The 72,089-nt window shown below is 38.0% G+C and overlaps 2 long non-coding RNA genes and 1 pseudogene across 2 annotated transcripts in view; 1 reads left to right on the top strand and 2 right to left on the bottom strand.

Moving 5' to 3' along the window:
• Positions 1-6,409, top strand: part of LOC125243848 — a 10,415-nt gene extending 4,006 nt beyond the window's left edge. Inside the window, exon 3 of the long non-coding RNA XR_007179145.1 lies at positions 4,375-6,409. This is a non-coding gene — a long non-coding RNA (uncharacterized LOC125243848). The remainder of the gene's footprint in view (positions 1-4,374) is intronic.
• A 9,390-nt stretch (positions 6,410-15,799) lies between these two features.
• Positions 15,800-36,056, bottom strand: LOC125243883. The gene is made up of 4 exons (XR_007179171.1): positions 35,231-36,056; positions 35,015-35,084; positions 34,136-34,193; positions 15,800-15,930 (listed from the first exon to the last, which is right to left on the bottom strand). It is a non-coding gene; the product is annotated as an uncharacterized LOC125243883 (long non-coding RNA).
• Positions 19,603-22,703, bottom strand: LOC125243349 (annotated as a pseudogene).
• Positions 36,057-72,089: the final 36,033 nt, after the last annotated feature.

Here is a 72,089-nt window from a genome sequence, read left to right as displayed (position 1 = left end):
ATACAGTAAGAAACGATGGTAACTTTAACCACATTTAACAGTACATTAGCAACATGCTAACGGAACATTTAGAAAGACAATTTACAAATATCACTAAAAATATCATGATATCATGAATCATGTAAGTTATTATTGCTCCATCTGCCATTTTTCACTGTTGTTCTTGCTTGCTTACCTAGTCTGTTGATTCTGCTGTGCACAGATCCAGACTTTAATACTAGCTTGTCTAATGCCTTGAACATGAGCTGGCATATTCAAATATTGGGGGCGTACATTTTAATGATCCCAACTGTTGCGTAACAGTCGGTGGTATGTTCAGATTCGCCTGTTCTTCAGAGGTCTTTTACACAGATGAAATTTACATAAGAAGGAGGAAACAATGGAGTTTGAGACTCACTGTATGTCATTTCCATGTACTTAACTCATAATTATTTAACTATGCCGAGGTAAATTCAATTGGCACCTTTAAGGGAACTCATCAGCATGAAATAATCCATAGGGTAAAATGAGAAATGAATTAGTAGACACATAGGTATTGTTAAATGTGCAAAACAAAAGAAAAAACAAACATTTCTAATACAGAGATGAGTTGGCATAATTCTAACCTAATAAACTCACTTCTAGAATCCCTGCGAAAGTCAAAACACCCCATTTAAAGTTGTATGCAAAAGTCTATGAACCCTTGACAATTTCCATGATTTTCATTTATAAATATTTGGGTGTTTGGATCAGCAATTTCAGACACAGTAATATTTCAGTAGTGAAATGAGGTTTATTGGATTAACAGAAAATATGCATAAAAACGAAATTAGACGGATGCATAAATTTGGGCACCCTTGTCATTTTGTTGATTTGAATACCTGTAACTACTTAGATCACTGATTAATTGGAACACACAATTGGTTTGGTGATCTCATTAAGCCTTGAACTTCATAGACAGGTGCATCCAATCATGAGAAAAGGTATTTAAGGTGGTCAATTGCAAGTTGTTGTTCTCTTTGACTCTCCTCTGAAGAGTGGCAACATGGGGGCCTTCAAAACAACTCTCAAATGACCTTAAAACAAAGATTGTTCTACATTATGGTTTAGGGGAAGGCTACAAAAAGTTATTGCAGAGATATAAGCTGTCAGTGTCCACTGTGAGGAACATAGTGAGGAAATGAAAGACCACAGGCACAGTTCTTGTTAAGGCCAGAAGTGGCAGGCCACATAAAATATTGGAAAGGCGAAGGATGGTGAGAACGGTCAAAAACAGTCCACAGACCACCTCCAAAAACCTACAACATCAGCTTGCTGCAGATGGTGTCACTGTGCGTCGGTCAACAATTCAGCGCACTTTGCACAAGGAGAAGCAGTATGGGAGTGATGGGAGTGATGCGAAAGAAGACTTTTCTGCACACACGCCACAAACGGAGTCGCTTGAGGTATGCAGACGCACATTTGGAAGCCAGCTTCATTTTGGAATAAGGTGCTGTGGACTTATGAAACAAAGATTGAGTTATTTGGTCATAACAAGGGGCGTTATGCATGGTGGCAAAAGAACACAGCATTCCAAGAAAAACACTTGCTACCCACAGTAAAATTTGGTGGAGTTTCCATCATGCTGTGGGGCTGTGTGGCCAGTGCTGGTACTGGCAATCTGGTTAAAGTTGAGGGTTTGGGTTGGATTCACTCAATATCAGCAGATTCTTGAGAATAATGTTGAGGACTCGGTCACAAAGTTGAAGTTAAGCCGGGGCTGGATATTTCAACAAGACAATGACCCAAAACACTTCTCAAAATGTACTCGGGCCTTTATGCAGAGGAACAAGTACAATGTTCTGTGATGGCCATCCCAGTCCCCAGACCTGAATATCATTGAACATCTGTGGGGTGATTTGAAGCGGGCTGTCCATGCTCAGCAACCATCAAACCTAACTGAACTGGAGATGTTTTGTAAGGAGGAATGGTCCAAAATACATTCATCCAGAATCCAGACACTCATTACAGGCTATAGGAAGCGTCTAGAGGCTGTTACTCCTGCTAAAGGAGGCTCTACTAAATATTGATGTGATTTTTCTGTTGGGGTGCCCAAATTTATAAAACTACAAGTGGGCTACCATCCTCTGGGAATGAGGACAGCAGCATGTCCAGTTCCTCTACAAAGGTACCCAGTTGGCCTGGGGGGCGATAAATTACTACGATATGAATTTGAGATTGTAATTGCATGAAACTCAAATGAATTGTAGCTGCAAAGAGAGGAATGAGTCGAGTATTTCCAATTGTCAGAAATGAGAAGACCTGTGCCCCCACCCCTCCAGACTGGCGAGGGGTATGAGAGAAAGTGAAGTTGTTAGAGAGAGCAGCAGGGGTTGCTGAGACTTCTGGACGAATCCAGGTCTCAGTCAAGCCCAAGATATTGAGAGAAGAATTAGTAGCAAAGGCTGGAATGACCCACAGAGACAGAGAGAGGAGTATTAGTGTTAGAAGAGGAGTAAATAGGGCGCAGGTTAGAAACATTGCACTGCCTTTTACGTGGGTTAGTGGAGCGTTGTCGAGAGACAGCAGGAATGTGTTGAAAGCACACGCTGAGGATAAGGAAAAGTGTGAGGGAAGGAAGAAACTTAAGTGTCTACCAGTGTTGCTGTTCGGTGGAGTCGCGCAGGTCTTTACCCGAGTCAGTCAGAAACACAAGATCAAGTGAAGTTTGCAGTAAAGTGGAGTAGACTGTATATTTTCAAATTTTGTAGTGATTATTATTTGTTATTTATGTTTTTAAAAATATATCACATCATATCTTGACGGTTACTGTGTCTAGAAAGTTCACATGCTCAAAGTCTAGACTGACTGCATCTTTAAATGTGTTATTATCAGTGTCCTACATGATTCACTCAACCCTGTTACTTCTGACATGATTTTCCTCCTTTCAAAACCAGAGGATTTCTTAAAACTGTGACACCCAGGAAGTGACATCATCTGGGCTCTTTCTACAGCATGATGGGAGGACAAGAAAATAATCTCAATCCATTGTCTCAGTTTTTACACAAATTAATGACTGCATTCATCAACCCTGTTACCAAAGTTACTGTAAGAAGAGATTTTGCTCAAGTTACACTCACAACCCTGTCAGCCATTCTGGAAAGTTCATTTATTTCATACATTTTGGTTTTACTATTTATTCCTAAAAATAACAGTGTTGAAAACTGTATTGAAAATGCCTAAATTCTGGTAACATTCCTGGAAACAGTGAAGCAGATATGAAACAAATGTAAAATACGTAAATATTTAGTTTGATCTGATTTTGACAATCAGTATGAAACTTTCTCAAACTTCCCTTTACTGAGCTAGAAAAGAACATTATGTATCATTTCATAGTTTCTAAATATGCAGAAGTGTTTGAATCTTTCTAACATGAATGTTGTCATTAAAGGTGGTAAAGAGGATGTTTTAGTCGACTGAGTTTTTGAAATGAGCGCATGCGGAAGAACAATCCCCCTCCTCACAGCTCATTTTAAGTGAACGCCTCCCAAAACAAGTGCACGAGTGTTTGTTTACCACAGGCATTCGCTGTGTTATTAAGCCGGGCACACATTTAACAACTAGCTAAAACATTCTGACTATGCTCAACATACAGCGATAGTTTCCTGCTCCTGAAGCAGATTTATATACTATGGAATTTGAACACCGACTGTAATCGCAGACTGAACGCATCTGGCTCTGACTGGACGCGTTTGAGCGCGATCAGTCATAAGTATCAATTTACATTCATAATCGGCCTTACAATCGTTAAGCCGCGCACACACTTAGTGGATTCATTATGTCGGACTCACCGCAGGTAACTCATAATCTGCAGTTTTTACTCCTGTCTCCTGACAAAAACATTGCATGCGGAGCGTGGAAAGTTACTAGAGCGCGCAGCTGCGCGTCTCTCACAAGGAACGTCACGGCAGTGATTGACAAGCCAGAGGGCCAATCCGCGCACGCCTCTCACAATGGCAGTGATTGACAAGCCAGAGGGCCAATCGTTTACGCGATGATCGCGTAAACGATTGGCTGATGTTTTTAAGGCCCTACCTCATGCACAGATGATGTATATTAATATTATTACTTTCAGTGCACCTAATAAATAGTCTTTTATCAGTTAGTAAAGACTGTTTCAAGTAATATTGCAAAAATGTATAAAACAAAACATCCTCTGTACCACCTTTAAAAGTTCAGTATGTATTTGATAGTTTATCTAAATGTGCAAGAACATGAATGTTGTTCAGCATCATGAATGAATGAAGAATAAACACCAACCTCTTTGTTCTTCAGTATCTTCAGTGTGTTTCATTCTGCAGGGTTCTGGATCACTCATGTTCTCACTGTCCTCCTTAATAAACTCAGTCTTTGCAGTTTTCAGCTCTTCCTGATGCTCTTCTGATGGGAATATTCCAGCATTTATTGATGAACTGCTGTGGGAGGAGCTTCATTGATGATGTGCCTACTGTGGGAGGAGCTTCACTGATGACGTAACTGCTGTGGGAGGAGCTTCATTGATAGTGCTCTGTAGTGGGCAGAGCTTCACTGACTGAACTGCAGATTGGTTGGAGGAGATGATCTGCCCAAATCAAAAATATCAGTTATTGTGTTTGTTTTTATAGGGTTAAAGACCAGAAATCAAATTTTAGTATCTGCATCAAATTAAATGTACAAAAGCGAATTTAAATAGAAAATCCATTAAATGCAAGTGTCTATTTTAGTTTCAAATTACTTTTGTGAAAACCAAATGTATTAATGTCCAATCATCATTTAGTGTAACAGATATATTTATGTAAAAATGAAACAACATTCATTTTGACCAGTACTTAATAAAGTATATAAAAGAGTAAGAGATCATACTAAATTTCATTATATTTTAAATTATTAAAAAACTTATTGTTGACAAATGAGTGAAAGCTAGTGGTTTGAATGATAGTGATAACGTATAAAGATTTAAAATGACAATTAAAGAGTATTTTGGGCTTCACTGTGATCCTTCAATACAGTGTTTGAATGTCAGAAAATGATTCTCTTTCTAAATATGCCTGACGCTAATGGCACTCATCTTCAACAACCACTGCTGCTAAACATTTTACCAAATAAAAACTAAACATTTAGTTTTAGATAAATTAATTTATTTAATTAATTGCACAATGTAGTGATTAAATCACAATTTAATCGCATGTCAAATTTGGCTGAGAAATTACCCCCAAAAGATCATCTAAGAGACATTACTAAAAGTAGCTTTAAATATTTTATTTGATTCAACATGAGGGTGAGTAAATGATATTTATTAATATGGAAATACGATTTATTTATTGAAGTTATACTCTAAAAAAGAACCTAAAACTACCAGTAGGTGGCAGTAAATGTCTTAATGAGTGATTCATTGAGTCCTTCATTCATTTGATTCGTTCAAACTGATGATTCATTCAGGAATTAAGTAAAGGGCTCTCTTTATGAGTGCACCACTAAATCATTGATTCACCCGATTTCATTCAGAAACAAAACGAAACACAACATCATTTAACAATAACATCATATAATAACAACATCATACTAAATTAAAAACAAAACATTTATAATAGTTTTAGATAAATGGCTATATTAATAAAAACATGCTCCAGAAAGTGATAATGATGTCCATTCAGTGAATGAAAGCTTTACAAAAATTGCAAATAGTTTAAGTAGAAATCTAAGATCTCAGAGTTTTTCTCTAAGTGAGATCTTTCCAGCAGGATTTGTGAGTCTGAGACGGGGATAGTTTTCAGTTTCTGCACATAAAACTGTTACATGTTAAATCTCTAATTACTGTATTACAATGAATCTTATCATAAAATCAAACCATGTTTCATAGTTATAGTTAATTCATACTTATTTAGCAGCAGTGGTTGCTGAAGATGAGTGTCATTAGGGTTTGTTTTTGTATTATTGGTGTTTTATCCGTGTCATGTTGTGAGAAATAACAGTATTGTCTTTCAATAGAGCAGTTTATAAGATTTTCTCATATATCCTGACTCCAATAATCAGTTTCTAACAGCAAACACTCAGAATAAAGTGAGATTGATGTGAATGTCTTGTTGAATGAGTGTTGATAGTCTGAGGATCATCAATATTAACAGAGAAACTGCTGAAAACACTCTTTATTTCATGTCAATAGTTCCTGTTTTCACCTCATTTATTATGCTGATGTCTTCAGATCTGCTGTAAATTGACACTTAAAGCTCATTTCATTGCTGTCAGCAGACTGAGGTGATTTAATGACTACAGATATGTACAATTATTTTTGTCTTTGTGTAGAACTGTTTTCCTTACCATTATCCATATTTGGAATAATTTTGTTACATTATATTCTGTTATCACTTATATATATAAAAAATAAACCCCGTAACTGATATATTTTTTTATTTTGGCAGATCAGCTCCTCCCACACTGGGATTCATCATCAGTGAAGCTCCTCCCACAGCAGTCACATCATCAGTGAAGCTCCTCCCACTGGAATGCGTCAATAAATGCTGGGATATTCCCATTAAAGGAGCATCAGGAAGAGCTGAAACAAGTCTGAGTTTATTAAAGAGGACAGTGAGAACATGAGTGATCCAGAACCCTGCAGTTTGCATGTAAACTGAGACAAACAGGTGTTTAGGCAGCCAACGTCACAGTATGCTCCAGAGCTCGCACCTATGTCAAAAGTGCGACCTAAGTTTACATGTGATCATGGAAGCGTTTAGAGTAGCAGTCGCATTTATGTTGGTGCAAACTCTTCTCGTGTGTTTGCATTTGCAAATACAGCTGCTCCATTATGTCGAGGAGCAGAGACGAATGAGTGCTCAGAGATCAGCAATTTTGCAACAACTTCGAATCATTCACTTCAAGAGGAATTCGGGATTCTTTTTTGGGATTCTGATTGGCTTACGTGGGCTTGAGGTGCTCGTTACACTCTTGACGTCATATATACACGGGTACGTGTAAATGAACACTTTTCTGAAAACTGACATGTGTGCACGATGTTATTTTTGAAACTGGAGAGGTTGAAATGTCTGTTTATGAAAATAGCCGCCCATTCTTCATTTGTTCATGATGCTGAAAAACATTCATGTTGTAAAGATTCATCAACACATTTAGATATGCAGTTCTTCTAATATTCAACAAATGGTCAGTAAAGTGAGATTTGAAAAATTTTCATATTGATTGTCAACATCAGGTCAAAATACAGATTATTTTACATTTATTTTATATCTGGTTCAAAATTTGCAACAATGTTACCAAAATTTTGTTTCAAAAAAAAAAAAAAAAAAAAAAAAAGTAATATCATTAAACACCATAGACTGTAAAAAAAAGATGGACGACGCGACGCCGCTTCCTTCCATTGTATTGAACTGAAGCCAAAATGGGCTGATGAATGGGCGCTGACACGTTACGCAATACGTCAAAAAAAAAAAGTTTGGAGCCTGGGCATGCGCAGAAGGAATCGTCAGTGGAGCCGGAGGCGGAGTCGCGATATCAAACTTCCGCCCAGACGACTGCGTCATCATTCATGTATTTTAAATAGACTATAAAAATTATACACAATTTCTACCTATAAAATAATAGGCTATTCTGTTTCTAGAGCAATATTTTTGAAACAGCAAATTCAGTAGATAAAATCAATATAATATGCCACTAGAAACAACTCTAAATCATCAGAAACGGTCCTGCCATTTTAAATCAAGTTCAACTAACGTTACAGGAGATCGATTGCTGTAATTAGAGTAAGCTATCATTAGTTTTGTCCTGCTAATTATTATTTTATACCCAAAAAAATAATAAGTAACTGCCAGATAACGATCACCTGCTTTTTCCCGACATGGTTAACATTAGGTGCGTTATCTTAACTAATAACATTTATTAATTAGCTTATAACGCCCACATTTGATGTTACAGAAAAAAAGTTCAGTGATCCGTCAGATCCTGTAGGTCGGTTAGGGGTTAGTACAGTTTACTGCTGAACAACTCATTTTGTTGGTGTTAAATAACAAAGAAATCGAAAATTAACAGTTAGTTAATGCTGAACAACTCATTTTGTTAGTGTTAAATAACAAAGAAATCGAAAATTAACAGTTAGTTAATACATCTTCAATCTCCCCTCGAAGCTCCGACAGTCCTCAGACAAGCTGTCAATCAACTTCGAATCATGACGACACGCCCCGTTTTTATAGCATCAAATTGCTAGCTAAAATCTAAATCATCACAAAAACGAACAATTGAATATATATCAGTGTGATAACAACTACCTTAAATGACCAAAACCATCTTTCAGAAAGTTTTATTTGAAGCAGAATTTATTTTTAAGTTTTCACTGAAGTCTCATTCGACTGCATTGAGAGGGCGGGGTTTATGACCTGTACTGCATCCAGCCTCCAGGGGGCGATCAAAGAGCCCATGGCTTCACTTTTCAGAACGTATGAGACACACCCGGTAAACACCAAACTATATCAAGTAAATTCACTTTCCAGAATGGCTGACAGGGTTGTAAGCTTGACTTAAGCAAAAACTGATTTATAGTTATTGATAAAGTTGTATTTTTCATAAAATCGTCTCGGTTATGTATCTAACCTTAGTTCTCTGAATAGGGAACGAGACGCTGCGTAAATCGCTATGGGAACGCCTCTGCGTGATGTCGTCGTGAAGCACGAATGCAATCTGTCTAATCAGGAGACGGAACGTCATAGGCGGGTGACGTCACTGAGCAGGAACCATAAAGCCAGCCCGAAAACACTTCTCAAAGTCTGAAGCAAGTCGCTCTCGGGCATGCAGGGAGTATGGCAAGGATACGCAGCATCTCGTTCCCTATTCAGGGAACTAAGGTTATATACATAACCGAGACGTTCCCTTTCAAGGGAACTCGCGCTGCGTAAATCGCTATGGGAACGCCATACCAACGTCGCCATAGTAACAAGTGACCGATCGTGTGAAGCCTAGGCGCACAGTTCACAGTAACACTTGTGCCCCTTGAGTGGAGCCGAGGTCTAGTTCGTAGAACTTAACAAACATGTGAGGTGAGGACCAGCCTACCGCATCACAGATGTCAGGGAAACTCCCGAAATAATAGCCTTGGAGGCAGCCATACTCCTCATAGAGTGAGCCCGGACAGCCAATGGTGAAGGCTGTCCAACCGACTCATAAGCAAGTGAGATAGCCTCGACCACCCACTTGCTCATTCTCTGCTTAGATGCCAGTAGACCTTTTCTCGATGCACCAAAACAAACAAACAGTTGTTCAGCTTTTCTCCACATGGCAACTCTGTGGACATACGCATCTAACGCCCGTACTGGACATAGCAGATTAAGCTTTTCCTGGTCCGATGACGTGAATGGAGGAGGACAGAAGGCCTTCAGCACTATAGGTCTCGCCGTATTAGTGAGGTATATATCCCAGTCTAGGATGTAGAAATGCCTTAACATTGCCAGGCGCAAATTCCAAGCACGACGGAGCAACCGACAGTGCTTGAATGTCCCCAATTCTCTTGAGAGACGAGATGATGAGTAGAAACACTGTCTTTAGTGTTAGAAACGTTTCTGCCACCTCTTCGATGGGCTAGAAGGGGGCCATAGACAGGCCCTGTAACACAATGGCCAGATCCCATGTCGGAACTCTCGTGCGTACTGCAGGTCTCAGCCTCAAAGTGCCACGAAGGAAACAAGTTACATGAGGGTGTCTCCCCAAAGAGACTCCACTGAAAGGAGCGTGGTAAGCAGCTAAGGCCGCCACGTACACCTTTAGTGTGGAGGGGGATAACCCTGCAGAAAATCTCTCCTGTAGGAAGTCCAGCACCGCGCTAACCGGGCAGTTAACTGGATCCCACTGATGATTTTCACACCAAGAAGTGAATAATCTCCATTTTAAGGCGTAGAGTTTCCTCGTGGATGGAGCTCTGGAATGGAGTATGGTCTCAACAACCTCAGTTGAGAGACCGGAATCTATGAGACGTGCCCCCTCAGAGGCCACGCCCACAGCTTCCATAACTCCGGGCGGGGATGCAGTATTAGACCGCCCGCCTGAGAGAGAAGGTCTTTCCTGATCGGAATCTCCATCGGAGACCCGTCGAGGAGAGAGACCAGGTCCGAGAGCCATACTCGGGTCGGCCAGTACGGGGCGAACTCTCTCCAGAACTCCTGGGAGCAGAACAATCGGGGGAAATGCGTACAGCGGTAGCCTCGGCCATGGCTGTACCATAGCATCCAGCCCAAGAGGTGCTGGGTTCGCCATGGAGAACCACAGTGGACAGTGAGTCGTCTCTCGAGACGCGAACAGATCCACTTGGGCTTCGCCGTAGTTCTCCCATAGGAGCTTCACCACATCTGGATGAAGTCTCCACTCCCCGGGCCTCGGCCCCTGCCTCGACAGGATGTCTGCCCCCACATTCAGGTACCCTGGGATGTAAACTGCTCTGAGGGACAGCAGTTTCCCTTGGGACCACAGGAGAATCTGATTCGCCAGCTTGTAGAGCGGGCGTGATCTCAGACCCCCCTGGTGATTTATGTATGAGACTACTGATGTGTTGTCTGATCGAACTAACACATGTTGGTCTCTGAGATCTGGAAGGAAGTATCTCAGTGCTAGAAATACCGCCATCATTTCCAGACAATTTATGTGCCATGTGAGATGATGGTCCTGCCACAGACCCCATGTTGAGCGACCACTAATGATCGCCCCCCAGCCCGTGAGGGATGCATCTGTTGTTAGCGTGACGTGACGACTGAGAGCCCCCAGCACAGGTCCCTGGGATAGAAACCAAGGTTGCTTCCATATGCCCAGAGCACGTATGCATCGCCGCGTGACTCTGATCATACGAAACGGATTCCCCCTCAGTGGTCTCATGTTCAGCAGGCCAAAAGGTATCACGTTGGAAGCTGCTGCCTTCAGACCTAACAGTCTTTGAAACTGTTTTACAGTGAGTGACTGGCCTAGCTTTATGTCCAAGACGGTATTGAGGATTGATGTTATTCGAGCCGGAGATAAACGGGCCCTCATAATCACTGAATCCCATACCACGCCTAGATAAGTGGTTATCTGAGCTGGAGAAAGCACACTTTTCTTCGCGTTCAGTCTCAACCCCAACTTTTCCATGTGCGCGAGAACAACACCTCGATGTTGAACCGCCATCTGCTCTGATTGAGCGAAATCAACTAATCATCTATGTAGTTGAGAATGCGGATGCCCTGCATACACAAGGGCGTCAGCGCCGCATCTACACACTTGGTAAAAGTTCGGCATGACAATGCCAGGCCGAAGGGGAGAACCCGATATAGGTATGCTTCGCCCCCGAAAGCAAACCTCAGGAATTCTCTGTGATGCAGGAGGATTGATATATGGAAGTAAGCGTCTTTCAGATCTATCGTTACAAACCAGTCCTCGGATCTGATTTGTGTCACGACATGCTTTACTGTCAGCATCTTGAACTTGAGCCTTGCTACTGTTCGATTAAATTGCCGTAGATCTAGAATTGGACGCAATCCCCCGTCTTTCTTTGGCACAATGAAGTAACGGCTGTAAAAGCCTGACTCCCTGCTGGGAGGAGGGACCCTTTCTATAGCCTCCTTTCACAAGAGTGTCTGCACTTCTTGTGCCAGCACCAGAGCCTGCTCGGGGTCTACCACTGTGGTTAGAACCCCGTTGAATCGGGGTGGGCGTGTTCTGAACTGAATCGCATACCCCTCTTCTATAGTTCGCAGGACCCACTGAGATACTTTTGACAAATTTTTCCACTCTGACAAAAAATCTACTAAGGGAACCAGCCTCTCAAGGCTGGCCTCTGGTGGAGCATGAGCAGCCAGCACAGTGCCCTGAAACAACTGGCGTGACTGCAGAGGAAGCGCGCCACCCTCGGGTGACACGCAGGGAACTACTGCGCCCCGGCATTGCGGCGGGGTTGGCAGAGCGCCCTCCTGAGGGCACCGAAGACACACAGGCACCGTATAATGAGGTGAACACTGTCTGTCTCCGGAGGGGACCACCCTCAGGATCCTGACCGATTTCCTGGCGTCAGGATCTCTTAGACGATGCCCTCTTAGCAGCAATGACGGCCCTCAGATCCGTCTTGCCCTTCGAGGACTTTTCCTGTAATGCTGTTCGCTCGCCATAGTACTAGTGTAGTAACGTGACAGACAACAATAAATAAGACAGACAGATCACACGTAGCGCTTGCTGAAGACACAGAAGCTGAATGACAGTGTTTTCGGGCTGGCTTTATGGTTCCTGGTCAGTGACGTCACCCACCTATGACGTTCCATCTCCTGATTGGACAGATTGCATACGTGCTTCACGACGACATCACGCAGAGGCGTTCCCATAGCGATTTATGCAGCGCGAGTTCCCTTAAAAGGGAACTAGAAGTTATTCATAGTTATATAGATTATTCTTCTTACAGTAACTTTGGTAACAGGGTTGATGAATGTGATCAACACTGTACAGTTTGTGTAAAAACTGAGACGATGGATTGAGATTATTTTCTTGTCCTCCCATCATTCTGTAGAAAGAGCCCAGATGATGTCACTTCCTGGACGTCACATTTTTAAGATGAGGAAAATTCATAACAGGGCTGAGGGTCAAAATTCACTTGAGTTTGTTTTCAGTGTCCCATATTCACATGTGTGGAAGTCTGTGAAAAAAAGTGACTAACTCTTCATAATTAAACAGTTTTAGTTCAATAAATATCTTAAATAAATATCTCAAAACTTATAAATAAATAAATACATATCTTAATTAAATATCTTAAATAAATCTAAAAGTTGGTGTTAAAATATGGCAATAATTGTGTCATTCATCAAAATATTTAATAGTTCTCACTACAGAAACAAGGTAATTTGTCTATAATGTTTTAAATATAATAACTGTTTCAGGAACATATAATAAATATATAAAAAGGCATCAAAGTGATCAGAATATTTTATAGCAGTTGTCTACTTCAATACATTCAATTCAATTCACATTTATTTGTATAGCGCTTTTCACAATACGTATCGTTTCAAAGCAGCTTTACAGAGAATGCATGTCAACATTACAATTTAAAGGAGAATGCTGTTAGCAAATAATGTAATAATTTAGGCAATTCATTTACAAACACTGTAAGCAATTTACTTGAATGTAGAAGCAATGACCTCCTGGAAAAATGAATTACATATTAACAATTGTTAGGTTATATAGAAATTTAGTAATGTGTATGGTGATCCAGATGTTGCATCATCTGAAGTCCTCGCAGGAGTTGGTGCTGTCTCTTCACAGGTGGTGGTAATCTGAGGTCTTCTTAAGAGGCTGGATCCAAACTGAAGCTGATGTCCTCTCTAGTCACCTCGGGACGCCCCGAGAAACAGAAAAGCAAAACGGAGAAAAATTAGCGTAGCTGCTGTTCATAACATTAAAGCAAAGATAGGCATGTGCAATTGATCTGATATGAGATGCATTATGTGAATGCTTGGCTAAAGAGATGCATCTTTAATCTAGATTTAAACTGGGTGAGCGAGTCTGAGCCCCGAACATCAGGAAGGCTATTCCAGAGTTTCGGAGCCAAATGTGAAAATGCTCTCCCTCCTTTAGTGGACTTAGCTATCCTAGGTACAACCAGAAGTCCAGAGTTTTGTGATGTTAAAGAGCGTGAAGGATTGTAGGGTGATAGAAGATCGGTTAAGTACACAGGAGCTAAACCATTTAGAGCCTTATAGGTCATTAGCAATACTTTATAATCGATACGGAACTTAATAGGTAACCAGTGTAGAGATGATAAAATTGGTGTTATATGATCATATTTTCTTGACCTGGTAAGAACTCTTAGCAGCTGCATTTTGTACTAATTGTAGCTTGTTTATTGAAGAAGCAGGACAACCAGCTAGTAATGCAATATAGTAATCTAGTCGAGACATCATGAAAGCATGAACTAACTTTTCTGCATCAGAAATAGATAACATATTCCGTATCTTAGCAATGTTTCTGAGGTGGAAGAAGGCTGTTTTTGTAACATATGAAATTTGATTTTCAAAGGACAAGTTGCTGTCTAATATAACACCCAGGTCTGTTGAGGATGGAGTAACAGTACATCCTTCTAAATGCAGATTGGAGTCTGAGAGATCCTGTGTACAGGTTTTTGGCCCAATAAGTAATACTTCAGTCTTATCTGAATTTACATGAAGGTTCACTTTTATGTTCTTTCACTTCATAATCCTCATTTTGAGTTACTTTAATATACTGAAAATTAAATTTTTTTGTAATTTCAGAGCTGGTGGAAGAGAGCGAGGAGAGTAAAGAACTGACTGAAGTGGAGGAGGAACATCATGTCAAACCTGAAGAAAAACCTTTGAGTCGCTCAAAGACTAAAAAGACATTTTTAAAGAAAAGAGCAAAGAAATCTACAACCTGCACTCAGTGTGGAAAGAGTTTCACATACAAACATTATCTTCAGCGTCACATGAGAGTTCATACCGGAGAGAAGCCATTCACATGTAATCAGTGTGGGAAGAGCTACACACGATCATCAAGCCTTAAAGAACACATGAGCTTTCACACTGGAGAGAAACCGTACACATGTGACCAGTGTGGGAAGAGCTTCACAAAAAAAGGACATCTTAAAGAACACATGAAAGTTCATACAGGAGAGAAGCCACACACATGTGATCAGTGTGGGAAGAATTTTACAACAAAACGAAATCTTGAGATTCACAGTGGAGTTCATACCGGAGAGAATCCGTTTGTATGTAATGAATGTGGCAAAACGTTTCTCTGGGCAACAAACCTGAAGAGACACCTGAGAGTTCATACAAAGGAGAAGCCACATTCATGTTCTGTGTGTGGAAAGAGTTTTTCACAGCTGTGTAGTTTACAAGAACATGAGAAAATACACACTGGTGTGAGAGAGTACATGTGCTTTGAGTGTGAGAAAACTTTTACTACAGCAAAACATTTAAAACGTCATGAGAGAATTCACACTGGAGAAAAACCTTACAAGTGTTCATACTGTGACAAGAGATTCAGTCGGTCATCATCTCTGAAAACACATGAAAGGATCCACACTGGAGAAAAACCTTACAAGTGTTCACACTGTGACAAGAGATTCACTCACCTATCATCTCTGAAAACGCACGAGAGGATCCACACTGGAGAGAAACCTTACAAGTGTGATCAGTGTGACAAGAGATTTAGTCGGTCATCATCTCTGAAAACACATGAGAGGATCCACAGCAGAGAGAAGCCGCACACGTGTGATCAGTGTGGAAAGAGTTTCACTATTAAAAGTCACCTGAAGATACACATGAAGATCCATGCAGTGGAGAAACCACATCACCACAGTCTGAAACCACAATAAGTAGTTCATCTTTATGTGCTGAGAAACAAAGTAGTTTCCTTACAGCCACAATAAGCAGCAGGACAGTTTGGTGGTTGCTTAGTGTCTGCTTGAAAAATCTGAATCTTCTCCTGAAACTACAACAGAACAATCAAATCACTGTTAAAACAGACTGTATTGATTCTTCCCTTAAGATCAATGTGACAAACTAGTGACTTACACTTAGTGAACAAACTGCCATGTTTCTTTCTATTATTGTTATTTACAACATAACCTGTAATTGACAATATTAACTCCCTGTTGTCCTCTTCATTCGTTCCATGATAAATCTCCCACCAAATCCCATCATCATTCCTTCAATCATCTGTAGTAGTTCTTGTACCTGATCATCTGATTTACTCCTGATATTGAAACAGTAAAATCGTTCTCTACAGTCAGTCAACAGTTGTGAGAGATCAGCATGATTTTTCAGTTTTAGATGTTCATCAATGATCTGTTCCATATCCTCCATTTCATCTCCATGTGTGAACAGAATCATGATGTACTTCTGAACTTCAGGACCAGCTGCTCTTTCATCATCTCCAGCTGCTCTTCATTCAGATCTGGATCCAGTAGATCTGGAGAAATAAAACACATGCAAAATAAACACATGCTTTTCTCCCATCTGTGTTTTACCATCACACACTTCTCTTTAAACCTGGTATCTCCCAGTATAGTGTTTCCAGATGAGCTTTTCCCAGAAACATTTCTGTCCATTAGAAGATTACAGATCACTGGATTATCTGGACAGGAGTTGGTATCTGAAAAGTCTGAAATAAAAACATGGAATATGTGATTTAAGCTAATGTCATTCTTTCCACTGGAGGTCAAGAGTAAGAAAAGAAAATGTCTATGTTTCACAATCAAATATAAAATATTGTTTTACGTGTGTAAATGAGTCTTAACACTCTGAGGTCTGAAAACGCGCCGGCGCGTTTTGCAGGTTTTTTTTTCACATTGCAGCAAAACAGACTTAAAATACTCCATCATTTTTTGTCATAGAGACATAAGTAATATATCAATTGAAACTATAGAATATCTTCTTTTATTTGTATACACTCAGAGTAAAAACACAATGTTGTGATTTTTGTAAAATAAAGAAAACTAACATGATGCGTGATTTCTCCTCTCCCTCTGAACGAAGTCCAATATGATAGTTCTCAGAAAATGAACTGTAACTTAGTGAATACTAATCACAGAAAAATTAAACTTATGTCTAAAAAAACGTTAAGATGTCAGGTTTTAAATCATGTAAGTCAAATCGAAAACAAACCTTCTGTGTTTATGTAATCTGTATGAAAAGAGAGCCATGTCAGAAGTCCGTGATTCAGCTCATTATCCGCTAATGCGGCCACGCCCACGGAGGGAGCGCTATTCAGACGCAAATTCAGAGGCAATACATGCATTCATCGTCTCAATCGTGTATTTATTGTCTTGAAAAGTGTTTATCTGGATGTAAAAGTCATGGTTAGGGAGCTCTAGAAGACATGCAGTTAGTTCCTGTTTTCTTTTCTTCTATTGATGAATTTTAGATGAGTTTTTGTTTCTTTAGCGCCCTCCGGCTGCAGTATGAATTGGAAACTCCATTCATGGAATAGCCTCTTCTTCTTTTAGATGAATTTGTGGACTAAAAATGCACAGAGAGCGCCCTCCGACTTCAAGGATGAATTGAAAACACCAGCGCTCATAGTAATGACAATGAATATTAAATAAATATAACTCCTCTGTATAGAAAATTGACATAAGCATATGAGAATCCAATATTTCTCCAAATGTGCATGCTTTTAAACTAAAAGCCTATATTCAGACTCTTTGCATCACAGAAATACATTATATTTTAAAGTATAATATAAAACCATTACTTTATATTGTAATAATATTTTTCTGTATGTTTCATATATCATGATGAGCTTGAGACATCACAGAAGGTTTTTTTCACAGCCTACCTGACTGAAATGCCTCATTAATATGCAAGTCATTTCAGCTCATTACTATGCAATTCTTTTGTCTTCTCAGGTGAGAATGGCCCATTATTCAGTGGTGATTCATGCCTCCACGCATACTGTGTTTCTTGGCAAAAAGTGTCTTACAAAAACTAACTCAATATATTGTTTTATATGAAGGAGTAGGCAGCATAATTTTTACATAATTTTGAAGCAAAAACTCTAGTTTACAACCTCCAATACCCTAAAGTATTGTAAACACAGATTTACTATACTTTTTTTGGCCTTATTTCAGTGACTTAAGTTTTTTGTTTTTTCAATAACCACGCATAAATGTTATTCCTTCAAAAACACAAACATGTACATACATGTTCCTCACATATTATTGTAACCTAGTTTGTGCTGAATACAGTGTAATGACACTTTTTCCATTAATATGTTTATGAACAACTGAAAAAAGCACAAATGTCAGAGCATGTCAAAACTTCTCCAGGCCCCAAATCAGCCTCAGACTCCAGAGGGTTAAAGCAGAAGCATGTGAACCTTATATCCACTGGAATAAACAACTGCAATCGTTAAAAAAAACTATATTAATTTACAAGTGATCAATCTGATCAGCTAATCTAAACAATGATCAATCAATATTGGAATGAAATGTTTTGATGTTTGACCTGAGAGCCTGTTCACATTCAAACTGGATTGAGTCTGAATCAGTGTTTTATTAGTTGATTAGTGTAACACCACGCCAGCAGAGGGAGGCCTCGCCTGAGTACTGACTGTGTCTCACTCCCTCTGCTTCTACACTTACTTCCTGTTTGTTCAGTATTTCAGGGTGTGGCTGTGCACTTGCCCTTTGCGAAGTATTGCCAGTTTATCTGCCTTTCCGAGCATTTTTTTCTACTCCTGCCTGTTTGCTTAGTGTATGATTCTGCCTGTTTACCCTGATTACGTCTGTTGGATTTTCCCCTTGCTTTGGTTGCCTGATTTGGACTGATTATTGTGTTTGGACCTTTTGCCTGTTTACCCATCTCTGCCTTTTGGATTCCCCTGATGTTTTGTTCATTGCCACCCAACCATGCAACCCTCCCATCAAGATCAAGGCCATAGATGATAACACCATTGGGGAAGAAATCACCCACCAGACCAAGCCATTAACTCTTCAAGTGGGTTTATTCAATCAAGAATTAATCTCCCTATACGTCACTGACTCACCTAAGCATGAAGTAATTCTCAAATTTCCATGGCTATACATTCATGACCCTATTATTTCCTGGCATCAGGATGAGTTGATTAATTGGTCCAACTTCTGCAGAAGTCATTGTTTTTCCCAAGTCCCCCAACCATGTTTAACCACAAGTATTGAAAGCCCAGAAATGAACAAGACTGTTAACATCCCCAACTGTTATAATGATCTGGCAGAAGTCTTTAGCAAAACCAAAGCCACACAATTACCACCTCATCGCCCTTGGGACTGTGCTATAGAGTTACTGCCCAACGTCATGCTCCCGGAAAGTCTACCCACTGTCTGTAAAGCCATGGAAGATTATATCGAAGAAGCACTAAGCTCAGGGTTCATCCGACCCTCAACTTCTCCAGCTGCCGCAGGGTTTTTCTTTGTCGAAAAGAAAAAGTCAACTTTTTGATGATATTCTAATTATATGACCAGCACCTGTATACATTAAGGCAGAGAAGTGTGAATTTCATGTCCAACAGACTTCATTCCTGGGCTACCACATCAGCCACCTGGGCCCGGTTTTTCAAAAGTAATCCACTAGGATTTTGGATAACGGATTGGATCAAATCTTGAAAATGTGTTTTTCAAAAGAAAAAACAGATTACATAATCGGATTAGATCACGTAATCCAATCTTGGTTTTGATTCGGATCAAACCTTTAGTTTGGGTTTTTCAGAACTTTTTTGTAGGATTTGGATCACTTTGATCCAAAAAATCTGGATTAAACTGATCCCATCAGAAGGGTGGATTCAGCGTGGATTTCATGGCCAAAATGTAATGAAAACTTTAAAAATGTATCAAATAATACTATATTTGGATCATGCAGTATCTTACAAGATATCCTATTTATTCATAAGGTTTTAATTTTATTTGTTCATCCATCAGGCTACAGTGATTAGGTAGGCTTTAACGTATTCAGCCTTTCAGTATAGGCCTACAGCAAAGTAGAAAGAGTTTGGCCTCATAAAATAATCCCCCAAACAGCTGTCAAAATTGAGCAAAAACAATAAAAATTTTTCTGTCACTAATTGATATATATATATTCATCACAATCGAAAATATTTTTGTTTTTAGAATATTTATTAGTGATGCATGCAATGATTACAGAATAACCAAAAAAATGCAAAGAATGGCAATCACTGATTTTTGAAATCCAAAACAAATCCAAATCAGAAATAGTGTCTAACTATTGCGTCCCTTGTTGCACGTCCTGTTTGCTCGTTCTGGCAGAATGCAGAAGGTTGGTTAGGGTCTCCAAGGGGCTCAGGTGCATCATTGTCAGCACAGAGAGGGACATTGCGCTTAGTAGCGATGTTGTGCAAGACAATACAGGCAAGGGTTATGTTGCATGCTTTCTGTGGCTCCGCTCTCAGGTAGTTAAGGCATGCAAAGCGCCTCTTAAGAACTCCATTTAAATGCTTAATTGCACATCTTGCTCTGCAATGAGCAGTGTTGAAGCGTGCCTGCACCGGTGTATTTGCTGTTAGAAAAGGAGTCATCAGCCATGGTAGGAGTGGGTAGGCACTGTCTCCTAATATTATGCCATCCGGTTGGTTGGTTTGGAGGTCTCTATATAGAGCGCTCTCCCTCAGGATGCGTGCATCATGGACAGACCCAGGCCACTTGACAACGCAGTTGGTGATGAGGTCAGCATCACACACAAGTTGGACATTGATGCTGTGCCTCCCCTTTCTGTTTATAAACTCCCATTCATTCTCACGAGGTGCTTGTATATGCACGTGTGCAGTCGATTGCTCCAATAGTATTGGGCATATTCCCCAAAAGAAAAAAGCTGCGCTTGGCCTGGGCAATCTGGTTGTCCTTTGGAAAAGAAACAAATTCATTGACCAGGCTGGCCAGTGCGATTGACACATCTCTCACCACATCACACACTGATTTCACCACTCCCATATAGTCACCAACAACTTGATAGAAAGTCCCACATGCATAAAATCGGAGAGCAATGAGGATCTGGTCTTCCACAGACAGACCGTGACTCCTTTGGGTTCTGTGTTGAAGTTTTGGCCTGAGAAGGTTCACAAGGTACTCTATATCAGCCTTCCCAAAGCGAAACCGGACATACAGCTCCTCAGTGGTGTATTGCTCCAGTGGCTTGGTACGTTCAACATACACCCTTTGACGGTATCCTCTCCTGGCAAAGTGGTGGTGGCGGTGGACAACACCTGCCATTTCACTGTCTCTCTGTGAATCCTCTGAGAAAGGCTGATTTATATGGCTGTGTAGTTGGTCTTTTCAAACACACCTATTACAACTGATTAGTTTTGGCTTGTGTTCAATTTAGGCAATTGGACCCAAGGCCTATAATTGATGAACAATGTTCACTATAGTAAAGCAACGGAACCATGGACTCAAGAAGCTGTAACTTCACTGCTGCTGAAACCAATGCACTACTAGAGGGTGTTCGGTGCCATTATGGAACAATAGTGGGAAGTTTTAATTCTGCTAAGGATACCAACAAAAAGAAAAATGATGTTTGGATTTTAATCACAGAAAATGTGAATGCCATAGGGTCTGGCCAGAGGAGGACCACAGGCCAAATCAAATTGCGGTGGAAGAATCTTAAGGCCAGGGCAACAAAGGACCATGCTGAAGCCAAAAACCCACAAACAGGCAACAAGCCATTTAAGAGGGGAGATTACACAGATGTGGTCCTCGACATCATTGGAGGTGAGAAGTCGCAAGCTCTCCATGGTATTCAAGGTGTTGTAGGGGATGGCGAGCCTTGGAGCCTTGGATTGAGGAGGAGGAGGAGAATCTGCCAGTTCCTCCTGAGGCTGATCCAGAGAGCGTATTTATATTGAATCTCAGCTCTGTTCCTGAGGAAGAAGCTGGATCCTCATTGGTTGAGCCAGTGGTAGTTGCCACAGGATCTCAGAGGAAAGGCTTGAAGCGCCCTTCATCAAACAAAGATGATGATTACAAGGCACTTCTGCAAAAAGAGACTGAAAGGGCAGAAGCACAGCTTCGTCTGGCAGAGGAACAACTGACTCTGACCAAACTGCAGCAAACCAAGGCCAGACTTGAGATCCGCCTCCTAAAGGCTACGCTCAGACAAGCTGGTCTCTCCACATCAGATGAGGAAGTCTGAAATTATTGTGGAGTATTTGACATTAAGTCTTTTTTTTAAATTCAAGACATCTATACTTGATACTTGTTATAAATATCCTCAATGTACAGTGTTTGTGTTGTAGGTCTCAGATGAGCGGACTGCTGGAAGAGGATGGGGTGGGGTTTTTCTTGTTTTTAGTTTTTTTTTTTTTTTTTTAAATGTGTGTGTTTTCATTTCAACTAAAAATAAACTTATATTGACCCCACACTGGCTATTCTACTTGTTGCTCTTTACATATCTATAGTTCTACATTGTGATTTCCTATCCTGTTTGAGCACTGGTTATCCAGCACTGGTTATCCAGATTTGGTGATCCTGAAAAGTTCCTATCCGGATCAGATTGATCCAATCTGATGTTGCTTTAAAAAACTGGCTCCAAAAGTAAGCTGGATTACGTGATCACAGATCGCAAAAAAAGGATTACTAAATCTGGATCAATTTTATCCGGATTAAAACTTTTGAAAAACCGGGCCCTGAGTCTGGCTGGATAGGCGAATCCCCGATACAGACCACGGGCGGCCAGAGCTTCACCCATGGTCGCGAACTCGCGGCGTTTCTGCAGTAGGCCAGCTGACAGATCCGAGTAGAATCAAAGCTCTGAGCCATTGTGAGTAACAGTCTTCTTTAGGGCCACTTTCAGAATTTCTTCTTTATCGGTGAACGGTAGAAACCTAACTAAAACGCTTCTCAGAGCTGAATTCTGATTGTTAGATGCAAAGGTGGGCCCTCTCGATGTCCAGCGCTGGGAAGTCAGCAGGCAGATCTAACCACTTAGGGATCATGTCTCGCAGAAACGCTGAGAGTGGGCCGGAGCCCTCAGATTTCTCTGGCAGACCCACTATTTTCAGATTCTTGCGACGGCCTCTGGCCTCATGGCCTCGAAATACATGAAAGTGAGTGAGTCGGTGAACTGGGGGAGAATAGAGTAAACTTTAAAGTTACTTTCACAGTGTGTATCTGTTATGAATAAAACGTGTCGTCTAATTATAATGGAAAGGGTTGTTATTTCCGCTTCTATAGACATTGTGTATTTTACAAACTCTAAATATATTGTTTTGTTAGTACTCTTGTGTATTAAAATGTCTGAAACCTAAAATAAACATTATTTGGTTGAAAACACTGCATATATGTGATATATGAAAAGCGTTGCGCGCGTCCGTCTCTGGTTTAGCGCCAGCCAAAGCGCGCACACACATTTGAATTTGGCAGTTGATCATGTGATGCACTGAACGTTCTAATCACACCGGTGTGATCGTACGCGTCAAAGGGTTAAAGATGTTCTAGAAGTCTTCTATTGACCTTTTTAAACATTTGTCTCTTTTTATATGCTTATTGTTATAATAATAATAATAATAATAATAATAATAATGTTTTTCTTTTAAAAAAAAAGATGGCAAAAGAAACTGTAAAACAGTTTTCTAATATTCCTGAAACATTTTGCATTAACCCATCGAGAGACAATATTGAACAAGTAAGACTGAAAATGGCTGTGGAAATCTTCCTTGCATCAGGTTAGTTGCTCAAAACTGTGAACTATTTTGGGGAGGAGGGGGGGATTTCAGTTAAATGTTAACAAAGCAGGTAAATCATTCCCATCTATCAATTTTAGAATCAAAGGAGGACTACTGTTCCATTTGTGCACTCAAAGACCTCCGTCAAGACATCATAGACTGGGTAATTTTCCTGTAATGTTTTTTTTATATTATTTTTGCTAAAATTTGTATTTCATTAACAACTAAAAAGAGCATGCAGTTTTTCTGTCCATCAGAGTGAAAGGCATGTGAACCTTCTGCATAAATGTATCCTTTTGTGCTGTAAGGAAGAAAGTCATTCAGTTATAAAAGAATAGGAAGGTGAAAAATTTGTTTCAAAGTTTAAGTGGACTTCAATAATAACCACACATTGCAGATTATCGTTAAATAGGATAAATGCTTTATGTTCATTTTGTTTAGCATACAAATGTTATTTGCTAATGATATCCTGACACATTGGACTGACATGGTAAATTTCCCAAAGCCAACACTGGCAATAAATATGATCATAACTTGGATAATATTTTCACCATCTGTCATTCTCCTGCAGGTTCAGTGTGAAAAATGTGTTCAAAGAAGTTGTTGCGTAGGCTTCAATGCCACACAGCCCTCTGGAATGGATTCACCATGGTTCTGTACATTGTGCAAAATTTAAAAGGTAATTGACAAAGTGCATATAGTCATTTTATATTTAAAAAAAAATCATGTATAGACGAAAATAGACAACAACTATAGATTTTATTAATAGTCCATGTAACTGCATTTTGACATTGATTTAGTTGTATAAATACATAATGTTTTGTTTAAACAAGCATTTGCTCATTTGCTTCTTCTATTTAGAAAAGCTGAAGGAAGTCTGAATAAACATCAATTTGTGGTGTTTTCCAAGATTCTGGCCATGCTTAGGCTACGTTTTCTTTGAGAGAACTTTTCTGTGAGAAAAGTGGGGTTGTTTTTTTTTTTTTTTTTTTTTTTAAATAAAATCCTTCTGATTGAGACATTATGCTGTTTGGTCATTCTGAACTGAATTCATATTGAAATCTTAAATCCAGTTATTTCACTGGGTGGTGAAAATAAACTATACATTCAAAATGAATTAAACATTTTGTACGTTAGATGCATAATAGAGATTAGTAAACATTGCATTTCACTAACTGCTCTTGCACTTTCAAATTTCCCCTTCATAAGTCATTATCATAAGTTATTTTGGGCCTAGTTCATTTCATCCTTCATCTGAAGAAAACAGTGATGTCATCGTCCAACTCCGCTCAGTTCACATGCAATCAATGAAGTCCGATCAATAATATTGTTAAATGGTAGGTGTCCCCATTGCATAATTTCACCACAGACACCTATAAATAGTTATGTATATTTAAACTTGTTTGTAAATCAATGAGTACTAAACAAATTAGGTCACACTTTTTTATAAGGTGTCCTTAAATACTATATATTTACATTTAAATTAACGATTTGATACAATGCACTTAATGTGTACATCCTTGTTTTTACATAGTACTTGTATTTAAAAAAAATTCTGTAATTACATACAATTACTCCGTTGTATACACCGTTATACCTACCCATAGCACCAAACCTGTCCCTAGACTTACCCGTATCCGCCTCAATAGCAGTGTTTTGCAATACAATATGAACACAATAAGTACATTGTACTTATTTTTTTATGTAAGTACATAGTAGTTAAAGCCCACCTAATGTAAAGTGGGACCAGAAATTATATTTCCTCTTTGTTTAATGCAAAACAAATCCACTGAAAATTGTATTGTAATGAGGTAAACCAGTTGTGATGTCATCAAGTCACATGACCAGGAAGTTTAATAGAGTTATGATAGAAAAATTCATTAAAAATACACCAATTATTCTTTTGACGATCTGAGTCGTGTATGATGGAAAGGAAATGTGTGTGAACAAAATACAACACTTGCGATGTCATCGGGTCACATGACCAGGAGGTTTAATGCAGTTTTTCTGCATAGATAAATTCATTAAACATACACCAATTGTCACAATCCGAGTCATGTATGATAGGAAATGTATGTGAAGACATTACATTAATTTTGAAATCATAGTGCCACAGTAAATTTATTACACGATCGGACCATCTCTTCCGCTTTACTAGTTACCCAAAATAAACAAGAATGAACATCCGAAAGTATGATTCAGTACGCATACAGTACAACTTACTAACCGTTGTTTCAATAGCGAAAAGGGATCAACAAAACAGCTTGTGAAAATGTCACATTTAGTCTACCTCAGAAAAGCTGTTCAGTGTCACAGTATTAATACCACTACTATTGATATTTCATATTTAGACATTTAATCGTAATGTTTAAAATGAATAACAATAATTATATTTTATTTTAATTATTATTGTTAACAGTATTAATATCATTATTTTATTAATAAAACTAACAGCTTATATTAACTTAATTTTACTCTAATTTAATGTATTCTTATTATTAGTTTATTTACTCTAAATAGTAATAGTGGAGGTGCATGCTGGGAAGATGGCTGCATGAATGATTTGTCCTCTCCTGATCAGTATAAATCCTCAAATAACTCTATATCTAGGTGTTCATATTGTCTAAATAAGTAATTAATTGACTACTTATGATTGTATTTTGAACTTTTGGGAATTTTGGACCGTTTGGAGTTGCATTATGGCTGATAATACTCGTCAACGCAACAAGAAGGACTCTGACGGTGAACAGTCCTCTTTAATGAATGAATTGTGTGTGCTAAGTGTTAAAATGGACAATATGCAGACCAAAATGGACAGCATGCAAGTCAAAATTGAAACACAGATGGGATGTGAAAATAAACACACTCCGTGGAAGTTTGGAGAAATACATTTCCGATGGACAAGCCGCTTTTAAAAGTGAGCTGGAGAAGGCGGTCAACGAAATGCGCAACAATTTGGATTTGGAAGTCAGTATTTTAAGTTCCAGAATGGAAAGCATTGAAATGAAAATGAACACAAAGGAGGTGTGGGGCAAGCTCTTTGATCCAGACGTCACATTGGTTATTGTCGGGCTGCCGCAAGCAGAAGGGGAAGACGTGGAGGCCGATGTTAAAGAGTTGTTGCGTGAGGGTCTGCGCTGTGACCTGGTGCCAAAGCTGGTGGCCGTGGATCGCGTAAGGCAGAGAGGACGACAACCAGGGCTGGTGAAAGCGGAGCTCGAGACGGTACAAAGTGGCTGTGCTTCGTAGGAAGTCTAAGCTCAAGGATCACGACAACTACTGGCTGATTAAACGTTCGAAGAATGATGCGGAAAGAGGGCCACTGGTGTGACGAGATTACGTCCAGCCTAAATGAATAAAATCTTGGTGGATGAGCAGAATGGATTCAGGAAAAACAGAGTGTGCATCGACCACATCTATGTGCTGTCCTCAGTGGTGAGAGCAAGACTACAGAAAGACAAAAGTACCTTTGTTTGTTTTGTTGATTTCAAAAAAGCTTTTGATTGGATAAACAGAGACCTTCTGGAATACAAGTTAATTATGTGTGGCATTGATGGTCATTTTTATAAATCCAATAAAGCCCTACAAGGCCCCACTAGCCTGTGTGCAGGCAAATGAGCTAAGGACAGGCTGGTTTCATACGCCATTAGGAGTGAAACAAGGAGACGTTCTCTCACCAACACTATTTGCAATCTATGTGAATGACTTAGCTCAAGAAATAAAGAGAGCTAACTTGGGTAAAAGACACTGATGATCTAAATCTTAGTATATTATTGTACGCTGACGACATTGTTTTGGTTGCTGACGAGGAGGCCAAACTACAGAAGATGCTGGATATTATGTATAAATGGTGTAACAAATGGAGACTTGCCATTAATCGTGATAAAACACAAATAGTTCACTTTAGAAAGCCTTTTGTACATCAGAGTGATTATGAATTCTATTTTGGACAAACATTACTGATGTATTCTGTAACTTATAAGTATCTCGGTTTTGTTTTTCATGAAAATGTTAATTTTTCAGAAGGCAGACGAGTGTTATCAGAGTCTGCTGGGAGGGCACTTGGAGCTGTGGTTAATAAGATGAAGGTCTGCCCTGAGCTGAGCTTTGACACATTTACTAAACTGTATGATTCAATGGTTAGATCTGTGCTGTTCTATGCTGCTGGAGTATGGGGCTTTTTTGAAGATGCTCCAGAATGTAATACGGTCCAAAGCAGAGCTATGAGATATTTTCTTGGAGTACACAGGTTTACCACTAGGGTGGCCATAGAGGGGGACGTGGGCTGGGAGCCCTGTGTGGTCAAACAAAGAGCAGAAGTCCTTAGGCTATGGAACCGCCTTGTGTGTTTACCAGAGGAAAGACTCGCACGAAAAGTGTTTAACTGGGATAGAGCTCACAGACATCTTTGGACAAAGGAGGTCCTTGAGATCATCTCAGTAGTAAATTTACAACAATTGTTTTTGAATAGTATACAGTGCAAGATCACCAACATCAGACAAACATTATTTGAAACTTATAAAGAACAGTGGAAATTAGAGATGCTACGGAAGCCTAAATTAAGAAATGATGTACAGTTTAAGGAAAATTTCTTTACTGAACCTTATGTCAAATATAATCTGAAAAGAAGACAGAGGTCTCTGTGTGCTCAGCTCAGAGCTGGAGTGCTGCCCCTAGAGGTGGAAGTGGGGCGCTTATGTGATTTATGTTTGGTGGAGGTCCTGCCATTTTAAATAAGGTTAAACTAACGTTACAGGAGATCGATTGCTGTAATTAGAGTAAGCTATCATTAGTTTTGTCTTGCTAATTATTATTTTATACCCATAAAAATAATAAGTAACTGCCAGATAACGATCACCTGCTTTTTCCCGACGTTAACATTAGGTGTGTTATCTTAACTAATAACATTTATTAATTAGCTTATAACGCCCACATTTAATGTTACAGAAAAAAAGTTCAGTGATCCGTCAGATCCTGTAGGTCGGTTAGTACAGTTTACTGCTGAACAACTCATTTTGTTGGTGTTAAATAACAAAGAAATCGAAAATTAACAGTTAGTTAATACATCTTCAATCTCCCCTCGAAGCTCCGACAGTCCTCAGACAAGCTGTCAATCAACTTCGAATCATGACGACACGCCCCGTTTTTATAGCATCAAATTGCTAGCTAAAATCTAAATCATCACAAAAACGAACAATTGAATATATATCAGTGTGATAACAACTACCTTAAATGACCAAAAAGAATCTTTCAGAGTTTTATTTGAAGCAGAAGTTATTTTTAAGTTTTCACTGAAGTCTCATTCGACTGCATTGAGAGGGCGGGGTTTATGACCTGTACTGCATCCAGCCTCCAGGGGGCGATCAAAGAGCCCGCAGCTTCGCTTTTCAGGACGTATGAGACACACCCGGTTGAATCTCAATGACTCACTTAATAAAGGTGACTTGCTGCCACCTAGTGGCGGTCTTAATTTCACATTTAAAGTGCATATTGCAGGTTTAACATTTTTTTTCCGAGATGAATATATAACCTTGTACAAAAATACCATATAAAAAGGTACTGCAGGGTTTAAAAATGTTTTGCGAGACATAAGGGCATGAATTTAGTAGATAAAGTGACGGTCTCTGTAAAAACCGCTTTTTTTTCAGCGTCGCGTCATTTTACGCCACTACAGGGAGATGTTCGCAGAGCTCTGTGTTGATTCAGTGCAGAATATATTGGTATTTAGCAACAGCGGTCGTGAATCAGCGTGTCATCGGTAGTTTTTGCATTCTATTTATCATCGTCATGGTAAATTATTGTGTTTGTGGAGGCTGCACAAACTCTAGCCTGTCAGGACATTGAGTCCAGAGGTTTAATAAACAAGAAAAAGGACGCTGCTATCTTCCGTGCCGGGGTGTGTTTTGTGCAGGTGAAGAGACGGGACTTCACTTCTGCATCGAAAAACGTGTTCATTATATAGTTTTGTGTTTGATTATTACATTTGCTAACTACCAAATCAGTCGTGATGAGAAATGGCTATATCACGTAACGTTAGTGTGGACGGATATTAACGCGTGTGACATACGCTTGATCAAAGTTTATTCGTTTCTGTTATTAGTAATCAGTTAGGCCTACTCCTAGATGACCAATAGCTTTGCTATTGCCTGATTCATGATAATAATCTGTACAATATTGTGATCTGAGCACATGTCGTTACCTAACGTTATATCTATAAGCTAACACCGGTCTCTGCCCTGTTCCCTGTTCGGAAGTAAAATTTTCTCACAAAAAACGACTCCAGAAGCCTATGTAGCGTGTTTATGCGTGTTTTTTCAAGAAAATCTATTTCATACATTATTTTTCTATACATTGAATCACTAAAGCTCTAACCTGCAATATGCCCTTTAAGGATGATATGGACATTTTTCTTAATGAGTGTCTGGACAAACAGTCTTGTAATTAATCGCATGTTTATGGAGATTTGATTTTTTTTTTTTAAAGATTTAATTTGTCATCATGTACCTGCTGTTCAATTTACACTCAATTTGGTCTGATTTTGTAATTTTTTAAAGCAAAGCACAGCTAGTAGCTATATAATGCTTTTGCTACTTACATTTTAGTACATTTTTGTACATTTTATTAAAATTAAATAAATAACTTTTCTGTTTTGTTTTTGGGTTTGATGGATCTGAATTTGCTTTGTGTTCAATTTATATTCAGTTAATCATTTAAGACATAAAACAAATTTATGAACTTTTAAAATATTAAAAGGTTGCAAGGGGGTTTTAATACACACACATAGGCTATCTATATCTATATATATAAATATATATATATATATGCACACATATATCGTAAAGTTTGTGTGTATATGATTAAGCTATTAACACAATGTGAGTCTATCTATCTATCATTTCAGTTAGATCGTTTTAATACAATATTTGACATTAACATGGTTTTAAACTTTAAAAAGCTCCAAATGGAGCAATGCCTACGGAGATAAATTGGCTCCGCCCACTTCCTCCCTCAGGCTGTTAGTCTGGCGCTGTCGTCCTCAGACTAGGGCTGGATACCTTGGAGAACCTGGCGATACGATACATACCTCGATACACAGGTCACGATTCGATACGTACCTCGATACAGAGCTGTCTCGATACGATTTGATACAATGTGACACGATTCGATACGATTCAATAAAAATACATGGGCCAGAGCCAATTAGTTAATGCTGAACACATTTACTCAACAAACAGAACTCTGCATTTTTCTTCAATTTATTGAAGACAAAAGTGCATTATAACAAAGTGCATTTTGCTTAAATATTTGCAACTTTAAGTGCTCTGATTAATTGTACACAAAGAAGCTTCAGTGCACACTGCGAGGCAAGGTTTAAAGTGTGAGCGAAGCACCTGAAATGCAACATACCGGCAAGCTCCGCTGCGACGCTCATATTTGCGGCGTTGTCAGTCACAATAGCTGGGTCTTTGGATACGAGGTCCCACTCCTCCAGCGCCGCTTTCAGTAACTCTGCAATGTTTGACCCCGTATGGCTCTCGTGCATGGCTCGCATTTGTAAAACGTGCGACATCAGTTCCCACTCCTCGTTAACGTAATGGCAAGTGATTGTAACAAAAGCTTCCGTGGCTCGCGATGTCCACCCATCACAAGTCAGTGCCACTCGTGGGGCAGAACTCAGGGCTGACTTAACATTGTCTTTGACTTTGTCATACATCCTCGGTACTGCTTTGTCGGTCATGTAGCTGCGGGTAGGGATCACATAACGGGGATCTAACGTGTTGATCATAAAGCGAAAGCCTGTGTTCTCGACAACACTGTAGGGACATAAACCTTTGCAAATATAATGCACCACAGACTCCGTAATCTTCTGTGCACGGACTGAGTTAGATGGAAGCTTGGATGTTGTGTTGTCCAAAGTAGTTTGCGTGGGGTCCCGTGTTTTTTTGGGCTGCGGCGAAGCTAGCTTGTCTGCATGGTGTCTTTGCAGGTGGGCGCGCAGGTTAGTTGTATTACCGGTGTAGCGTATAGAAGCCTGGCAATGCTTGCAGATTGCATGTTTTATCGATCCCTTGGTTTCCTTCCTTTGCTTTAAAACCAAAATGTGTCCAAACATCTGCCTTTAGGGACAACGGCGCTTCTAAAATCTTCGACATTTTCCATGAGTTTTTTTAAACTCGCGGGCGCCGCTGCGCCCCCTAATGGCTGGGCGGAGTATCGATACTGTATCTTTTTTTATTATATCGGTATGTATCTAAGAATCGATATTTTGAGCACACCCCTACCTCAGACTGTCATGACGTATGGTTCTGCGGTTCTGCAGTTAGTCCTATCTCCAAAAAATTAGCTGGGAGAATAGCCAAATTGCCCCCTCTAGTGGTTGACTCAAGATTTGCTAATCTCACATTTACAGCTGCTTCACACTTTTGAACTAACAGGTGCTCGAGCACCACAGGTTGAAAACCCCTGTTTCCAACTTCAAGCTGTTAAATTACTTTCTGGCCAGGCTTTTTCAAGCCAACTTAAAGTTTGAAGACCCTGCTAAGCAATTACATAATCACTTCTTACTAATATTTGGCCATTATTGCTGTAATGATTTGATGGTAATCTAAAATAAAAAGCTCATCATCTCTGAGTTTACCAGCACAATCTAAAAATAGGAAACAACTGCTTGAAAAACTGAGAAACCTAAGCAACTTCAACCACAACAGCGTCCTTAAAAAAAGGAGAAGGTACATTAAAAGTTAAACAACGGGCATTGAAAAACACAGGTTCAACACACAAGAAATATAAATGCTGCTGGTATTGCAAGGAAATGTTTGTGGAAATGAGCTGTGGAGGAACATGAGACGATGCAAGTCCAAACTGCCCAAGAGTGGCAAAATCTGCCTTCTCTGGCAAAACAGATGAAGGGGTAATGAGAATACTGAGTAAAATGAATGAAGATGAAATTGCTCGTGTTGTGAGACATGATTTTGGATTTTTTCAGTTTGCTCAGTCTCCATATATTTACCACAGATTTCACAAAACAAAGCATGAATACATCCACAAGAAGGTCCATGAGCTTGGCAGATTCATAATAACATCACGCAAAAAATGTCCACCTGCAACTCTGGAAGAACCCAGCAAATGTTATGAACATCATTCAAGCAGTTAAAGAAACTGCAGGATTTCAAGAAAACACTCATTCTTACCAAACTCCAAGCTTAGCTTTAAAAATTAGACACTCCCTCTTAAAAGCTAGTGAAATTATCCACTGTCATGCTCTTATTGCTGAAAACGCAGAGTTGGCAAGGAGTGCAGATGCTTTCCAGAATCTGTACAAATCAAAGTGGTCAGGATACATAACACACTCAGTGCTAAACACCATTAATGATTCAAAATACAACAAGCCCACCAAATTACCACTTACTCAAGACATCAAAAAGCTTAATTTATAGACGTCTATAAAAATATATAAAACACTTTAAACCACTTTGATACACACACAAAAGCTTTTTTTTTTTTTATAACTCATCTGATAACTGTTATGACTAATGACATACAACAGATATTATTTCTGACAGGACTATTCTTTTAAATAAAATGTAAAAATGACATGTTTATTATCAGTATTCTTATGTATTGTGTATTTTTCTCATACCCGCAGGATGGCAACACCAAGCCCCTACTTACACCCAGGACCGATTCGCTGCAGATGTGTGACCAACCTTCAAATTAGATGAAGGAAAAATAAAAAGCTCGTCTTTTACAAACTTGTGTGCTCAGTGATGGAACAAACGGAACAGTGAGCTACGGTGACAAACTGAATTTTGAAGAGGGTGTGATGCATTTCCTAAAAAACGTCACAATCAGCAACAAATATGGCTGCCAAAACTTATGTTTTGGAAAATGGTCCAGTAAATTCAGGGCAGCTCTAAACAGAGCAGGATGAAAAGGCTGCCAGCGAAGACCCTATGTCCTCAATCACAAGCAGTCACAGGCAATGAAGTGGACATGTTTTGAAGGGGAGACTACTTGAGTCTCCAAGGGCGAGAGGACAAAGTAAGTTAATGTCATCATTGAGTATCTAAAGATTAACGGTATTCTGCTCTGTTGCTTTAAATGAACAATGAAGAATGAAATTTATTTGCTCACCCTCATGATTTTGCCCACATGACTGACTTCTGCAGAAACACAAAAGATGGAAATACATTGTGAATGACTCAAGTGTCAGCAAACAGTGCGTGTAATTCGCTAATGATTAATTCTGTCAATTTTGGTGACAAATGACCGAGTCCAAGGGTGTCCAATCCTGCTCCTGGAGGCCTGCACTGTCCTACAGAGTTTAGCTCACCTGAACCTGCTAATCAGCTTCTTACTTGGCATACTAGAAACTTCCAGGCCACTGTGGAAGTCAATGGGGCTCGAAAACTGGTTACAAACACTCTTCAATATATCTTCTTCTGTCTTCAGCAAAGAAATGATTACAGGTTTAGAACCGAGGGTGAGTAAATTACAAATTTCATTTTTAGTTGAATTATCTCTTTAACTTAAATTAACTTTCACTGACATCTTTAAATATAATAGAAGGCCTAGTCCTATCTTAAACTAAGCCCTGTCTGTGAAACTGGGCCCTTATGCAACAGAAAAACATGATGAATGATAATCTTTACAAAAAGGCCAGTTGAATTTTTTCAATTGTTGAAAAAAGTAGCTATTTAAGTTAGTAAAAATTAACAGTTCAACAATAAAAAGATTACTTGCACAACTCAAATCTAGACCATACATTTGAGTGAGGGCGATTTGACATGAATGACTTATTTTAAACTATTATTCTGCAGATATAAACCGTGAGAATGACGGAGGTACAGGAAAACCAGGTCCCCATTCTGGACCTCTGCCTCAGGATAATGTCCTGGACGTTTCTCTCTGGCGGGACAAAGCCACATGTGAGCTGTACCTCAGAGACGATGTGGAGCTCACTCACCTAAAGGCCTTTATCTGTGACGGTGGGAGAGGAAAGCTGAATTCCTCCACATACACCACTGTGAAGATACACAAATAAAATGAAACACATTAGCTGCTTCTCCAGAACTAGGGATGCACAATATTGAATTTATGCCAGCATTTAACATTTCAGCTCATTTTGGCACATGCTGATATACATATCTTTCTTTGGAAATAATTTACAAGGAGTCAGGTTTGTGTTATATTGTGTCACAGATATCTACAAGCTCATACATTCACTGTGCTTTTTAGTGGATGTAAACCTAAGCGTAAATTGTCTTTTTGTTAAAATCCAGATTGCCGAAAGGGAGGAAGTCACGCACCTCACTGAATTCATCGGAGTATCCAGTCAGTATGGAAGTCTGACACTTCTGTGCAGTTTAATATTCCCACCACACTGTACCATGTAAGTGTGGACGATCTCATTGAGAAACTTCCAGTCCACCTAAAAATTACATATGTCCTTAAACGTGTTATGGAGATCAGTTTTGTTGATGAAGATTAAAATCTGAATAGTTATTTCATTTTACATTGTTTCATTGTTCAATTAGTTTAAATTTTATAGTAATAGTTAGATTGTTTAAATTTTTAATTTTTTAGTAATAGTTTAGCAGTTCAGATCATTTTTCATTTTAGTACAGTAATTTAGTAATTCAAATTGTTTACATTTTAGTAGTAATTTAGTAGTTTAGATTTAGTTTAGCAATAGTATTAATAGTAGTTTTGTATTTAGTTATGTTTATTTTATTTTAAGTTGAGATCATTTATATTTATTTGTCTTTGTTCTAAAATATAAAAAGATTTTGTACTGAAAAAGTTGTCAGTCTGCATATATATAATATATATATATAAAAGTTACCTCAATAATTATCCATGTCCAACTGTGCACATGCTAGCATTCTAGCATTGACACCAACATCCTCCTCAGCCTTTCACAAAAAAAGGAAACAAAAACCCTTGTTTACATTATGTATATTTTTCATATTCAAGATTCATAAGTATTCTGTGCGCTTCTCTCAACCTCAAGAAGGCAACAGAACATTAACACATTGTTCACAAACTATGCTGTACTTACTTCTGACTTATTTTCCAGACCTGTAAGGATGACACTGGCCAGAAATGGAAAGGTGGTCGCCTTGGTCCTGTGTCTGAGGTAGAGACCTGCGCGGGACGGATTTTTTCGTCCCGCTCCCGCAAAAAAAAAAAATATTATTTTCTCCCGCTCCCGCCCGCAAACAATCAAGTTTCGTCCCGCTCCCGCCCGCAAAATCCCGCGGGTAAAATACATTGCATATGTAAACCCTGAAACCCTGGCCAGAGACGGTGTCATAAGGTCTTATGTCGGCACAAACAAAGTCAACACATTCTGTTGTTATATCTTTTAGTGCACACTGTAAGAAAAAATACACCATATCTACTCAATAAAAATGATGCAACAGATTACAAGCAATATTATTAATTAAATTTCACAAGGTTTGGTATTGAGTAAATATTAATTAAATGAGACCCTTAATAGTTATCCATTTAATATTAGTAGATTTGAATAGAAAACAGTACAGAATTAATTAGAACCTAAACAAAAATATTGAGTTGAATTGAAAAAGATAAACTCCCTAATGTGTAAATAGTACTAATAAAAATTAATTTAATTCTACATTCTACTCAAATAAGAATTTTATTAACAAATCACTTTTGTGCTAAAACTGCAGTGTTAAATTAACTCTTCTGGGAGTACATGTGAGACCATACTCGAGAGTGTTAAAGTATTAAAATACGAGTGTTACATGAACACTGAAGCGAAATCAAGAATCAGCCTGTGAATCTCAACGACGGTGACAAGCAACATATTCTGATCAACAGATCAACCCTGAACATTAGAAAACAAGCTACTAAAAAGTCGCATAAACAGAACAAAATAAAATATGAGAATAAAGGAAATTACTAAGACAATTCAGCTCATAATTTATTCATGCAGCAATGCATGATGGGAGCCATGGATGAATTTTGATTGGTGGCACACAGAATGCATGTGTTCTTCTTACTAGCCCAGTGATAACAAAATAAGTTTTCTTACCTAAAGTCAACCAGTTAAATTTTGCAAGATGAGCAATATAGAAGAAAACGAACATTCACTGTCTGTAGCCTAATGTTACTCTCTTCAAATGTCTTGTAGGCCTGCTGCATAAAAAAGGCGCACTTTGACAGGAAGTGCTTTTCAATTAAAAATTGCCTGATTACATTAATTTGAATTCACTCAATATTCTCTCCATTTGGGATTAGGTAAATATAATGCTTATGTTTTATTTAACTACAATGGGTAGATTTTATTCCAACCATTTTTATTTGAAATTTAATTAAATATTTGCCTCAAAATCATAAACACAATTATATTGAATACATTTTAACCAAAAACATTAATTCAAATCTACATGACCACAGAATCATTTCTTACAGTGCACTTGACACTTTCGACTGACTTGCCGTAAATGTCAGGGATGTTTGGTCTTTCAAAACGGTGCACACATGACGCTTCAGACCTGAAGTTCCAGACTTGTGCCCGCTGTATGTGAGTATTTTGCTGCATTTGTCACAGCTCGCAAAAGGAAGGTGCTTTCCATCGCTGTCGCATACTACTGAAAAACATTTACGAATATCAGATTTTCCTTTGCTTGGTTTTATAGTTTTGCATGTTCCTTTCTTTAATAACTTACTAATTTCTGTAGGACTAAGCGATTCACCTGAGTCATGCGGTGCAGACATTTTGCCTCTGTGTGGTAGGTTTGGCTGTTTCGCGCCTATGAACCACGCGAGAGTTAGCTTCCGACCCTGCCTGTAAATCGTTTTTATTTTATTTTATTATAAATAAAGGTTTATTTGTTTCTAGTTATTTTATTTTGTTAGATATTTCCACTTTGCGGGAGTCCCGCAAATAATTTTATTTTCCCGCAACCCGCACACAATAATATCGTGCCGCCCGCATCCGCATTCACCCATCAAATACTGTCCCGCGCCGCACTCGGTTGTGCTGGTTCCCGCGGTACTCCCGCGGGAGTGCAGGTCTCTAGTCTGAGGTGTGCAGAATCATGTCGGTGTTACCCAATCATGTGGGCATTGTTAAACCACAATGGGTGGTTTTTAAACACTTTACCTGACTTGCCTAACCCACTGGAGAAGGACTTTATAATGTAAGGAAGTCAGGTAAAGTGGTGGTCAGATGTAGCCTGACTACGTCAGACTTCCTACTTCCGCTCAATTTCATTTCGCTTCTGTACTCAGTCTGATACAGCGTCAGAGCTTTCTGTTTGCCACCGGTCTGGAAACAGCCGGGCCAATCAACGAACAGAGGGCGGGCTGAGAGCCGTGACGTAGATGCTAAGCGCCGAGTTTTACATTGTAGGTTAGAGAAATCGAAAACCGAAACGACCGCGGAAATGGGAAACGAGACACGGGATGCAATTCGCTCTGTTATGGAGAACATTCAACTCTTTTTCAAACGGTATTTCGCTCGCATCATCATGTGTTTACAACAGGTTTACAGTGGAAGTTCAATCATAGATTTGAGTTCGATGCATGATGTCTGTGCTTCGATGCGGCATAACATACGTCATAACTAAACGTATCTGATTGGCTTACGGGTAACCAATGATTTTAAACTTCAGACAAGCGCGACCTAGCGAGAGAGAAAACACTTCTCTATTATGCCATTCCAGACTCTGTCTACGAAGCAAAGTGAAGTAGCAGAGTCTGGTATTACCAGGCTAGGTCAGATGCCCACTGACTGAGAAACAGCCTTTTTGTACAGCAGAGATACCTGCTTGACACACCCGTACCGACAACACGAATCGAGCTGTTACGGGAAAATATTTGAAACAGTTTCTAACAGCAGCACTTTGTATTTTCTGTTCATAGTAAATATATCTCCCTTGATGAAACTTAAAGGAAGCATATGTCTCAAAATCATTTTGCTATCAGATGATATCTCACACGGGGTACAGCTGCGCTTAATGTACTGTCATGAATGTACTGATGGACAGCTGTCTTTCCTCATTCGACGGGTGTTTTGATTTCATGTGCTTTCTCATTATGGTGGTGATATTATGATAACTCTGTTTCATTAATTCATTTGATCATTTTTATCTAAGTAATTCCAAACTTTGCGAGGCAGGCAACAACATTATGTGACGATCAAGAAATAAAGCTCCACAGCGCCACCCGGTGCATTTAGTTATCACTGCGAGTTTTAGTGCTTAAGATTTATCATGGATTCACTGCATTTACAGCCAGCAAAGCAACATAGTACAATTCGAATATTTTTATTTTTCAAATATTAATTACAGGTCGAATATTTGAATATTCGACTATTTGTGCACACCCCTATTTTAAATGTTTTATGTTGAATATTGATTTTTGTAGCGATTTAAAATATTTATATATATATACTTTAAAGCTGCAGTCCGCAACTTTTTTTGGTTAAAAATTATCCAAAATCAACTTTTGAACAAGTACATAACCAGCCAGTGTTCAAAATTATACAATTATCTTAGCTCAATTCACAACAGTAAGCTTGTAATAATGTTTTATAATAAGAGTGACATGGCGGATTTCCGCGGGATATTCAAGCATGCAGCCGTTCCTCTGTGCGTCATTACGTCACGTCCGTAAACAGAAAGGAAGGAGTCCCATCGAGAGGCTAGTCAGTTATATCATGTGACGATGCTGCTGGTAGCGGATCATTTATAGCCTGTTCTCACAGCAGCTGAAATAATTAAACTTATTATTTTGATGGTGGATTGTAATCCAGAAAGATCCAAATGACAATCATCAGTGACAACTGGAGATTCACCCGTAGTCAAAAAGCAAAAGACTTCAGACTGTGGAGTGGATACAGAAATTGAAATCTAGATAATGCTAATATACACTAAATACACATAGTCACGCAGTGACTGCCCTATCGTCAGGGCAGCAGAGTGGGTCATTCGTCAGGCATCAGCAAGTACCAGATGATTACAGCCCATCAAACTGCAAGAGGTCGTGTACATTGTACATTGAAGAGGATAGGGTCAGAGGATGTGTTTGTGCTCGGGGAGCACATCGGCGAAACGCAGTATGGCATAGACAGCCACCACCATACTCTGGTAACATTAGTTGTGTCCCTGTTTTTTGAGCTAAGGCTGCACCACATCGCTAAAATGACTAACCTTACCTTACAGAGCAACAACATGCGACAGAAGCTCAATAAAACCGTCCTTTCATATGTTTTTTGGGTCATTTTTTTTTTTATCTCTGTCCTCCACAGTAGTGTAGTTCTCTCTACAGGGTGGGGATTTCAACATGCAGCATTTTTTAATGTATATTTGTAAAGGGGAATCTTGTACCTATTTTTTATTGCAAATAAATGTCACTTTTATAATAGTTTAAAAATAGAGACTTTTGTGTAATTATTCCATATTTTGTGTAGTCATTCTATATCAGAACCCCTGACATACAATCCAAAGAGTCTACAAGAAACTTTTTTCATTTGAGACCAGGATTATGCTTCTACACCAAGAGGTTGCCACACAGTAAGCCTTTTATTGTCAGTGTGCATTTTGGGTAACCAGAAGTCCTATGGGGAGTTTCCATAGGGCATTTTACAAAACGCATGAGCATACCTTGGCAAATAAATGGTCTAAAGTACTCATATTTCATTCTATATCTGCTTTTGCACACAGCTTGACAAGACCTGGTGCTTGGGCTCAGTTGTGTTTCTAAAGTCATATCAAGTGACCTAGAGGGCTGAAATGTGGTCAGCTGAGATGCTTGTTATCCGGCAGAAAGAAAAAAACAATATTCTAGCCTCTATAACTCTGTGCCAGTACTTCACACAGTTATTCTGATTGTTTTCTAAGAAACTACAGGGTCTCAGCTTTTCTAAAGAGTATTTTTGCTTACCATTTGATGGTAAGCAAAAATAGCTGGGAACAGTGATCACTGAAGTAGGCACAGTGCAATGTCGAGGGGAAAAGCCTAGTAAATGGCCCAACCCTGAAGAAGTTAAAATAAACATGTAATAATTCAAATTATTTTATTATAATAGTAATATTCATATTATAAAAGTGTGTATATATATCTCATGTTACCATTCTGTACACTGAGTTTTAGTAGCCTATATATTGATTTAACATAAATACCTTGTGCGTGTATATATTCATTGCACCTATCTGTTCGGTTCAATGTTATTTTCATATGGAAGTCCATGGTTATAATTATTCATAAGTGTGCAGTGTCATAAGTACATCTCTGACGTTTATAACAAACCAAACAGTTTGAAAATCGGTAGAAAATTGAGCAAAAAGTACATGCACCATTAAAACACAATGTTACGAGTGAGCGAGCTGACTGTGACAAGATGGCCGCCAGGTGCGGATGTCGACCTCCATTGGCCAGCAGCGTGGACGAGACATCTAGCCTTTATTATGTATATCTATGGTTTTAACCTCACTGAAGAAAGACCAAATGGGGGAGGGGATGTCACTGACTACATCAGGTGGTTTCTTAAAGGGGTGTTTACTCCAAAATGACAGGGTGGACAGCAATTTCAGGGACACGTGCAAAATGCTTAATATTATTATGAAAATAGAATATAAATTATAAAAATGACTTGTTTTATTAAATAACTTGTTGAGAACAATAAGAACAATCAAAAAGTTTTTGAATTTTATGTCATTTATTAACTTTTTACACTCAGTGAAGTTAGCTGAGCAGTGTCTGGGACATGCCAAAACTGCATATATCCAATCAAAGAAAATGGTATAAAATTGAGAAAAACTGATATTATGTGCTGATATTATGTTTATATATTCTTGTACTATTTCTTATTCTTAAGTCGTTCTGGCGAAGGCTTCTTTTTTGGAAGATTTGTCGAACTGACTGTCCTCAAAGACCTGCCGTTTCCTTGATGGGACCCTCCACTGAAATGCAAACGCACCATAAATGAGATAAAACAATGGCACCAAGACAACAAGTAAGTACTTTATTATTTTACGTGCTTTTAACTTAATCTAAATTAATTAATGTCTTTCTTATTAATGTTTTCTCAGGTTGGTGGACTTACTGGACGCGTAGTGCACCTGACCGTCAGATTCAAGACCATTGAATTCCAAAGACGACAACTAGAAACACAAAGTGCTATACTAGAAGACATCACCGGAAACATTTGTGTCTAACTATGGGAAGCTCAAGTAGGCTTACTTTCATACGGTAAAACCTACCAATTCACACAGTTAAACACAAGAGAATTCAACAGAGAATTCTTTTTAACCACAACGAAAGAAAGCACCATAGACAAAATACAACCCTTACCTGGTCTGGCTCCAATTTCGCCTTTTGAAACGAAAGAAGAACCAGTAACATCAATCTGCGGAACCATTAACTGGGCCGAGGTCACCGTGTCACACAGCTGCGGAAACTGCAGATTCTGGCAACTGCACTTTGAGCCAAAAAACAAGTTCCACAGATGTGAAAACTGCAAGATGCTGCAAAAAACGGGAATCTACAAGGCAACTGCCACTGCCCATGTCACTGTGTCTGGAGATCATGGAGACTGCAGCTTAAACAAACAATTCTGTCCTACAAAAGTTCCTGACAAATTTAAATCTCACCCACCTTCTGGAAGATGAACAGGACATAGAGGAATATATTCTCGAATGCAGATCCATGAAACTAAACATCCAAAACGATACTGCGCTTGAGATGCACAAAGTCCCCGAAGCTACTGCTACTACACTGGAATCTGAATCCTCTGCGCCTGTAGATGCGCATGTGACAGAAGGTATTGCAATGTAGGCCAGGATTGTTTAATGTTAAAGATTTTGTTCATGTTAATTCAACAGTTTTGCTGTTCAAATGTTTCACGTAATTCAAGTTCCTTTTCGTAGTTCTCTATTTTTCTTTTTGTTCTATTAGCTTAAGCAATTTTTATGTATTTTCAGCATTATTCTATGTTTCTGTAAAATGTTTTTGCTATTGGAATTTTTATAATTAGGCTACTCTATTTCTTTTAAAAATGTTCTTAAAACTACTTCTTTGCTTGTAATTTTTACACGTTATTGTAATAAATCATTCTTTTTGTACAACTATTATCTCTGGCTGTTATTGCATTACATGTATTTTCTAGACGTAGCCTATTTTAACTTACAGCGGGGTTACAGTCAAACTTTAAGAAATACGGTACTGTATTAATGTGAATTTAACTTTGACAAATCTTTTGCACATACTTTAATTACACGTTGAATTTTAGAAATGATATTAGACTAAAACTACGTACCTTTGTGAAAAAGTTGTCAACTGTAGGCTACCATAAAAAGTGTCATTAATGAAACACATACAAATGACTAGAAAGACTATTAAAAATATAAAGAATCACCGATTGTCTAAACGAAACTATAACCCACTTGAACTAAGTTGTTCTCTCTTCAACTAAAATGGTAACGAAATTTAATTACAACAGTTAGACAGTATCACAAGCATCAGCCGTGATTCATCTGTAAAAGCAGGTTGAACAGAACCCCAACAAAATATTCATCCGAATGTGATACACTCATGTACACATTTTGGATATTGTGATTTTGAAATATATATATTTTTTCGTATTCTATTGTTCATTTTACATAGATATACAACCTATATTACCTTGCTGAATGAGATTTGCACTTTTATTTTGAAAATGAACTAACGACTCTTAAACAGCAGCGCCGGCGCTTTCACTATTACTAGGGATTAGGCGCGACACAGACACGTTTGCTCCTGACTCCTCGAGGTCCAGGCAGATTGCCATATGGGGAAAAAAATGCACAAAAAAAGGAATTGAAAATATTTTTTAACAAGTATCTGATTCTTAATCTTAAGTATCCGATTCCAGAATTGGAATCAATTTTCGATTCCCAACCCTAATTGTGACTGACAATGACAGCAGTGATGTCCTACAGCCAATGAGAGTGCGAGATGTGATAGAAACAAATTGGAGGAGTAATTGCATTACGGTATTCCATATAGAATCTTCTGTGATATTTCCAATGATTAATACATGTTGCATTTTCGGTTATTTGTTTTCCAGGTACAATGGAAAGCCCCGTGTTTTCTTCATGCTGCAGGAGCCTGGTGGGGTGTAAGACGTGTAGGTGAATGGATGGCAACTTCATCTTGTTGCCTGAAGTGTAGAACAGATGACCCTGTTGTGACTGAGGTTGTGGGTCTGTCTGCTGTTCTGGATATCTTGAAGAGTTACTAATAAATATATGCATCTGTACATGATGTGAGCGTTTGTAGAATTCGTGTTCGTGGTCATTCCACGAAATTGGTGCCTTTTGCGTCCCTAAGAAATAATCAGACATAGAAGTACTATAACAACAAATAAATTTGTGATTTAAAAACATATCAATACTGTGTATTGTTTTATCAATATTACATCACAGTAAAGTCAATTAAATATCATTTTAAATAATTAAAATTGCATTTATTCTGATGAGGGTAAGGTTTTTGGCCTGTCCCTGGCTATGATTGTTCTTTTTCAGCAGGACTTTTAATTTGCAAATTGAATGCAAAATGATACAAAAAACACATTTGCATATTGTTCTAAGTATAATCTTATTGACAAGTAATGTTTTAGCATAATTATACGTTATTTTTCATAAAATATAAATCGTTTATAGGTGTCCCCTATTTCATGTCAGCCCTGTTACCCTCACCAAAGAACCATGTATAAATAATGTTACATTCCAGTGACAACACTTCCAGGAAGTTACATCATTTCTCAACCAGGATGCCAACAGTTTAAATAAAAATAAGTTTCTCTCTCTCTTCTATAATTTTCTATTTTTGATTTATGATTCTATTGATGATTTATGAGGTTTGACTGAGGGGGGATATCATGCAATGTCAAACCTGTTACCATTTTTTAAGTATATATTTAAACACTTATTTATTTTATGTAACATAATCGTTATCTACAAGTAATATCCTTTCAAAGTGTACGAAATGTGCTTGTGTGATTTGGTCTGTTAGCTAGTAAATAGCAAATTAGCTTGAAATTGTCAAACCTGTTACCGTCAACCCTGTTACTTTTCCAGAGTAACAGGTCTTGACATGTGGGTAACAGGAATGACAGTCACCTTAGCCACACTGATTTTCTGATTTGTCTGTGTAAATTTGAAACATTTTAAAAGGTCATCCCATGTGTATTATTTATCTAATGTCTTTATTATTCATTGTGGGTGGCATATGAACATCAGTTACATATTTTAGTTAGTATTTTTAGTATTGCTGGTACACTGAATCTCATAATTAAAGTATTAACTATTTAAACAGTTTTAACATTGTGTTAATTTTATTTTGATTTTATATTTTCACTATAATACACTTTCACAGATGATAGTAGCATACCATTAAGAATAAATAGAGAATGTACAGACAAAAGTATAGAATAGCTATAGATCAAGAATAGATATAGAACAAGTATACTACACAAGACCTAGATTTATCCTTGTGGAATTCAACTTAAATATAAGGTTAAGGTTTTTCGTTTATGATTACATTTCAGGCAACATCAAACAGGAAGAAAACGTTCCAAAAGACACCACAAAAAAACAACTGTCCTTTTGTCACGCCTGGAAAGAGAGCTGCAAAAGGAACGTAAAGAGAAGGAGAAATTCAAGAAGAGATACCAACGACTAAAGAAAAAAACACTGTCCTCAAAATCCAAGTTCAACCGTGAGCTGCACACTTTGCCCAAAGTTGTTAGAAGACGTATAGTTTTCCATACTGCCCTAACCAAAGACCTCAGTGACTGGTATCACAATGCCAATGGTGAAAAAGAGAAGCAGTTAATTGCAAAAATATGTGCAGGTGGAAAAATAGTACAGAAGTACAGGCTTAGAAAGTATGCTCAGGCGGTTTTGGGGTTCTCAAAGAAAAGGTGGAAATACTCTGACAAAACCCCACTCACATTCACACGAGAAGGAAACACTCGGACAGCAGATGCAATAAAAGACTGCGTGAGGCTGTTCTTTGAACGGGATGATGTGAGCCGTTTGACTACTGGAAGGAAGCAGACAAAGACAAAAAGCAAACTTAAAAAGCAAAAACGATTCCTCATTGACACAATGAGAAATGCGCACAGGAAGTTCTTGGCAGAATACCCAAACAGAATAATTTCTTATTCTTTATTTTGTCACCTGCGTCCATTTTGGGTAGTCAATCCAAGCCTGTCTGAGGGAGAGGCTTGTTTGTGCAAGATGCATGAAAACCTTGGCTTCATCACAAACAAGCTCTACCACCTGAAGCTACTAAAACACTGCAACACTGAGGAGTTAGTAGAACAGGTTGTGTGTAACTCCAAGAACAAGAAGTGCATGTATGGCCAGTGTGAAGGGTGTAAGCAGAATGGTTGTCCTGTTATTACACCATACAATCCAACAGCCCTTGTTTCATATTCCCAGTGGATAACAGAAGAGAAGCAAAGATCAGAGAGTGGCAAAACTCAATCATTCAAAATCACTGGCAAAAAAGAGATGGAGACCACCACGGAAGCCCTCATTGACTTGTTCAATGAACAGTTGTCAAAATTCAAGCGCCATATTTTTAACATCAGCCATCAATTTGCCTTCACCAGAGCACTCAAGAAAGAACTGTCCAGTCATGAGTGCATAATACATGTGGACTTTTCAGAGAATTACGGATGTAAATATGGCTCTGAAGTCCAAGCTGTGCATTTTGGTGCTTCACATCAACAAGCCACACTACAAACTGGTGTTCTATACCCAGGACCAAATGCCACACCTCTCTGTTTCTGCACTGTGTCCTCATCCAGACAAAAGGGCCCACCTGCAATTTGGGAACATCTCAGGCCTGTGCTAAACTACATCAGACAGGAGTACTCTGCTGTGAAGGTGCTGCATTTTCAAAGCGATGATCCCTGCACACAATACCGCCAGCGTGGAAACTTGTACCTATTTTGCACAGAACTGTACAAAAGAGGCTTCGCACAAGGCACATGGAAATTTTTTGAAGCAAACCATGGCAAGGGGGCTCCTGATGGAGTCGGAGGTGTGCTTAAAAGACAAGCAGTTGATCTTGTCAGCAAAGGCCATGACATACCAGATGCAAGGGCACTGTTTTCAGCACTGTCCAAAACACAAACCTCCATCAAGCTGTTTTATGTGGAGGAAGAGGATATAGAGAAGGCAGTGCAGGCCATGCCTCAAAACATCCAACCAGTTCCCTCAACCATGCGCCTACATCAGGTTGTGACACTGGCAAGAGGTAACCTGATCTGCCGTGATGTCAGTTGCATGTGTGTAGCTATGAAGAGGCTTGAATGCCAATGTCCTGACTCCCAGTCCTTCAGTTTTCTGTGTGACCAAACTCCAATCCAACACAGTTCAATTGACTGGACCAGTTCAGAGGTCATTGGAAAGTGGTGTGTAGTCAGATATGATGATGACCTTTATCCAGGAATTGTGATGGCAACAGATGACTCCTATGCCCAGGTCAAATGCATGCACAGTGCAGGTCGAAATAAATTCTTTTGGCCTAACCGAGATGATGTACTCTGGTACCTGTATGATGATGTGGTTCGTTTCATCCCTGCTCCCCAGCCAGTCACTGCCTGCCATACAGAGATCCAGAGAGATATATGGTTGGAGCTTACTCAGTAAAATGAGTAATTTCTCTGTCGATTTGCCTTTGCTGATATTTCTAACATCCTTATAGGTTTTTCACTTTCATTTTTGTGCTCTTAGTTGTTGTTCTTAGTTTGTTTTGAATGACTGTTCTGTTTATTACACTGTAAGTTTTTAAATCTCATTTGTTGTGGTGAAATGTGTTCCCTCCTTTGATATGAAAACAAGCCTGTTCACATTCTCTTTTATCAGCTACAAAAAATGTAAGCTTATAAGCTAACAGTTTTTCTTTTCTTTTTTTCCCTTTTTCCTTATTGCAACTCCTGTTATGTGCTGGCTGTTGTTATTTGGTTTTAATGCTGCCAGTTGGTTTTGTTAATGACTAGGGTAAGCTGATTAGTCTTAATAAACATTTTTTTTAAATCACTAATGCATCCATTTCAACTAATTTTCAATAATGCATCAATGTACGTGCAATTACAAACAAGCTGTAGGGTGAAATCTTCACCACAATCTTGCAGTGTTCAAACCAGTGTGAAACCAAATTTCAGCATCAAGATCTCAAGGTCTGGTTTCAGATGATCACAGGAAGACCCACATCTGATCATCTTCCTTGCTGAATAATTAACCCAGATCATACATATTTTAAGTTCTGTGAGGGGACACACTGAAACAAAACAGATGGACGGATGAGTCTAATGGGTCTACAGTACCCTTAAAACATTAGATCTCTTAGAAATTGAATGTTTCAGTAATAAAGCTATGCAAAGTGAATGCAAAATAATATAATGTAAATTAAAAAGTAAGAAACTTTACAGTTTTATGTAAACAAATATGTAGAGTGTATGCTGAAGAATGTATGTCCCGTCATCCCTGTTACTCTGGTCAGTCCTGTTACCATTATGTCAATCCTGTTACTGTCATTAATTTCATAAATAATGTAAAAATAATATTTGAAATGGCCTTCCAAGTTTTTCAGTTGTAACAATCACATTATTTTGTTTTGGACAAAGTCCTTCTTTTAATATCTCTCTTGTAAATATATATATTTTTCTTAATTGACAGGTGATCAGCATTCAACTGTGACAATTTTATTTTGGACAAATATCTCTCTTAATTGACAGGTGATCAGCCTTCAAAATTAGGATGTTTTTGGTCATCTGAATGACAAAAATAAGATTTGTTTAAAAAATACCAAATTTGAAACAACCCCAGTGAAAAATGGGACAAAAATACTGCTCATATATGTAAAAACTATTACATAGTTCTAATTAAAACTGTAGTATATGATGATTATGTCTGTAACAGGGTTGACAAAAATATCAAAACATGAGGAAGAAAAGTAGTAATAAAATAAAAAATTATATAGCCTGAAATGGCCCAATACAATTTCTTGTCATTTTAAGTTGTCTTCATTCCATATATATATATATATATATATATATATATATTTTTTTTTTTTTTTTTAATTAAACTTATTTTATTTTTTAATTTCTCAAAGTTGAAAAGCTTAATATCCAAGTGCAGCACGAGCAACCACAGTTTCAATTGCTCAGGATTTTGTATAAGAAATCGATATATTGAAAATTTTCTTTTAGACTTTCTAATATTAGAACACCCAGGATACGCACACGAAATGGGCATTTTAAACGATAAACTGACACAAAGCGATTTGAATAAGTGTATATGGTCCTCCTTCCGCACGGCATTTGTGCTTATAAAACTTTTTTATTTTTAAAAAAAAATGATCGATCGACCCTTATTCATCGTCTGGTATCGTTTATCAATAACATTTAATGATCAATTTGATTACTTTAAAATGGCATCGCCTGAAATCTTTCAATACTTTGTCGAACTAGAAAACAATTTCTAGTTCGACAAAGTCCATATTACTGAGAGCCCTTGAAGCATACGCCATGGGTTTCCATACATCGTCTGCTTGCTTCTGAAGGAGAACAGCTCCCAGCCCATATGAAGAGGCATCTGCAGAAACAACTGAATCCTTGTTTGTATCATACAGTGCCAAACCTGGGGGTGTTGTCAGTTCCTCTTTGATTTTCTCGAAAGCCTCTTGCTGATGTGACATGGATATAGTGAGACAAAGCAATTTGTTAGCTAAATATTGTAAGGAAATGACGATACCTCAAGGTTATCCTCCAATCGTTTCCCTTCATAGACAGATCCAAATCCTCCTTTCCTAAGCATTCTGCCGATTTCATACCGGCTCAGAATGTTGTCTGTTAAAAGATGAATCTTTTAGTTGGTATGAAATGTCAAGCATGGACAGCAGTGAGTGAAATGTTTGAGGTTATGGCCGTAAACTCACCCTCAGTTGTCCACTCTGTTGTTGTGATCTGGTTCTGGACTGACTGAACTGAGGAGGACTGGAGCTGGAGGGGTTTGATCCTGTTGATCTGCAGGAGGAAGGACTTCAAGACCACTGGAAAGAGGTTCCTGAAGACCATGATCCTCTAGAGCACAGGCGCTGTACCGTAGATAAATCTGATCTAAAGCAGGGAATATTGAGACTGAACTCTTCTCACAGCTGAGAAATGATTCCTTTCCTATTCTTGCTAAAATTATTATTTGTGTATATTTAGAAAATATTTCTAATTAAAACAACTTATCCCAAGGGTCTCACTTTAACCTTTCACTTCATAATAAAAACAATATTTTACCCTATTTAAATGAATTCCTGTGTCCATTTAACAAATGGGACCTATCAAAACTTACATACATAAATTCACAGATCACTATTATCCTTTGATAAAGTAATTGCTTTGATATATATTAATTAATAAGTCAAATATATATATTTTTAATACATGTTATCGCTTATTTAAGCATTGTGCATCCATGGGGATGCATAAAATAGCTTTGTTTTAAACTTTAGGGAATTAAATCTTTAACCTCTTCCACTCTGAGGCATATTTTGGATTTCCGCCTGGTTTTAACACCCAAATTTAAATGTTCACCCTACACACATTCAGTGTAGGAAATTTAAAAAACTGGCATCATTGTACAGAAACCCCTTCAAATGTACAAAATTAGATTGAAACATTTAATAAATAGCATTGTATGTGCTTAAAATATTGTGACAAACATTTTAAAAAAGGCGATTTTTTTTTTTTTTTTTAACAGAACCCTGTGTTTGAATGTCTAATTCATGTTCTGTTTGGTTTGGGGACCTGCTGACTATATTGTTTGACCACCAGGTGTCAGTATTTAGCAGAAAAAAAGATTTTTTTCTCTAACACATTCTGAGCAGGTGTTATGTAAATTTAAAGGTGATAGAGAGGATTTTTTCATCGACTAAGAATCCAAAGACTGTTAGTGAGTTTTTGAAATGAGCGCATGCATAAGAACAACCCCCCCTCCTTCACGGCTCATTTCAAGAGAATGCCTCCCAAAACTCGTGCACGAGTATTGGAACACGAGTGTTTACCACCGGCATTCGCTGTGTCGTGTTAGTGGATTCATTATGTCGGACTCACCGCAGGTAACTCATAATCTGCAGTTGTTTCTCCTGTCTCCTGACAAAAACATTGCATGCAGCGCCTGTAGAGTGTGGAAAGTTACTGGAGCGCTCAGCCGTGCACGTCTCTCACAAGGAACGTCATGGCAGTGATTGACAAGCCAGAGGGCCAATCCGCGCACGTCTCTCACAAGGAACGTCACGGCAGTGATTGACAAGCCAGAGGGCCAATTACGATGATCGCATAAACGATTGGCTGATGTTTTTAAGGCCCTACCTCGTGCACAGATGATGTATATTAATATTATTACTTTCAGTGCACCTAATAAAAAGTCTTTTATCAGTTAGTAAAGACAGTTTCAAGTAATATTGCAAAAATGTATAAAACAAAACATCCTCTTGAGCACCTTTAACTGAAGTGTAATTTTTAGCATATATACATGTCTTTTGTAGTATTCAAATACTCAAATGCAAAAAAAGTTTTAACAAACTGCATTACCCCAAAATTCCTACTTTTAATAAATGCTAAAGCACTTTACTTGATTATTGATTGATTTTCTTCATTTTCATGTAGGCTTAATCTTTGTATCTGAAATACACACCATATGCAAAATGGCAGAAAGGAATGAGGCAAAGTAACGTTGTTTGTGATTTGTGAATAAAAGCAAAAACAATTTATTCTCTATTCAGGAGACACTAATAACTTATATCTTACAAAACAGTATTGTATAGTTTATGTGGTATATTAAAACAGACCACTTGTACTAATTGAAATCATAAATAGAATATGAAAAATTATAGAAATATTAGAAGAAAAGATAGTATCCAGAACAGTGCAAATTGTGCGATACAATTAAAATTAACAAAATAACATTATAAAAAGCTATGTAAACTTTTATGAAACTCATTCATCATTTCAACAAGAACAATTGGTACACTAATAACTAATTACATAACACAAACTAAAGTTTCTGTCCATCAATATGCCTCCATGTCCATCAGATCCATGTTAGCACCAGACAGTTTGTGCAGTTTACAGGAGGCACAAATTCCCAACAGCAGTGCTCATTTCTGAACGGAAAATGAGAGTCGGATTACCAGAGGTATACGGATTATTATACAGGTGCTGGTCATATAATTAGAATATCGTGAAAAAGTTCATTTTTTTATTGTAAATAATTTTTAAAAATGAAACTTTCATATATTCTAGATTCCCTACATGTAAAGTAAAACATTTCAAAAGTTTTTTTTTTTTTTAATTTTGATGATCAGAGCGTACAGCTCATGAAAGTCCAAAATCCAGTATCTCAAAATATTAGAATATTTCCTAAGATCAATCAAAAAATGGATTTTCAAAACAGAAAAGTTCAAGTTCTTTAAAGTATGTTCATTTGTACACTCAATACTTGGTCGACAGCACATATTAGAGCAAATGACTTGCTCCTAGCACAAATTACAGCATCAGTGAAGTGTGGCATGGAAGTGATCAGCCTGTGGCACTGCTGAGGCACTACTGAGCCTTCAGATCATCTGTATATTGTTGTATCGACTGTTTCTCATCTTTCTCTTGAAAATATCCCATAGATTCAGGGGTCAGGCATGTTGGCTGGCCAATAGAGCACAGTAATATCATGTTCAGCAAACCACTTGGAAGTGGTTTTTGCACTGTGGGCAGGTGCTAAAGTCCTGCTGGAAAAGGAAATCAGCATCTCCATAAAGCTTGTCAGCAGATGGAAGCATAAAGTGCTCCAAAATCTCCTGGAAGATGGCTGCATTGACTTTGCACTTGATAAAACACAATGGACCAACACCAGCAGACGTCACGGCCCCCCAAATCATTACTGACTTCAGAAACTTCACACTAGACTTCAAGCAGCTTGGATTCTGTGCCTCTCCAGTCTTCCTTCAGACTCTGGGACCTTGATTTCAACATGAAATGCAAAATTTACTTTTATCTGAAAAGAGGACTTTCGACCACTGTTCACTGTCCAGTTCTTTTTCTCCTTAGCCCAGGTAAGATGCTTCTGATGTTGTTTCTGTTTCAGAAGTGGCTTGGTAGTCCTTTTCCTGAAGATGTCTGAGTGTGGTGACTCTTGATGCGCTGACTCCGGCTTCATTCTACTCATTGTGAAGCTCTCCCAAGTGTCTGAATCGGCTTTACTTGACAGTATTCTCAAGCTTGTGGTCATCCCTGTTGCTTGTGCACCTTTGCCTACCCAATTTCTTCCTTCTAGTCAACTTTGCATTTAATATGCTTTGATACATCACTCTGTAAACAGCCATCACATTCAGTAATGACCATCTGTGACTTACTCTCTTTGTGGAGGGTGTCAATGATTGTCTCCTGGACCATTGCCAAGTCAGCAGTCTTCCCCATTAATGTGGTTTCAAAGAACAAGAGATACCCGGAATTTATACTGTAGGGATGGTCATTTAATGAAACTCAAATGTATTCTAATATTTTGAGATACTGGATTTTGGACTTTCATTAGCTGTGCACTCTAATCAACAAATTTTAGAAAAAAAACTTTTGAAATGTTTGACTTTACATGTAGGGAATCTAGTATAAATGAAAGTTTCATTTTTTTTTAAAAACAATTTACAATAAAAAAAATGAACTTTTTCACGATATTCTAATTATATGACCAGCACCTGTAGTTTGTGTCCCTCAATGAGCCAACTCCTGAAGCAGTTCTGTGCTGGCACAGAGCACAAAGGCACCTGAAATTTTTTGCAGTACGCAGGCTTGCCCTGTTCTTTGGCCAGCTGTTGGTGGAGAATAAAACTGTTCACCATGCCAATGTCCAGAAAATGGTAAAAAAAAAAAAGGTCTTGTACCATTTTGCTGAGACATTGTTGTACCTGATAAGGGCATCAGAAAAGTCCACACCTCCCATGTACCTGTTGTAGTCTTTGACTGCCTCAGGAATTGGAATTTGGAGAGTACTCCACCCTCCCGTGGGATTCCTAGCACGCCTGGTGACTTTCTCACCGCTATATGCCTTGTGCATATTTGAGCACATTATGACCTCTCTTGTGTCCATCCATTTTACAAAAAGGAGCTTACCACTCCTGAGCCATCGGATGGTTCCTCTTTCTGCCTTTTTGTTGAGGTCGTTTTCTTTGGTCTTGGGAAATCCTTGACGATTAGGACGTATCGTTCCACACGCTAATGTTTTTTTGTCCAGTTAATCCAAAAAAAAGTGTTGGGCTAGTATAGAAATTATCAACATACACCTGATAGCCTTTGCCTAATAATGGTGTATCTAGCAAATGCATCACAGAATCATAACTAAGGCCTTTGCCTTTGACCAGTGAAGATTTACCTTCGTACACAAAGAAGTTCCAAGTGTACCCGCAAGTTGAGTCGGCAAGGACAAAGAGTTTGTAGCCCCACTTAGTAGGCTTGTCCTTCATGAACTGATTGAACCCTACATGTGCTTTGGAAGCCACCATCCTCTCATCCACTGACACTTGTCGAGCTGGTTGGAAGTATGTCATGCATGCTGTCAGGATGTCAGAGTACAGTGGCTTGATTTTGAATAATTTGTCATATTCTGGGGTTCCTCTTTTCCGTGAATTTTGCAGATCCTCCACTAGGTTGCACAGATGGAGATTCCATGATATGGCCAGAAATCTGCATCTAGACATCACTGACTGTGGGTACGGAAAGCTGTAAATGGATTTCCCAGCCCAGTAATCGGCATAGGTCTTCACCTTCACAAGACCCATGTACAGAACCAGAGCGATGTATGCACAAAACTCTGAAACTGTCAGAGGCACCCAGCAGAATTTCTTTCCTGATGCAGATCGCATTGCAGCGTAGCTATTTGTATTTTTTACAATAGTCTCTAAAACAGAGTTCATAAAAAAAATTAAAAAAAAGAAGCTGGAACAACAGTTGCAGCAATGAATACGACCTGTCCATAGCAAGCTGTGGTCCTGGATTTCTCTTTGGCTGGAATGGTGGCAGAACAGGATCCACATCCTTGACATTTGGATCATTCCACTTTAGAGCCTCGCCATCTTTTGTCCCCCGTGAGGAAGATCCTCTTCTGGTCTGCCTCCTGGAAGTGCAAGGCCTGTGTGCCATGCTCTGGAGCCTCAGATTCAGACTCTGAATCAAAAAAACTGTACTGTATCAAAAAAAAAAAAAAAAAAAAAAAAAAAAAAAAGTTTTTTGTAAACACTTGGTTGTTTTCACTGTAATAAAAATACATTTCAAAAACATATTTATTTGTATTGTACTTTTCTAAGAATGTTCAATCTTACCAAAATGAAAAACATTAATAAAATATATACAAAGGACTCACCTATTCCCTTGTCTGATCTTTGTACTTTCCATTTTACACTTTAAATCCTACACCACAAAACCCTTACATTTCTCACTGACTTCTACAACACCTTTCACCATTATGCAATACTGTTAAACGAACACCAAATTATACTGCTTTTACTCATCATTTGATTCAATTATAAACACAGCCAAATTTATCACATCCTATATTCAACAACAAATCATGATAACAAATAAAGTCTTTCTACTTTTGCCTTTGATATCAAATACACTATAAATGGAGGTCATGATTGGACAGGCTCTTATGAATGATGATGATCTGACAGAGAAGAAGGCAAAAAAATTCTTTGAACTCTTGAAGAAAAACTGAAGAAACAGTGTTTCTATCACCGCTCACCAAACCATTCAAGAAAAAAGATGGAATAAAGATGATGACATCCCCCTCACAAAAAATGTGATTGCTCTGAGAGACCATCTCAGGATAGGTGAAAGTCCCACATTAACTTCTGGTTTACAAAGACAAAAAAAAAAAAAAAAAAAAAGGACAAGCAAAGAGAGGAAGAGAAGTTGATGAGGGTAAGATTTAAAGTTTTTACATTTAAACTTTGTGTTGTTAAAATCACCTCCTAGCAAAATGGAGTTCTAAACAAAACCACCACTATGAACTACTATGTAAATAGTATTTTTCATGAAATCTAGGGATGCACCAATATGAAAATTTTGGCCAATACTGATTACTGATAATTCTCTACATTTTAAAGCAGATAACTAATATATTGGCTCTATAAATCAAAATCCAAATTGATATATTTTGAGAGCCTGATTACAAATACAAAAGTCTCGCCACTTAAAGGGTTAGTTCACCCAAAATTTTTTTATTAAAGGTGCCCTAGATTCAAAAATTGAATTTATATTGGCATAGTTGAATAACTAGAGTTCAGTACATGGAAATGACATACAGTGAGTCTCAAACTCCATTGTTTCCTCCTTCTTATATAAATCTCATTTGTTTAAACAACCTCTGAAGAACAGGCGAATCTCAACATAACACCGACTGTTACGTAACAGTCGGGGTGTACGCCCCAATATTTGCATATGCCAGCCCACGTTCCCAACATTATGAAAGGCATTAGACAAGGGCAGAACATCTGGATCTGTGCACAGCCGAATCATCAGACTAGGTAAGCAAGAACAACAGCGAAAAATGGCAGATGGAGCAATAATAACTGACATAATCCATGATAGCATGATATTTTTACTGATATTTGTAAATTGTCTTTCTAAATGTTTCGTTAGCATGTTGCTAATGTAGGCTACTGTTAAATGAGGTTAAAGTTACCATCGTTTCTTACTGTATTCACGGAGACAAGAGCCGTCGCTATTTTCATTTTTTAAACACTTGCAGTCTGTATAATGCATAAACACAACTTCATTCTTTATAAATCTCTCCAACAGTGTAGCATTAGCCGTTAGCCACGGAGGACAGCCTCAAATTCACTCAGAATAAAACTTTTAACATCTAAATAAATACTTTACTCACATAATTCGAAGCATGCATGCAGCATGCATGATGAACATCTTGTAAAGATCCATTTGAGGGTTATATTAGCTGTGTGAACTTTGTAAATGCGCTGTAATATAGTCGAGAGCTCGTGTGGCAGGGAGAACGCGTCTTAAAGGGGCGGCGCCGAGTGTAAATCAGTGCATTGTTAATGGTGCCCCAAAAGCTCACTCTAAAAAAGAGCCATGCATACTATTGGCAGGTGCAGGGACAACTACTGGTCTCAGGAATGCAGTGGTGTGACTTTGTGGTGTGGGCCCAGGAGGATTATTTTGTCCAGCGTATACACAGTGACACCCACATGCACAAAGTTATTCGAGAGAAGGTTGATTATTTTTACTTTTACACATATATGCACAAATACTTGTCTATGAAATAGTTATAATTTAAATTTGAAAGTCAGTGAAATGAAAAATCAGTAAAACAGCACTGACTAAAAACATATTTATTAACATATCTAATGTGTTCTTTTTTCATATGTACAATGACACAATGTTTCCTGAAAAATAAATGTACAAAGCTAATTTACCTTGCTTGTATCATGACATATTATTTCCTTTTTTTAGATATACATTAATAGTTGGCATTTACAGAAAATTGACAAAAAACAATGAAAGAAAACAATAAGAATTTGGAACAACACACCTAGTACACAAAATGAAAACAGGTAGACTACAGATTTTAAACTATAGATTCTAACCCTAACCCTATAGAAATATTTAGACTTATTTGACCCATGTCTTAACTAATGCCTTGTTTTGATAATTGGACAAAAGGCATGCAACTGTAAAAAGTTGACTAAAGCCGAGTTCAGACTGCACGATTTTAGCCCCGATTTTGGCTCGCCGACAGGTTTTGAGAAATCGCAGACAAATGCCCGAAATCACAGGCAAATCGGTGCTCGTTCACGCGAGTGACAATCACGCAGTGTGAATGAGCAAAGACGCGATCTGAGAGAATCGCCGACGAGTCGCCGACGCCCGTGAGATATTTGGCATGCTAAATATCTGGACCTGGCGGCGATTCAATATCCTGCTGTGTGAAAAGTGTTCTGACTGAAAACTACATCGGCGATGACCGACAGCCAATGAGAGAGCAAGATACAGAGATGCGGGGAGTTCGGGGAGGAGTTATAGACCAAAATATCAGCAAGCATGGCTTCGTTTCAGATAAACATTACAATTATATAAAAAAAACAAAGCACAAACATTTGCTTGACCATCCGCAACAGCAGCACATTGAACACACTCTCGTTGCAGAACACACAATCCACAGTCTCCCCAAACATATCCTTCTCCATATTCTTCTTTTATTTATGTTTGTTTTCGCTGCAAATCAGCGCACAGGCAATTTGTATTTCAAGCTTCTTGCGGACTACTATTTTTAATAATAATCCCACCGTGTGTCTCAATCAGCTCCCTAGTTCAGCAGTCAGGGCACTGATCAGGGTATCAGCCACATTCACTTTCATTATATACTGATTCACGACCTAGGGAGCTAGGGAGCTGATTGAAACGCAGGGCCAGTCTCACGTGAGAACTCTGGTCTTGAACGCGTGATATCGTGTTGTTTCCTTGTCACATCTCCCGTGTGTTTGGTTGTGAAACGTAGTTTGCGTGCCAGACAGAGTTGCCTGTGATTCTTCCTATTGTAAAGTCATGCAGTTTGAAACCTTCCATCGCCGATCCATCATGCAGTTTGAACACAGCAGCGACTGAATGCTGGCCAAGATAGTCATGCAGTGTGAAAAGAACAGTGACCCGACTACTTTGAAATCGTGCAGTCTGAACTCGGCTTAAAGTTAACAGTGTGGGAAAGTGTGATGACACATCAAACAGCTTGTTTTGTTTGATCCTCCTGATGACACGTTCCACATGAACTCGCAGTCATGCTATGGCTCGTGTTTCTTTCACCTGATGTGCTGGCATCTGCTTTACCTTAGACAGGAATGGTGGACAGTACACTTTGCACTTGACACAGTCACTAATCAGGAAGCCCTTGTCTACCATAATTGCCATGTCCTCTGTCAGTCTTTTGGCTATTCCGCACTGTTTAAAGATCTCCTTGTCACTTATTGACCCAGCATAAAGCTGAGAGACGAATGTCACTGCACCATGAGGAGCTATGCCAATGAGGCCTTTCATTGTGCAGTGAGATTTGTAGCTTGAGTACATTTCACTCTGGAGTAGTGGCGAGGATGGTGTTTGACACCTGAGTTCAGTGCAGTCAATGATAACCTGTGTGTCTGGGAAATCAATGAACTCTTCAGGGAGGTTAGATTTAACTTCAGCTGCTGAAAGCCACACACACACTGATCCCAACAGTGAATAGAGGTAGTTTGTCCATGTTGAAATGATTCTGCTCACTGTGGATGGGTGCACATGGAAACGGTGTGCTAGGTCTCTCTCCTTCAAACCAACTGACAGGTAGATGAGGAAAAGAAAAAACTAATCGATTGGCTGCAGCAGCTGTCTCTGGAAAGGTAAACATGCATGAAAGGTAAGTTTTGTATTCACCCAGGCAGCACAGTAAAATTCATACTGCATTGTAGGCGTTTTGACAAAATGTAAATGTACAGTCACTCTTATTGTGTGTGCTTGTGTTTAAGTGAATAACATACCACTGATGGTCGTGCATGTGTAATCTCTTCATGTTTCCTAGCAGCAGCTTTGGACCTGGAAACACGAATGATTTTGTGGCTCGATTAGCCACCAAAAGGCCATCAGGTGACGGTAGCTGGGGAACCTGTTAACCACCAGAATCAGTGTTTGTAATCATAAGCATCACTGTATACACTTACGTATATTTATTGTACATACATTAACATGTTAGGCATGCGTGAGTATATACAAACAACGTATATTGAGCTCATTTTATAACCATAAGGAGTTTTACCAAACTTCAGGCTTACCTTGTGTAAAATCTAATGTCCTCATCTGAGCTGGCAAATCGTTCCAATCCGAAATCACGTTGAACACGTAGCTCATGTAGCTGTTTATTCAGCTCCTCCACTTCTTGGGACAGTTCTTCTATTTTAGCACATGCCATGTCTAATGACGATGCCTCGGGAACGTTACAGTAATCGTGATCCATAGTTACATCAGCGGGAATGGGTTCAGCAGGTACCACCTCGACAGGTCTCTCTCTCCTCTCCCACACACTTGGTCGCGATGCTTGAATTGTGTAGGCATTCCAAGCAAAGAGCACTGGCACTGCACCGGTTACTAACTTTTTCCGAGTCCCTACTGTCTGCGGTTCAATAATCTGATCTTTGGCAAAATGTTTGCTACAAACCTTAGAGCGACTGGAAGCAGAAAAATCATCTCGGCGTATGCTCACTAGCCATCGCTTTCTAAGCTCGACATCGGCAGGAAAGCTGTGAAAACTTAAAGTTCCGTTGAATTTTGAAGAAGCTGTACACAGCGGAACACAGCAATGTTCGTGGTATTTCTTTTGCTGCTTCTGAAATCGAAAAGTACCTACTTTTTTGAACATTTTAAAACAAACACAAACAATGGCGGCCAAACCTGAAACGAGCGAGCCGTAAGAATTCAAGTCGGAAGTACGTCACGAGGCTCAGTGCAAGTAACGCATTATAGTGTACCTATAAAGTACGTACGTGTAGGTATAAGGGAACAATATGTAAAGTTTGGGAAATAAAGAGGTAAAAACAGGAAAATTACTTTTTTACTATTATGATCTTAACAACTGGGAGGAATTTAGCAAGAACATACATTGCGTAGCTTTTTGTCATAATAGCGTACCATCAACATTTCATTTCAAATACTACAGTTTACCCTTTTTTTGTTTCTCTTGTTTGGCTTCTCTTGTTCCTCCTCTTCTTTCTTCCCACTGATGAATCTTAAGAAGGAATCCCATGTCTTTTGCTATTCTGTATTATGATTTAAAGAACATACAGAAATGTTTTCATAATTTACTCATCTTTTACCCTCATGCCATCCAAGATGTATTTCTTTCTTCAGATGAATACAAACAAAAGTTGAGAAAATAATCTCTGAGAATACATGTAATGCAAGTTCATGGGTTCCTAAAGCACATACAGCAATAACGACAGTAATCCATACGACCCCATTGAATGATTTAATGTCTTCTGAAGCGAAAAGAACAAGTGTTTGCAAAAAAAATACCAATATTTTAAAATGTTTAAACTGTAGACTATTGCTTCCGGCCAGCTGTCACCAGTGCATGCATGAGAGGGTTGAGTTCATGCTTGACTTGAAGCGTGACATAAGCACTCCGAGAAACTGTAGCAGAAGTCGGATGCCATCATTTTTTTTCTATTACAGTTTTTTTCAATTGCTAACATACTTTTGTCCATTCTTTAGTCACATTTTCAAAACTCTAAACACATTTAGCAGAACATCTGTCTGTTGTGGCCATACCATTAACACAATTCATGTCGTTTTCACACAAAATGCAGTCAATTAACACGTTTCTTAAATGCTTAAATTTTCTTTTCATATAAGCTTACCTCATACCAAAATCATGGATCTTTCTCATCTGATTTGCAAATGCTTAAACACAGCAAGTCAGAAATTAAGACCTAATGTTCCAATCACTAAATATAGGATAAAACCTCTAATTCTGCAACAACAGCAGCTCAAAAGTATTGAAAAAAATATATAAAACAAATACTGAAACAATTGATAAGCATTTTTAATTAGCAGATCACTGAAATATTGAGAAATAGCAGATTCCAGTCTCAGTTGGAGGCACAGTCAGGTGTTGAACTTCTTTCCATTACATGGACACACAGTAAAATAGACTCTTTGAATCGGATTTATTCAGTGTGGATGAAGAACAACACAGAGGAGCAGAGAGAAAATAATATCTGGGTGAGGGAGAGGAATAGATGAAGGAGAGGAGAAGTTGGATCAGGATAAGGAGAAGAAGAGGAAGAGGAGAGGAGGAAGAATGTGTGCTGGACTGTGCATCTCTATGGTTTCCCCCCTTACACATGTGGAACCTGTGAAAGCTTATTTCTGCCATGCATAGAAAATAAAAAAGGTAATTATGTCTTTTTATCTCACATTTCTGACTTTTTAAACTCAATTCCTATAGTTTATATATCACAGTTCTGAGGGGAAAAAGTCAGAATTGTGAGATGAATATTCACGATTGCAAAAAAAAAAAAAAAAAAAAAAAATAAAGATTGAGATAGAAATTACCTTTTATACTTTTTTTGGTGGTGGAAAAAAAGCTTCAACAGTAACCAAAGGCCATGTATGTTGGATTTGTTGTTGATCAATGTTTTCATTTCAATAAAAGCTTCATGTAAATCTTTCACTACAACGATTCCTCTAGCACTGTTCATATATGCAGAATATGTGGTCTGCGTAGGGCACTAGCTACCAAGTGGACACCATCCCACCCTCTATGAGGGCACCATCAACACCACACACCCACCCCAGAGAGAGATTTCAACAGAGGGATCAGCTGAAGTCCTGCACAGGGGACTCATCTGACCAGTGTCTGCCCTGAGCAATTCTGTTACTTTCTTCTTCTTCATTCTATAAAGTAATGACTCACTTCTGTTGGCAAGAATGCACACATTCAACACTCAACCAAACATGTAGAATGGCTTACATGCCTTATACTATTACTGCAGTAAAAGGAAACTGAATTTTAAAAACTATGGATTTCATATTTTCTGCAGGCAGAACTGAAACATGACAGTAATGCAGTTTTCATAATGCCATCAACTGTTAGTATTTTGACAGTCATTGATTGACTATATGTTCATGTTGGACAGAAAACTAGTGCTATGTTTTGACAGAACGACTCTGTTTTGAATCAGGTTTGCAGTGTTTTGATAGAGTTAGTATGTGTTGAAAAAGGTTTTTAGCGTTTTGAAATGTGGAGTTTGTGTTTATTTAACAAAATATGGTTTTGGGCAGAAAATTAACTATTTGGCTAATTGTGTGATGTAGGTGTGTTGCTGTGTTAAGAGTTTAGAAAAAGTACTTTAAGTATTGCTAAACGCTTGTTAGCAACTGAAAAAAACTGTAATAGAAAGAAAAGAAATGAATGTTGGAAATGAATGTGTTAAATAAGATGTGATCTATGGCTGGAATGTGTTGTTTTTTAAATCATAGCTCGTTGCTGCTGTTATCAGTTCTCTCTTGGCGTCTTCACACAGACGATCGAGCGCTTCGTCCCGGTAAAAGCACAAAACAAAATGCACACAAATGTGTCCTTTTTCTTAATATACAATCACTGATGAACACCTTTGGTTTTAATGAGATTTAAAATAAAACTGTACAAGGGCTGATTAGAACCCAGAACCTCAGACATGCTTGACAAAACTTCTACCACTAGACCACTGAAGCACATGTGCAGTTCATGCGAATTTATGTATTCACTGCTGTGAAGAATCTGTATTGCACTAATTATGTTGTATGATTAATACTTATATTTATATTAATATTCATATTAATATAGTCACTTCGTCGGCCAGGGTCGCCCCATCCCCAGGCACTGTCTGTAGTTACGCCACTGGCGTCCACACAAGCAGCATGCGTATGATAGGCTGTGTGCAGTCTGCTGCCTAATCAACATAAATTACTACCGTTCTTGACAATGAGCCTTTGTAAAAGTGGAGATTTAGCACTTACTCGCATGAAGAATAAATATAGACACAGATTGTCAATTGAGATCAATTTAAGACTCAAACTTTCTTCGTCACAAAAACATACCCTGTGTGAGATTTTGTATTTAAGGTTGACAACGAGAAATAATGCAACTGTTCCCAAATATCCACATGATTACAAACGTGACATTATTATACAACAGGTCAAAAAACAAAACATGCATTTTAAACACAGTACTGTCAGTATTTACTCTATTTTGCAATGAAACAATAGTTCCAACAAAAGCCACAGCAGAACTACAACACACGTCTTTTGTGAACAATTCTGCGGCTTTGAAGCAAATAGAGAAGAGCGCTGCAGATAGCTGCTCATAATGCACATACGATCAGGATGTTAAGATAAACAACACTCACCTTTCTGATGCACACCACTGAAGAGTAAACACTGAACAATAAGCGTCCCAGACAGGTTCGTCATTTGTTGGTGTTCCCTTATAACATTTTCGTTGTAGTCTGTGCCAGTTCCGGAGCCAGGACGAACGATTTGGGGGGTATTATTTTGCATTATTTTGTTTTTTAAAATGAGGAGTTAGCTAATCTGGTAACACTTTAGAATACTGATCCTTCATTAATGAATAACTACACAGGAACAAATGAATAATGCATTATTAACACTCTAGTAACTACTATTAACTAACAAGTAACTCTGATTAATGAATTAGTAAGTAATAGTGCTCAGTTGTAGGTGGTAGTTCACTATTAACTAATCAGTAACTAATGTTTTTTTCATTCCTCCCAAAGAACTACTAAGAACTACTATATACAGGTTCATAATTAACATGAATGATGCATAATGTATAATTAATTCTAGAGTAAAGGCCTTGGTAAACCACTAGTAATGACTGAAGTATTACTAAATACTTAAGAAGGAATTACTAATTATTTGGATCAGTATTCTAAAGTGAAAAGCATGATAACTCTCTAGTAACTACTGAAGTCATTGTAAACTTTTGATGTTTTTGTAAAGTATTGGATAGTAATAACTCAAGTGTTACTACATCCTTCTAAAGGAACTACTAATTATTTGGATCAGTATTCTAAAGTGAAGATCATAGTAACCCACTAGTAATTACTCAAGTGTTACCAAATATATCAGAAGGAATTACTGTACAAAAACATACAAAAACATCAAAAGTTTACAATGACTTCAGTAGTTACTAGAGAGTTATCATGCTTTTCACTTTAGAATACTGATCCAAATAATTAGTAATTCCTTCTTAAGTATTTAGTAATACTTCAGTCATTACTAGTGGTTTACCAAGGCCTTTACTCTAGAATTAATTATACATTATGCATCATTCATGTTAATTATGAACCTGTATATAGTAGTTCTTAGTAGTTCTTTGGGAGGAATGAAAAAAACATTAGTTACTGATTAGTTAATAGTGAACTACCACCTACAACTGAGCACTATTACTTACTAATTCATTAATCAGAGTTTATTGTTAGTTAATAGTAGTTACTAGAGTGTTAATAATGCATTACTCATTTGTTCCTGTGTAGTTATTCATTAATGAAGGATCGGTATTCTAAAGTGTTACCGGTAATCTTATTACAGTGCGTCGGTTATGCGTGATGCACTATAAATTATTGCAGGGCAAATTCAAATATTAATTCAATTCTAAAAGTAACCTAATCATCATCATCATCATCATCATCATTCAGAAGAGGCTTGAGATCGCCGGGCCTGGTATGTGCTATTTGCAGCGCATTTCTCTACTTGCATGTGTTGACAAACTGATGAAGATGTTTTCTTTATTTGCTGGTGTTTTTTTTCTATTTGCATGTGTTTTCTTCATTTGAGCTCTCTCAGCCACCGTAGTTTGTTAATACTGTGCATATTACAGACTTTAAGATGATGACGACAGGAAAATATATGAGTGAATGAGATGAAATATGACAGAAGGTGTTTATGATAGATGTGTCCAGAAACATCCAGGGTGTGAGTGGTTCTGCTTCTCATTATGAACGATCGGATCAGGTCTGTGTGATGATAAGGGAGCTGTCAGCCAATGATTTCCCCAGCACATCAGGAAAAACTATGAAAAACTTTTTACAGGCATTGGAGTAATGCACTGACGTGGAGACTTACATAACCAATTTAAGCCCCATCACTTTTAATTAGTTCTTAAATTGATCTCTTAATTAGAGCTCTTGACAAAAAGCACCGTGGAGAAACTCAACAGCAGTGCAAAATATGAAGGGACAATGCAGAAAAGCTGAGCGCATGTGGCGAAAGACAAAACTTGAAATCCATTATAACATCTATAAAGATATTCTTCATGCTTTCAATGTGGAACTAGGCAAAACTAGACAGACCTTCTTCTCAAATATTATAAACAGAAACTTAAACAACACCCGCACTCTTTTTGCTACTGTAGAGAGACTAAGAAACCCCCCAAGTCAGATTCCCAGTGAAATGCTCTCAGACAGCAAATGCTGTGAGTTTGCTTCCTTCTTCTCTGAGAAAATTAATAATATCAGAAAGGCGATCAGCACATCCTTGAGCTGCACTGGGGTAAAACAGATCAGATCACAACCTCAGAAAGTAGCTATTATGTCTGTTTTCGAAGCAACTGATGGTAAAATTTTGGAAGAAACAGTACAGCACCTTAAAACATCAACCTGCGCCCTTGACACACTTCCCACATCTTTTTTCAAAAGTGTGTTTAACTGTTTAGAAGCAGATCTCCTAGAAGTGGTAAACGCCTCACTTCTCTCTGGGACTTTTCCAAAATCCCTGAAAACTGCAGTTGTTAAGCCCCTCCGGAAAAGGAGCAATCTGGATAACACCATATTGAGCAACTACAGGCCAATCTCAAATCTTCCTTTCATAGGCAAGTTCATTGAAAAAGTTGTTTTCAATCAGCTGAACAAGTTCTTAAGCTTGAATGGATATTTTGACAACTTTCAATCTGGTTTCCGACCGCATCACAGCACAGAGACAGCACTCATAAAGATAATAAATTATATTCGCCTAAACACAGATTCAGGTAAATTATCAGTGCTGGTTCTACTCAACCTCAGTGCTGCATTTGACACTGTCGATCACAACATCCTTCTTGACAGGCTGGAACACTGGGTTGGGCTTTCTGGGATGGTCCTTAAATGGTTCAGGAAGAGGTTACTATGTGAGTATCGGTGACCATAAGTCTGAGTGGACATCCATGACATGCGGAGTCCCTCAAGGTTCAATACAGGTGAAAAAATAGTACATTTCTGTAATGTACTTAAAGTGCTCTATTTTCGTACACTAATTTTGTACTTAATATACTAAAAATTCCTCTTTAATACTACTTAAGATCATCTTAAGAACATCTAAGTGTACTCAACTGTGCTATTTTGAGACACCATGAAATATGAACTTAAATGTGCTTTTAATATACTATCTCTGTATTTAAAAAATATATTTAGATACTACTTGTAGTAGTATCCATCTATCCATCCATCTATCTATCGTCTGTCTATCTATCTAACTAAATCTGTCTGTCTGTCTATCTAAAACTTTTTCAATGTAAGTGTTTTTGTTGTCTAGAAGAAATGCTGAATTCTATAATGAGAGTTGTCTATTGAATATCTGGTACAATATAGTCATATTTGGTGGCATTGATGGATTTTCCAGAAAGGTAATAATAATAATAATAATAATATCTTATAAAACATAAGTCAACACAAAGTCAGCTTGAACAAGCTTTCTTCACTTCTATTATCCTGTTTATTTTTTCTAAAGATCATGTAACTAAGTGCAGCAAACAACAATCTGTCATTGGCCTTGGCTTCTTCCAGCAGTCCACTGAACATTAGCGATTTCCACTGAGGAAGTTTAATAAACAACTAAAACAATATTTGCAGCAGCCAGCTGAATATGGAAACATACACATTTGGAGTGAATGTTTAAATGCAGAGGAATACATGTGTGCACTATATGAGTGTGTGTGTCTAGTTCTTCAGTTAACCTGCTCATTCTAGCGTTAAACTGAATTGAAGCTGAAATTGCACGTTTTCAGAGTTTTAGTTGGGTGTCTAAATAAAATCTCTGCGTGATGTAAAAGGGTTAGTTCCCCCACAAATGATCATTTGGTCATCATTTACTCATCCTCGTGTGTTTCTAAACCAATATAACTTCTTTAAACAATATTTTGGTAACAAAACGCTTTCAGTTCCCATTGACTTCCAATCTATTGACCAAGAGGAACTGTTTTCTTACCGACATCTTCCAAAATATTTTTAGTTTGCCACAGGAGAAAGACTGCCATCATTGACTCACCCTCATGCCAATACAAAGTTTCATTTTTGGGTAAACTATCCTGACTATTCTTATTTGAAGAAACAAAACTGAAGGCTTTGACAGGAAAATGTTGTAAATGCTGCATTTATTCAGTTATAATTATTTTTAGCATGATCACGGTTGATTAATTAGAGTAAGAGGTGATCATGGCATAGAGAATCTCGACATACCTGATGTTCACCGTACGGGGCACAGAAAGGTGCTGAGAGTCAATTATTTGACTTTATTAACCACTATCAGTCCAAAAATAAATAAATCTATGTATATCTATATAAACACACAGCATAAATGAGTAGGGGAGAACAGGGCACAACCAAACGCTTTTGACTTTCTCAGTTTGTGTAAATCTGCTTAGGGTTCAGGGAATTTCTTTTGTTCCACATTAATTTCACACATGTCTGGAACAAATATGTGGCTTTGTTTCATTAATACGGTGTATGCTTTATTTACTTAGTAAATAAATAAATATTTATTTTGTCTTTATTTACCCTGAAAGAAGGGAAGTGAAATGTGACACATTGTAACATGAACATATGCCAGCTAAAAATGTTATCTGATTTATTTATTTATTTTAAATACGACAAACTAAAACATTTTGTCAATAAAAGATGAATTTTTTTTCATATAAAATAGCATTTTTTTTTAGATATTCAAATTATAATAATTGTGTAGTTTGGCAAAGAACACAGCTATACAGCACTGGTCAAAACAATACAGACAGAGAGATGAAGAGACATATTCAGACGTTCAGAAACACAGAGCTGATCAAACACTCTCATCTCTCACTCACAGCTCTCACAGAACAACAGAGAAACAGACGAGCCAGAACAAATGCTCTAAAGTTCATGAAATAATCTTCTCAAAAAGGTTCAGGTTCTTCCTCTCTGTGTTTCTTCACCTTTTCCTTCCATGGTTTCTCAACAGAAATTCATACACATTAATTATGCCCATTACAACAGCAGCAGCGGGGCACATTGTAACACAGTGTTACAACAAATTACTTTTGCTATTGTTAAATAAATGTTCAGCGATATCTCCCAGAAATTTCTGAATATTTGCAGAAATATTTTTCTTTATATATTGTCGATATGGAAAGTAGTAAATGCACGGAGATTCATCATGCTAGCATATGTGGAAGTGTTGAAACCATGTGTATTAACACCAACCCGGCGTGTGTTAGGCTTCTACTAGAAACAATGTTAGGCTTCTATAGTTCCAGCAAGTCTGCCTGATCAATTATCAAAGTGTCAAGCATGTCAAAATTATTCACCGCCACCTGACCTCATCACTTCACTCATCAACTGATTTAACCCACACGCACACAGCACTCCACGTCCGGTCTCGTTCGCATATGCAATGTTAGTTACCTCAAGATCCTCTTCGTAACTCACCTGTCTCCAGCGTGTCTCCTTCCCTCTGTGTGCCTCGTCTGCTGTGTGGGTGTGTTTCCGTCAGCTCCTCAGTTCTCCAGCGATCTCCTCAGTGCTCCATCGATCCCCAAGCTCCGACATACATCTACCTGCAAAGAGAAAGGACAGTAACTATTCCTCATACTACCTGCTCAAACGTCTATTCAACCAGTTCACTCACCTGTGTGTGTTCACCTGCTCTACTGTGGTCAAATAAACATCCATTACCTGTTACATCTGTGTCTGTCTCCTGTATACCGTAACACAAAGAAGCATTAAAATTATTCAGGAAAAAAGATTTTCTTATCAAAGTGATCAAATGTTGTGTTGCAAAAAAATGAGTACACCCATTTACTAAATAGAGCTAAAAAAATGATGCAAGTTTAAGGCAATTTTTGATTAAAAGGTAAGTATGATGAACCAAAACATTTAAAGAGAAGTAATTTGACAGTTAAAAGTGTTATATAGCCCACTGAATCATTCTCAGACAGCAATGGAAACACTTGAGAGAGAACTGTCAGGAGATTTATTTCTTAGCACAGAAGAGGACAAGAGGATTACCAAAGCATTGTTTGAAGTGTGAAAATATAGCAAAAGTAACACAGAAATTAAAAGTCAATAGACCTGTGACAATAACCAGGCCTTCATTTTAAGCTTTCATTTAGTGATGAGGGATTTTTTTGCTAGACAAAGAGCAGGAGAAATACCAAGTGAGTGTTTCAGAGCCAGAAAAAGCTGTGAAAAGAGTGGCAGAGTAAAACACAGCCTGCAGAAGCGACATGGTTGTTTTCCACACTGGAACTACCTACTGTAGTCAAAGCACAATAAAGTCAGCTAGCCTTTTCCAAGACCCATATTTACTCAAATATAGACCTCTGGGAATCCATACTCTAGTCTCTCTCTCTCTCTCTCTCTCTCTTAGATATATATATATATATATATATATATACACTACCGTTCAAAAGATTGGGATCGGTAAGATTTTTAATGTTTTTAAAAGAAGTTTTGTCTGCTCACCAAGACTGCATTTATTTGATTAAAAATACAGTAAAAACAGTAATATTGTGAAATATTATTACAATTTAAAATAACTTTTGAAAATATTTTACAAAGTAATTTATTCCTGTGATGGCAAAGCTGAAACATTTATTATTATTATCAATGTTAAAAAACAGTTGTGTACTTTTTTTTCAGGATTCCTTGATTAATAAAAAGTTCAAAAGAACAGCATTTATCTGAAATACAAAGCTTCTGTAGCATTATACACTACCGTTCAAAAGTTTGGGGTCAGTAAGAATTTTTATTTTTATTTTTTTGATACTTTTATTCAACAGGGATGCATTAAATCATTCAAAAGTGGCAGTAAAGACATTTATAATGTTACAAAAGATTATATTTCAAATAAATGCAGTTCTTTTGAAGTTTTTATTAATCAAGGAATCCTGAAAAAAAATATGGTACTCAAATATTTTGTACAATTGTAAACATTAAATGTTTCTTGAGCAGCAGAATCATCATATCAGAATGATTTCTGAAGGATCATGTGACACTGAAGACTGGAGTAATGATGCTGAAAATTCAGCTTTGATCACTGGATATAAATTACATTTTAAAATATTTTCAAATAGAAAACAGTTATTTTTAATTGTAATAATATTTCACAATATTCCTGTTTTTACTGTATTTTTTAATTAAATAAATGCAGCCTTGGTGAGCAGATGAAACTTCTTTTAAAAACATTAAAAATCTTACAGATCACTTTTGAACGGTAGTGTATATATATATGTGTGTGTTTGTGTGTGTGTGTGTGTGTGTAACCTACAGGTCTTCTTTTCTTACTGGCTAAATGTTTTGTGCCCAAGATTTAATTAGATTGCTTTAAAATATATGAATACATTTCTCTCTGGTTTTGTTTGGCAGCTGTAGTACCTTTTATGGTTAAGAACATTAGAACATTACAATCTAAAAAAATGCTTTTTAAAGCAGAAGTTAAAATCACAAAATTAAACATTAAAATAAATACTAAATGTAGCCGTCTCACCAATAAATATGGCTTAAATGTGAGAATTATGTCTAGGGAATGACGGGTGAGAGACACATTTCTAAATTCACTTCATTTCTATTAATCACAAAACCCAGATCTCAGATATTCACTGGACAGTGTCAGATTTATGTTTTCTATTTAGAAATAAAATAAAAATAAAAAACACTACTGTGTTTACCTTTAAATTTGAAATTACAAATCCCTCACAGGGAAAAACTAATTAACAATAAACTCATTTTCTCACAGGAAATCACACAAAATTATGGCAGATAAATAAATGTATTTATTCTTCTCTGAACTCTTTTGGCTTTGTGTATTTTTCCTTTGTGTGTTCCTTTAAATGATCAAATAATTACATTCACAAAGTCACAAACAACAACAGTAAATCACAATAATAAACATAAACAAAAATAAATGAAAGAAAAAAGAGGTTCCAATTGCAGAATAATAATCTCTAATCCTCTCTTCCCGATGAGATGAGAAACAGCATTCGTGAACTCCTCCTCCTCGAACTGGTTAGATGCATCCGCGGAATTTCACTCAGAACTCCCGATCTTGATCTCTTCAACACACTAAACATACGCTTGACATGAACTCCACACACCATTGTGGCACTTTTACACCGAATTATTAAAATAAACACGGGAATATTCTTCCAGATTACAAACCAATTACACAACTCATTATAACTGCAAAACTGAAAAAAATAAACACAGAAATATTCTTCCGGGCGATTTGTAAATCTGAATCTAATAAAACAAATAAATGTAATGACTTCAAATCAGAGGTTAGACTTTAACATTGTCCGTCATTTTGATGGACAGGGTCGAAAAAAATACGTCATAATCTATTATTACCCGTCATTTTAATTTTATGACGTCATTGCTGCAGGTGAAATGTGGCTGGAGGGCAAGCAGTGATTTTTCTGTACAGGAATCCTATCAAACTCAAAGTTCCTGTGTTTTGCGTCGTTTATGGTTGCTCAAATCGATCAAACCGAGAAACCACAATGAGCTTTCATCGTTTATGTCAGTGAATCTCATCCTCTTTTGAGTAATGAACCCCGTCATATTTAGACCCGTCCTCAAGGACCCCAGAATAATATTGGCTCATTGGTTTCATTAACGACCAAATGCAATCAAATATAATTTACTAAGTTAGCTGACTCATCCAATATTCAGTCTTATCATCAGTTATATTACACATATATTATCTTTTATGGGAACAAATATTCATATTCAGATATTTTATAAGGACCCCTGGCTGAGAAACACTGCTTTAACTTATCTAGTTTTTTAACTTTAAAAGTTGTCTCCTTTTCTAGTGTTTTGCGTCTGCTGATGCTGAAATGAATATGGACACTGCTTACCCTTATTGTTTTTGACGTGGTTAAATGTTCTCATTCTTCATGGTCTCGTTTGCAGGGAAGAGAAGCTATTTTATCCCATTGAATGATAATTTGGTGTTTTCACTTCAGTTTTGTAGAATCCCGTTCACAATGTTGATCTGTTACCGTGGAAACAGTGTCACGCGC

Source organism: Megalobrama amblycephala, linkage group LG1 (assembly GCF_018812025.1).
Source record: "Megalobrama amblycephala isolate DHTTF-2021 linkage group LG1, ASM1881202v1, whole genome shotgun sequence".
Taxonomy (NCBI): domain Eukaryota; kingdom Metazoa; phylum Chordata; class Actinopteri; order Cypriniformes; family Xenocyprididae; genus Megalobrama; species Megalobrama amblycephala.
Note: the sequence above shows the minus strand (reverse complement) of the source record. Positions and strands in the feature narration are given on the sequence as shown.